General features: G+C 38.5%; 1 protein-coding gene across 1 annotated transcript; it reads right to left on the bottom strand.

Moving 5' to 3' along the window:
* Positions 1–14,617: 14,617 nt before the first annotated feature.
* On the bottom strand, positions 14,618–25,715 carry LOC119778666 (homeobox protein OTX1 B-like). The gene is made up of 4 exons (XM_038278013.1): positions 25,452–25,715; positions 22,567–22,745; positions 19,530–19,681; positions 14,618–16,050 (listed from the first exon to the last, which is right to left on the bottom strand). The coding sequence occupies exons 2-4, from the start codon at positions 22,661–22,663 to the stop codon at positions 15,271–15,273; spliced, it is 1,029 nt and encodes a 342-aa protein (XP_038133941.1). The 5' UTR covers positions 22,664–22,745; positions 25,452–25,715; the 3' UTR covers positions 14,618–15,270.
* Between the last annotated feature and the right edge of the window lie 46,374 nt (positions 25,716–72,089).

Here is a 72,089-nt window from a genome sequence, read left to right as displayed (position 1 = left end):
GTAGAAGCAGTTATGAACAAGGGAAAAACTGAGGATTGTATGGTCATAAACATGAACTGTGCTTGTTGGGAGCAGTGAGGGTCAGAAAGTCTAACAGCAGCTGGGAGGAAGGATCTGCGATAGCTCTCCTTTATGCTTCTATGGTGCAGCAGTCATTTACTAAAGGAGCGCTCCTGCTCTGCAATATTTTCACGCATGTGCAACTTTGTTTAATTTCGTCTAATTCTCACCACCTGCACTTTGTTAACAGATGCTGTAATAAATATTGTTTTCTGTAAAAAATATATTATAGGTACTTTAACTTCATTTGACCAACTCTCATATGTTGTATTATATTTCGTTCATTACTATAGAGTTTATTATTGATTAAATTAGGGGGGAAAAAATCTTAAAATATCACTTCTACAAATAAAAACTATTCAAATGTGTAAATGCATTTTGCTTTTATGAGTTTTAACAAAATTACTTAAAAAAAAATAAAAATTAGAAATCAAACCTAGCTGTTACTTTTACTATTCCTGAGATCATTTCATTGTATATCGGTGACATATGGATAATTTAAAAAACCAATAATTAATTTTCACTTCACGTGCAGCATAACACTGAATCTCCAGGACATCTGCTCCTAGTTTTAGCTGTTTTCTATTTTGCTAGTAACGTGACATTGGAAATGCTCTGCATGACTTTCAACAAATTTACCTAAATTTATTCTATGCATTTATATTCATTGAAAGATTAACCTTATTACAAACACGTTGTAAACGTAAGCAACAAAACATATTTACATTTACATCACCCTCAGATATTAAACCAGATGTATTTATACGCTTTTCAATTTAAGTTAAGGTCATATCTATTTTCTGTCTTTTTGGTAGATTTTGGTTTTTGGTTTGTTTATAGAAAAGCAAAAAAAGAAAAGAAAAAACAAAGGTTAAATGAAAGGAATGAATTGGACACACACGCACCTAGTCAAGAAAGAAGCATCCATGTTTCATAAAGATCCCCTTCTCACCCTATACAATACAAAGTGAACCTCCACCGATAACAAAATAATTAGGAAACTGAAATTCCTTAAGTTTTAAAGAGGTTAACCAAAAAAACCGCCCTAACTGTTATTGTCTTGTGGTTAACTTGAAGGAATGTGAACCAAAATCACTTCAAAGAGTCTGCTTTTGTCTCGCGCAGCATCTAATCTCCTGCTTTGAAGACGAATGTCATTGTCTTTCCTGCCGCTGACAGGCCTGATAGGAATATTCATGCTGAAGAAGAAGGAGGAGGTGGTGGATTTTGTGTGCATGTGTGTTTGTCTAGATTGGCTTCTTAAGCCAAGGAGCCATTTTGTGTAAAAGGAGTCCCGGACATGTCAGCGCTGATGACAGTCTGCGTTTAGGATTAGCGGGCCGGCGGCAAGGCAACCCCTAATCCTTCACTGTATCGTAATCTATTTAGCTGGCGTGTGAAAGCCATTTCCATATTAAACTATAAACACACAGAGATGCTGGGAGGGTTCATAATCATAACTCCTCATTTACGATACTCTTCTTTTACCTGCAGTTCTTTCATTTTTTATCATAGCTAATAGCAGCTCAGTAGGAGAATCAACACATCTTTTAAAAAGTAGCAAGAGGTTAATGTCTCACCTACAGCAGCTCCCTTGATCACATAAAGTATAATTACTGATTAGATGTTTTTCTAGAATTTCATAGTTCAATAATCACACTTCCACTTACCTAAATTCCTGGGTCCATCTTCTACAAAAAAAAAAAAAAAAATCTGGCCTCTTTTATATGATTTGTTATCACTCACAACTGAAAACACTACAATTGTCGATTTGACCAATTTACTCTGCATTAACAGTCTAAATAGCTTCTTTGGACGTCCTAACCATTGCTGCAAACAGAAAGGAGTCCATCCTTCCTAAAACCTTTTCAGAGCCATTTCTTTTTAACATCTCTATTGAAACATAGAAAACATACAAAACTACAAAATAAATACACAGTGCCACGTCTGAATACATTTTTCAAATTTTAAAATGCATTTATTGTCATAGTCTTGGCGCTTATGGCAGGCTTAATTGTTCATTCCATTCACCTGTCTAATTTGCCCTCTTGTTCATTACCGTTCATCTTATCCACCTGGTCCCTGCTGCTATTTATGCTGCCTCTTTGCCTGCTATTGCTGTTAGACTATTCAGGCTGTTTGTGAGAGTAACTCTAGCGATTCTATATCATTCTGATTTTCTGATCCTGACCTGTTTCTGCTTTTGGGACTTCTGAGTTTTGCTTTGCTCCTGTTTTTGCTCTGCTAGTCTGATCTGTTCTGGACTGTTTCCTCAATTCAGCCGGCTCACCGAACTTAGACCTGTCCCCTGTCCTTAGCTTGGATTCTCCTCTGGTACCTCCTGAGCTCTCTGATCATCTGCCTCTGCTACGACTGTGGCTTTGAATTTACCCCCATGGATACTTCTGCTCCTCGGCGTCGGCTGGCGCCTGCTCGTTGGTTTGCTCTACTCATCAACCCTGGGGGGCGGCTCCCACCTCAAGCTGTGGAGAAACCTCCCGTTTGGATCCTAGTCGTTCCTCTGGGATCGGACTGAACTCAGAACCAGGTTAGTTACTTATGTTCATAGTCGTGGCCCGTCTAAGATTCAAAGTCACTAACCTGAGTGTCCATCTCTATAGAGTATCCAGCTGATGAACAGCCGCACATTTTAATAAACTCTTTGGAAATCACCCTGCTTGAATATTAAATCCTAAATTTCGAGCCCTGACATTTATTTCCTTTCTTACCTAAACTTTTGATCATCCGCCATGTTTCCCATTCCGCTGCTTTTATCCATGTCGCTATCAGTGTTTCTCTATAAACTCACACTGCTTTAACTGTATAGAGTCTGTATTTATACTTCCTTACTTAACACCTCTACAGTAGCAGCCATTAAAAATGGCCCTTCCCAGTCAAACGGCAGCATATTGTCCCTGCAACTCCCAGCAAAATCCCCTCCAATTTCCAGCAACAGATCTTCTACTGGAAGAGAATTGCTTTTACTGATTCCACCCTTTCACTAAATTACAGGGTCTGTGTTAGGTTTATTCAATGATGATTATAAAATTAATGTATGTACATATAAAACATTGAAGAAATGAGCTGCTTCACTCTGTCTTGTGATTCAGTCAGTGGAGCATCCTGTCTTATGACCTGATCAATTGTCCTGTCAGATGAATACTCTGTTTTGTAACCATATGTTATGTTCTGTTAATAAAAAGGCACTGCAGGAGGGGGGTCCGAGAGAGGGTTGGTAAATTGGGTGTAGCTCTTTCTCCTTCTGCAGAAGCTGTTGAAAATCCCTTTCTGTGTGGACTCAGTCCCTCTTTTACGAACCTACATTTTTTAACCTAACAGTCTGACCAGAAGATGACGTTTCTCTTTAGATCTTAAAGTCCACAAATCATGACAGAATATTTTAGTACAAAGATTGACGTTTAAAAAGGAATTGTAGGGGACCAGCCAAGGACCCATCAAGGGAAGGGGGTAAATTTGAATGGCTACTACTGTATGTGTTATATGCTGAATATTCAAACACAGACTCTTTCTTTCCTCTTGACTTCCTAGTCATTCATTTCTCGTCACCCAGCTAATGGTACAGATGTCGGCCATGTTTGTTTTGGTTTGCTGTCGTGCCAATCCTTTCATATTCAGATGATACAGAGCTCTGTAAAATGTTCAAACCTTGGGATTGTCATGAATCTAGGATAGATGGACCCAGTATTCAGGAGAGACAGTCAGTAGGAAAGTTCAAAAGGTTTATTAAAATAAAAACAAAACAAAAGCGAAGCTTTGGCTCGCGGACACTGCAGGCGGGGGGGGCGGGGCACCGCCCAATCTCAGACACTCTAGGGAGGAAACACAGGTAAGTGACCACGATCAACTGATATTAGATTATCTGGGTTGGTCACCTACCTGGTTAAACAGTCCAGACCAGGAGTGTCCCCAATGCTGCAGTCCCAGAGGTGATGCTGGAAGCCGATCCTGGTCAGGGATCCAGAACAGACAGGAACAGACAGAAACAGGCAGGATCCAGATCAGGCAGCAGGATCCAGACTTCCAGGCATCCACAGGCTTCCAGGAGGGTTCATAGTCTTACTGGGACCAGAAGCATGACCAGGTGGTCACGCACAGGAGCAGACAGGATCAGGTGCAGATGAGCAGGCACAGTGGAAGAGGGTAGCCGAGACATGACGTAGGAACCGGAACTTGAAGCAGACTTTAAACTGGTCTCCACCCTGGAGCCAGGCTTACTTAGATAAAAACTGAACCCCTCCCCCATAATGAGCCAAAAACCCAGAGGACTCCGCAGGGGAGGAACAGTGGATGATCAGGAGACGAGACAAACACTAAAAGCCTCTTTCCACTGGCAGCTAGGATCCAGGACATGAACCAAATAAAAACTGAACAGAAAGACTGACAGACAAGCAATGATCTGGCCCTGAATGCTCAGGCTGAACTGAATAAAAACCAGAGGAAACAGGTGAGGGGAATAAATTATAATTGGGCAGGGAGGGAAGAGGGCAGGTGAAAGGAATTACTAATTAAGGGAGAGCAAACAGGCCAGATCATGACAGGGATACTGTTTTCAGACCACACATTGCTTTAATTCACCAGTTCCTCCTTGCTGCTGTGTTCCTTGGTTTTGGATTTTTTTTTTTTTGGCTGTCTAATGTTCTCTGACAAACTTCTGGGGCCTTCACAGGACAGTTGTATCTGAAATTTGTCAAAACTAGCTCTAAGAAGATGTAAAAGAACTAGATAGTAAATTGGAGAAAAACATGATTATTGCACAGAAAGAATTTAATGTTTCATCTTTTAATTAATTGTTTTTTGTTAAGTTGTAAGTTTAATACCCATCCATTGATTTGCAAGTTTAAAATGTCTGTCTTTATTAAAGTTAGTCCTATTTCAATGCCTCTTTTCTATCCACCACAGTGTTAATCTCGCTCTGTTTCAAAAATGTCAGAAAGGTGAGATCAAGGACTTTTTTCAGGGGCGGTGGGGGGTTGAGTGATTTTGTTCTCAATTTTTCTTTACAAAAATATCTTTAATTGTAATTTCTCCTCAAAGTAATGCTTCTTTTTGTGAAACTGCATTAGATCCAGGTAATATAAACCAATATGAAAGAGAGCAGAATTGGTAAATGACTCGTATCATTTTTAGGAATATCTTTTAAATCTTTTCTGACTTGTGTCAGTTTCAGTTTTTTTTCTTCAGGGAATAAAATGACTTATAGTTCATCATCAAAAGCTGGAGTTGCTCTTTATCCCTGCTGTTTTGAAGCATCTACCCAAACACACTACAGGAAACGATTCCAAGTTTGAAGATGTTTCCCTTCCCATCCAGGAAGCTTTTTCAATTCATAATGGGAAGTGACACTTGGAAACATCTAAATGTCCAGTAAATTGGGTTTTTTTTCTAACATTTTTGGAATTACTCTGACCTGGATGACTGAGAATCTTCACCAACGTACTATAGGAACACTTCTCAAACCTAATTTCTAATGTGTCTGCAATAGTAATAAAACCTTATTGATGTCTGTGTGGAACGGCTGGATTGGAGGATAACATGACATCCCAAACAGCTGTTTGGGGATGCTTGTTGTTTTTTATGTGTTGGTCTGGTACATGGCTTGACCATGCCCTGGAGATTAGTTTGCCCCAATGTGGTGAATCTGGCTCGGTGTTTACTCGAACTAGCCGTGCATGCTGGTAAAGCCTAGCAGGATGCAGGACGGGCAAACAAGTGGCGCAGACGGCATGTTTACCCCCCCAAAAAAATGTTTGTCCAGCTGCTGGAAGGACACAGCAAAGAAGCTGGATGGCGGTTAATTAAAATCGTGATGCATCCCTTTTTACTTTGGATCAAATGAGTTGTAGATTGCAGTCGACGCAGCCAAACAAATAGCGGCAATGCCAGTGTACATGTTTGCTAACCTGGTCCACCACTTCGGTCCGGGGGTTAGCTTTGATTATTGACAACCTCGGTGAGTGTTTTCTACCGGATGCCATAGAAAACATTTACACTGTACCACTTTGTGAGATAACTAATAAAACATTTTAAAAGCTTCCTTTTTTATCTCCTGAGTTAGGATGTTACTGATCTATATAATGCTGGTGACTTCTTAAAGGTGTGTTTGACAGGTTAGAAGCTGTTCTTGAGAGCTTTTAAGTTTTTTTATGTTTAAAATGATTTAAAGTTATCTGTAATAGTTCCCTGATCTATTTAAAAAAGATCTCACTTAAAGACACCCTGTTAGCTTGCCTAATGGGAAAGATTTTCTAAAAACATTTATATCAGAGGATCAACTGTTTTAAAAAAGACTGCACCAGATGATTGTAAATCCACCAGTTTTTAAAAACTGTAAGACAAAGAGAGCACAGGAATATGGTTTCTTTGATTTGGCTAACGAGAAAGATTAACTCAACGTTTAGGCAAAGATAAAACAGACTGATGAGTGACAAACGTCAAACTTGAAAAACTGTCTCTATTAATTAATTACCTGCTGTTACCTCTAATGTTTTATACAGTGTTGGGAAAGTTCTCTTTCTACGTGAACTAGTTCAAAGTTCAGTTCACACATTTTAAAATGAACTAGTTCAGTTCATAGTTCATCATTCAAAACCAAAAAATGAACTAGTTCATAGTTCTTTTTTTTTTTTCATATATTGCTCACTTACACCATAGCCTACTGTAGAACCACAGACAGCAATTATTTTATCAGTTGTAACTCTGAAACTGTGCGTCAGATTTCATCTTCATATCCAGTTTTGAATCCTTATCCAACCAGGGTTTACATTAGCATTGAGGGGACAGCATTTCTCCATTGTTGCTTTAACGCTTTGTTGCTGTCCATTCACTTCACACTAGTAGCAGCTGCAGCTTTCACCCCTACAGTATATTCTCAAAAACATCAGGAAAAATGTGCTGCTTGAATGGTCTTTTTTATGAGTAATTATTAAAAGAAAAATAGGAAAGTAGTCTTTAAGGTGCAAATGTTTTTTTTTATTTTAATATTTTTTTCCATTTGAAATTCCATTTCAATACATACTAAAAAGGAATACTGGAATCCTGGAAAATTATACCAGGCAGGTTTAACAAACAAGTTACATGGATAGTAAAACCCTCAAGAACAGGGGTCTTCTATGTTTTCCAGACCAAGGACCCCCAAACTGATGGCGAGATGGAGCGGGGACCCCCTAACTATATATATTGTATGAAATTGTGTCCTATAGTCACTCTATTACAGATGGAGTAATGTAAAGAAATTAATTTCTCCCTGGGATTATTAAAGTTTTTCTGATTCCTGGTTGTTGTGAAGGAAACGGTGCCCAGCTTGAAAGAGCTCCTGTGTGTCGCTGAATGTGTGCATTGATGACTGAAAGACATCTTTTGTCTCCATTTATCTGTTTACTACAGTGTGTTGATTTCATGTTAATGAGTATTTAAAGACATTTCAATTAGTGGGGGGAAAAATTGCAGGGGGGGAATATAAAAATATCAACTAACCATGCAGACCCTCATGCAGTACCTCCGTAGACCCCCTAGGGGTCGCGGATCCCCTGTTGAAGACCTCCGCTCAAGAAGATTTTACTAACACAAACTGAGGAACCAGGCTGAGGTAGGAATTTAAGGTTACTGAAGTGCGGATTTTTTTACTGAAAGCCGGCGGGCAAACTTGTTGCCATCATCCTCACCGACCACCTGGTCATAAACCTGTTTTAAGTGATCATACTGCTGCTTTGTCGCCTCCACGCTGCTGTGGCTTCCACACGGCATTTTGTTTTGATGACGCACGCGGCTGTAGGCTACGACGCTGGTAGCTGGTGTTGCCAGATTGGGTATTTTTCCCGCTACACATTAAGGCCTGTTTACGGTGTGATTTAGCCGGGGTTTCGCCTGGAGGACTCTATAGAAATCTGGCAACCTATTGAACGGAGCTGAACTGAGAGAGCGTGCCGTTCACAGACACCAGAATGAACGAGTTCACAATAACGTTCATCAGGCAGTAATGCAGTACGTTCAGTTCACGTTCGCCTAAAATATGAACGAGTTCATAAACTTTCGTTCAATGAACGCGTTCAGGCACAACACTGGTTTTATACCTCTGACAAGATAAAATGTTATTTTTGTGTAACGTTCCTGGCACTGGAGCTGCTAATTGCAATCAGTGTACCTGTTCTCACTCCACCCAACCTGCTTAAAGGCTCCGTCCCTCCAGCCTCCAGTGCCAGAACGTCTCTAGCCAAACAGTGAGAACTTCCAGCCTTATCTGATTTTCCGTCTGCCTGTCTGAACCTCGACCTGTTTTTTGCCCCTGCTTTTTGAGCCAGCCTGACCCCTCTCTGGATTTTGTCTGCCCGCCTGAGCCCTGCTCGTCAGCCTCAGTGATCTGGACTGTCTACCCGTGTTCTGACCCTGCCTGCCTGTGAGTAACGGAGATTGCCTGCCTCTTAAACTGTCTTTGCCTTTTTGGATTGTGAAACTGGATCATGACTTGGAACCTCCCCTGGATTCTCCCTTGGATACTTCAGCTGGATTAAAGGACCTCCCCTTGATCAAGACCCCGACCGAACCTGGACAAAGAACACTGGATTACCCCAGCACGGACTCCGTCCATTCCTGAAACCAGACTGTGCCCAACCGAGTCTTCCCTTGGCCAGGTTAGTGATCAAGCCCTAAACTCTCACTGCTGTCTGCCTCCACTGGTCACTAACCACCACTCTGTCTGTAGGAGCTGCCAGTTGCTGAACGTGAACTGCACGTCCCGGGAGTCCGTGCCACCCTTCTCTTAATAAAGACTGTTAAAGCTTCACTAACCTGTTTGCGGGTTGTCTTTGGGTCCATCCTAATCCATTACAGTCCTCATTCATTACATTTTGTGGTGTAAGATTTTTTCAGTCGTCGCGCGCAGCTACAGCTCGCACTGTACGATGGAACCGCAGGGTTTAAAAGTTCACAGCTCACGATCGTTGTCATACTGTATGGCCCAACACCCTGATGCAATCTACCTGCTCACAATGTACCTCTAAAAACGACGTCTGACCCAGCTCCGCAGTGAGATGGCGCTACTCGGACTCATCTATCTGGAAGCCAAACCAGTAGAGGAACATGAAGCTCACTAGAGTGAAACGCGCTGCCTTGGCAATTTGTGCAATTTTGTGCTGAAAGCCCTAAAAAGAAAAGGTGACGACATATTTGGACAAAGATTTGGCTGAGCAAATGTGGCTACTACGGTCTGTCAATTTTACTGAAAAAACTCCATTTCCCTTGCACCCCCACCATGCTTCTAGTTTTTCGTCTGAGAGGAAGAAGAAGAATCCTTGTCAGCACATGTGTGCAGAGCAATTCGCTCACGGCATTCAACTGAATTTTAAACCTGTCAAATTTTCTCCTGACCTTACAAGTCCTGATCGAGAGGTGGTCGTGAGATGCTGTTCGACCCCTCGTTACCCCCTGTACACTACACCCACAATCAGGCGGATAGTCGAAATATTTTTGCACGACTGGAAAATGGACCTGAAAAGAGCAAAAAAATGGTGCAGTGTATGCTTGGCTTAACTCTCTCTTCCATATAGGAAGGAAATATTGGTCTCTTTTCCATTGGTATCAACTCTGTTTGCCTGGTTTCAGTGAGTCTTAACTCTTTGCTAAACAGAAATTATGTTTTAATTCCAGTTTAATACCATTATTATTCTGTTTGAGGAGTATTAGCAGGGCAGCATCATTAAGCTTTCTACAACAGGAGAGGGATTTTTTGGGGGGAGGAATGTCCCCTGCACGTTTTGTAAACGTCTGTTTTTATCCCCTGCACGTTTTACTGTCCAAACACAAGGTTATGCTACAGTACACAGACAAATGTTAAGCACTAGGACCAAGAGGAAAACCGCAGCTCAAGCTGAAGCCCGCATCCCTGAGTTAAGACCGCCCACAAGCTCCTGATTGCCCCCCCCCCCCGTCTTTTCTTGTGTGATTGGCTGTCACTGCTGTCACTCCTGAGAAGCTCACTTTACATTGTTCTGATGCGCCACTGAATCTGGTCTGTGATCGGAAGGTCAAACACCCTGAAGTTATTTATATTTTAAACATACTTGCGTCGCCCCCACTTCTGAAGTCAAAATTTTGTCCATGTAGTGAGTGGTATCAAACTGATGCATACTAGCTAGGCAAGACATAAGGGCAAGCTAACACTGCGTCATGCTAGCTTCATCTAGTGGTCAAATAGACAAAAATCCAAGCATTGAGCAATTTAACAGTTGAAGGGATTAGTTGTAATATTCGTAGTGTCTAATATGAGTGTGCAACCAATGACCCTATTTCATAACGAATTAATTACCAGCAGTTCTGTGACGTCAACTTTTCAGCACGACGTGTTTCGGTTGGAACCGCATCCAAGCTGGTAATAAAAATATTAATGATTCATGTAACTTTTACTGATGGAAAAGCCTAAAAAACAACATTTCAGCTGTGATGAAACTGGCTGAGTCGGTACCAATGGAAAAAGACCATAGAACTGAACTAAATCTTAGAGAATCTGATTACATCAATACATTGGTTCATTTAGGGTAATGCTGCGTTCACACCGGACGCAGCTGGCGCGACATAAGCAGCGAGTTTACATGCAAAGTCAATGGTTGACGCGCGTCAAGGCGCAGCAAAAGGTCCCGCGGCGCGTTTTGAGCAGCAGGCGCAGCGCGTCTGAGCAGTTGAAGCAGCGCGTCGGGCGCGTTTAAACATCTGACGCACGTGACGCGCCGCAAACGCGTTGCTGCTCGAGATGGAAAAATTGAATTTTTGCTGCTCGACGCGCCGCGTCAACCAATCAGAGAAGCTGATCTGGGAGCTGGCTGGGAGAGAGACACATCGCTGATGACACAGACCGCTCTGATCCCTCCTCTTAAAGGGATAGTTCGGGATTTTTGACATGAATCTGTATGGCATCCCCATCACCAGTGTCATGCAATCACACTGACTTACCCCTGGCAGCATCCTGTGAGCAGAGTTCTCGTCCAGCTTTGGTCAAGCCAAAAGTAGTCCGGCAGGTTTGCTAGACCCAGCGAAATAAAACGTTTCTCTTACCAAAACATTACGTGCATGTCTCGCTCCGCCTAGCTCCTAGCTGGGCGGAGCGAGGCATGCATCTGGCTGTTGTTGAGCTCGCTGTCAGAATGACAGCGCGCACTGATACGAACAGAGAGAAAATAGGACCAAGTGATAACGACGTGGGACTTTTTCCACTACAATGTTTTTGGGATGCAAAAATATCCCTCTTTTGAACACATAATGTTTTGGGAAGAGAAACGTTTTATTGACGTTTTATTGACGTTTTATTGACGAGAACTCTGCTCACAGGATGCTGCCAGGGGTAAGTCAGTGTGATTGCATGACACTGGTGATGGGGATGCCATACAGATTCATGTCAAAAATCCCGAACTATCCCTTTAAACAGTTTATTAACGCATAATTAACTTAAAATGCATACATCTGCCGGCAGAATATGTTCGCTTTTATTATTCTGGTGCCTGCAGATCGGATTATTTAGATGAAAAACACCTACGAGCCGCCGCGGTAAACCGCGAGGAGGTGACCCGGCCAGCTGTTGAAGGGATTCCTTCTGTCGGCGCACCGCCGGTATGTGGGGGTCTGAGCGGCTCCGACAGAAATAACATTGGGAGGCAGGATTGTAATCAGGATGAACTGACTGCACTGATGAAGTTTTCAGGTGTATTTTCTCACTTAAAAACATATTAAAACTACTTTATTCCCACTGATCACAGCAAATATAGCTGCAAGGCAGAGAAAGGATAGTGAAGCTCCGCCCAACGCGCGTCAGAGCCACTTTTGCACCGCGCAGCCAGAGCAGCAAAGCTTCTTCAGCCGTGCGTCAGAACTAACTGGTACAAGCAGCAAAAAGGAAGCAGCAGACATGATTTTGCTGCTTTTGCTGCGTCCGGTCTGAACGTAGCATAACAGTTTATAGTTCTGAAAACTTTTGCAGTAGCTAGGATAGGAAATCTGTTGGTATATTAGACCATACAATCACCTTCTTTAGTATTTGACACGAAACATTATTTGATTATTTTGCAGAATCTTCTGGTATCTAGAAAAAAAAAAAAAATCTTCTGTATGCAGTTTAAGAAATTATTATGGTCTAGTTCTGAGGTCTTTAATAAGGGGTCCACGGAGGTACTGCATGGGGGTCGGGAAAGTTTTGGTGGATTAGACTTTCTTTATATTCCCCCCTCCAATTTTTTCTTGTAATTGAAATGTCTTTAAATCCACATTATCATGGATTCAACACACTGTAGTAAACAGATAAATGTAGGCAGAAGATGTTTTTCAGTCATCAATGCTCACATTCAGCGACACACAGGAGCTCTTTCAAGCTGGGCACCGTTTCATTCACAACACCTGTCCCATCAACCAGGAATCAGAATCAGAAATACTTTAATAATGCCAGGAAGAAATTACTTTAGTTACATTACTCCATCTGTAATAGAGTGACTATAGGACCAGTTTAATAGAACACTATTTCATGAAATATAAATATATGTAATTAGGGGTTCCCCGCTCCATCTTGCCATCAGTTTGGGGTCCTTAGCCTGGAAAACGTTGAAGACCCCTGGTCTCATTGTAGAACCACATCTCAAAAATGTAAGTCAAGGATAATGTTTCTAATGTTGACATTTTAAATAATAATTTTTTTGAACGTTTTGGTGTGTTTTGGCTAATCAATGGAAAAAATAATAATAATCTCATCACAGCTTTTTTGTAATTAAGTAAATTTAGATGTCTCTCAAAAAGAAATGGAGAGCATTTTTCCCCTTTTTGTAGAAAACATCCTTTTACCCGACATCAAGATTGTTGCCTTTGACAGACAATATCAGCCTTATCATCTATTTATAACTAATCTTCCTAGTAGATATAAACAGTTTAAGTTCTTTCAAGATGAGAAACCAGCATCAGTGTGACAGCCAATGGGTAGCCTTTTAATCAGTGCTATAAAATGACTTCAACATGGCATGTTTAGATGATGGAGTAATTACTGGTAATAATCTCTTAGATTGGGTTTAAATTAAATTATTTTACCTTAAAGTAATCTGGAAAAGAACTTTGCTCTACCTATGAGGTTGGACCTCATTTCCTACACTGGAAAAAATCAAAATCTAGATAAGTCCCTTTTTCTTAAAATAAGTGCATTTGTTCTCGAATTGAGGAGGTAAAAGAGACCTTTTGCCAAAAGAACAAGACAATTTACATTTAAAATAAGAAAACACAGTTGCATTGTCTTATTTCAAGTGCATTTTATCTAATTATCCTATTTTAAGAGTTAAAATACTCATTGCATTGTCAAATCATCTCATTTACCTACTCAAATTAAGGGTAAATACACTTAATTTAAGAATTTCTTACTTATTTCTAGATCGTTTTTCCAGTGTATAATCCCCTATCCTGTAAAACTGCTGAGTGAACATTTATTTGTTGTGTATTTATTTTTTATTTTTTTTATGTATATGCACTACAAATTTTTTAAATAAATTTTTTATTATATATGTACGGCAACAACAAGTCCTTAAAATTCCCTGCATTTCTTTGTCTTATTGTCATTATGTGGTTTAAAACTCCCTACAGATTTACTACTGTGGCCAAAATTATCAGCTTCTGGTTTGAACAATTTAAATATTCTGGTCAGTCTGAAAGAAGCTCTGAAGCAGCTTCTTACAATTAGCCTTTTAGTTTGTTAGTCACAGCATCAGTTTGTTTTTGTTATAAGGCACCTAGAACTGATAGAAGCTTCTGTTAGGTTTATTCAATGATGATTATAAAATTAATGTGTGCTTATGAAACATTTGTGCAAGGGGATGCTCCACTGTGTTGGGATTCAGTCAGGAGACCATCCTGCCTTGTCATTCTAGTGCAGCATCCTGTCTTCATGAACTGATCAATTGTTCTGTCAGAACAATACTCTGCTTGTAACCATGTGTCATGTTCTGTTAATAAAATGCTCTGCGGAGGAGGTCTGGTGGGAAACAGTGTGTTTGAGTCTGGGCTTAAACTGTATCTCCTTCTGCAGAAATTTTTCCATTACTGTGTATTTCAGTTCTTCTTTTGCAAACCTACATTTATGAACCCAACTGCTTCTTAAATGCTTCTACATCCATGTACAAGAATGGTTTATGAGCCGTCTATATCATACAATAACAACTTATTAACAACTTCCTTTCCTACTCAAAATACGCGTGTCAAACTTAGAGTGTTAAGCTTAAAGTACCTATCTTTGCGTGTTTTTGTGTTCTTATTAACAACTTGGAGCAAAGCAGAAACCCACTTTTACTTTACCAGACAGACCTTAATTTGACAAGACACATGGTGGTGTTTTAATATCGCAAGATCTTGTGTCATGTCATCTTTTCACAGCGCTACCTGGAACTCTTTGCGCTGTTATTACGGCAGTGGAGTCAGTAAAACTAGTTTCCTAGATATTAATTTAAAAACTTGCCTATCTTGACGCCAGCTCTGTTGACAAGCAAACACTTGATTTATCTTCAGAAAGAACAAATATTTCTTTGAATAGATTCGGTTTAAACAAGACTTTATTATAAAGACATGAATGTACAATTTTTAGAATCTCTACAGCGTTCTGACATTGTGACACAAATTCATATTTCCTTTCCTTTGTGTTGCTAAAAAGCGACCAGGAAAGTGTGAGAAGTGTCAGAAGTGCTGCAAATCAGTCTCCAAACTCCCCTTGATGGGATGCAAGATGGAGTTTCTGTGTAAGACATCCAGCAGATCAGCAGCTTGAAATCCCAGCAGCATCCTGTTGTTAGAAATAAAATCTTAGTTGTTGTAATGTCTAACATGTCAGTCTTTTGTCCCATCTTGTATTTTTAAATAGTTGTGAGTTTTTTGAGTCACCGAGACGTTCCTAGAAACCTTGTACCACCAGAGGGGTTTTCCCATTAAAGGCCTTCGGTTGGAAATAGGTGTGTTGTCTTTTCTTTTTTCTTTTTATTGATTCTGGAGTAGAAAAATAATCCCGGGATTGCTGCTCCGCCGATAGCAGCGGGGCAGAGCTCGAGGTTCGGCTGCTCAGTGCGTGGTTTCAGTTCGTTCACAGTTACATTTTTAAAAAGTATTTGCTGTTAGAAGGATCTTCAAAGCAAACCACAATTTACAAAAAAAAAAGGGTCTTTAAACCTGTCGAGAGTGGACCGAAGAAAGTCACAGCACCTGGAAACGCCAAGAGGCCTGGTCTTTGTAGTCTAAACAGTCGGTGGCATTGAAGTTGAGCTTCCAGGCTGAAGCTGCAGTCTGCTCCTTGTAATCCAGACAGTCTGTGGAGTTAAAGGCCAAGCCAGGCGCGCTGTAAGCCTGGTGATGGTGTGGAGGGTGGTGGTGATGGTGGTGGCCGGTTGACTGGCCAATATGGTGGTGGGGGTGTCCTGACATAGAGGATCCTGTCATGGGGCTGAGCTGGTGAGGATGGTGTGGGTGGTGGTGGGAATGCATTGGAGCCAGGTAGGATCCACAGTCCACACCACTGAAATAGGAGCCAGATGCAGAGGCGGGGTAACCCTGGCTGTACGCCGCTGCCGTTTGACTGTACGACACTGGGTATGACGGCGCTCCTGCACTGGCAGAGGAAGTCGAAGAACGCTGCATGCAGGACGCGCTGGTAGGAGCAACCGGGTCAGGCAGGTTGGCCGGCGCCGGAGCCGGGGAGATGGGTGCCGGGCTCCAGATGGACGACACCGGTGCAGTGACGGAGGTAGACGAGCTGATCAAAGCAGGCCCACTGAGGCCGGAAGAGACAGAAGAAGAAGAGGAGGAAGAGGTGGATGCAGAGGAGCTGGACACGGCCGGTGGAGTGAACTGGCCGCTGCTCTCTGAGCCGGTGCTCTCCCTGGTTGGAGATGACTTCTTCTTCACCGGTTTTACTTTGGCGCTGTTGTTGCTCTGCTGCTGTTGCCGACACTTGGCTCGTCTGTTCTTGAACCACACCTGAGAAACAGAGGTTATATCAGCCTTTCTGATCAAACTTCTCTCACAAATAAAACCACAAACCACAGACTGGTTCTGACATTGCAGGAGCAAATTGCGACATGTGCACATAAACCGGATTTCTACCAGGTTCACATCTACCAAATCAGGCCAACAGAGCAAAGCTTTCTGCAAGTGACACTTGACTTTCTGTTGTGTTTTCTTTAAATGTTATAAAGCACTAAATGTCTTATAAACAATGGATTACTCTTTCACTCACCAATCCAGACGAGATGGCTCCTGAGGCTAAAGCTAATGGCTATTTCAAAGCATGCTAAGCATCCTAAAACAACCAAACTTATCACACTTGCAAACTGTCATTAAAGTTGAATTATGCAGCTATTTACAGAACACTTCATTATTATTACTATGATGAGAACAAAGTATGTAAACACATCTTGTCTGTGTCAAGCAAAAACATAACAATTTAAAAGGACGAAAACACTGCAGCAGTTTAAGAGGAATCTAAGTTTTAAATTAATTTGATAACCTGGATTCTTGGACACTTTCTCTGCGTTTCATTCTCTGGTACGTCTCCCACAGGACAATCAGCTGTAGAGAAATGTCTCCTACTTTAATTTATGTCAATAATCAACAGATTTTCTGTAAAGCTCTAAAGCAAACGTGGTAATGGCTTAATGGCCGCCTATACTCCCGTGGCTTGTAGCAGGTATGACGCAGATATTTTTGATTTATGCCCAATTTTGAAGGGTGGTCTGCGCTCTGTTATTCCACGCCACAATGCAAGAGGGACAATCACGAACTAGCTAGGATTGTGGGTGTCCTTGTGTCGGTTTGACAAGCTTGTTCAACATCTGCAACCCCTCATCCAACGCCGGACGACACAGTTCAACCGTGAGCGTTCCTGAAAGACTTCATGTGGTGCTACGGGTTTTGGCTTCGGGTGCAAACCAAGAGACCGTCGCACAGAGCTACAAACTAGCACCCTGCACGGTATCTGGGATAGTGTACGAGGTGTGCCAGGCATTGTAGGAAATAAAATATAGAGTGGATAGAGAATTGACCAATCAGAGAACTCTTGTCTGCGACTCTGTCTGTGGTCACCTACAATTTTGCAGAGGTGCACCAGAGTGTCTGCGGAAGCGGGTGGGGGGGCATATCTGCAGCTCTATTATAGAGCACCATGATGTCTTTCAGGTACATAGCCTAATTAATAAAGTCTATTAACCTAAAGCATTATGCATGGTCTGGTTGTTACATGTCAGGTACGTCGGTCATTGACCCTGACCAAGGCACCTTACAGTGGAACTGCAGTCAGTCCTTGGACTGGCATGGCTATCACTGCCCCTACAGAGTTAGCATGGCTATCACTGCCCCTACAGAGTTAGCATGGCTATCACTGCCCTTACAGAGTTAGCATGGCTATCGCTGCCCTTACAGAGTTAGCATGGCTATCACTGCCCTTACAGAGTTAGCATGGCTATCGCTGCCCCTACAGAGTTAGCATGGCTATCACTGCCCTTACAGAGTTAGCATGGCTATCACTGCCCTTACAGAGTTAGCATGGCTATCGCTGCCCTTACAGAGTTAGCATGGCTATCACTGCCCTTACAGAGTTAGCATGGCTATCGCTGCCCCTACAGAGTTAGGGACAAATTTCCCACTGGGATCAGCTTCATAGTCATGATAGGACACTTCTTTGATTTTATCTATTTTTTTTGCTCAGGCTACTCGTAAGTCTACAGCCCGCTAAATGTTGAAAGGGCAATATTATTGCCATTACTGTTAATATATAGTAGAAACTTTATAGCCTCATGAGACCATCCTGACCTCGCTTTCAAGGTTTCACCCCAGGCTCACACCTACTCCGGTCTTACCGTTGCGGTGCGGTGGGTGCGGCGCCGCAGTGATTCCAAGTCATTAAAAAGACGTAAACCTCTCTCACCGGCTGCTGAGCTGTACGGCTGCGGTTACCGAGACACTCCGGCGCTGCAGAAAATTCCGCAAGAAAGCTATCCTTGCGGCGTGCCGGAGCCCTCCGCAACAAGCTCTCGCAAAAATCCTTTATTTGGGCCGTGTTATCGCGTGAAGTTACGTGAACTCAAGTGAACTTAAATCTCCTGACCTGTTGCCGGAGCCGCAGAGCCGCACCGCACCGTAGTCAAAAGGGCGGTGTGAGAGGGGGTGTGCGGGAGTTGCGGTCTCAGTCGGCTCGGTAACTGCACCGGAGCCAGTGTGAGCAAGGGGTCACTCGCAGATCAGTCTGGAGACTCTCCGTTAAAGAAAATTTGGAGCCGTTCACCAAACGAACGTCCAATCAGCGTTGGCTTTGAGGCGGGTTGAGGTTTGACGCAACGAGAAGCGCGACAGTTCAGTCTAAAGAACATGGCGGCTTCAGCCGATGAAACTAGCGTTAGCGTGGCTATCGAGCAAGTTTTATCGGAATTACAGAGTATTTCTTGACTGAAAGAAGAGCAAAACACTGCTCTGGGGGCTTTTCTCAGAGGAAAAGATGTTTTTGCTCTTCTCCCGACTGGTTTCGGCAAGAGTAGCCTGGCTTGTGGTTGTGTTTTCGTCGTCGCTCTGTTAGTACGCCATATGCTTTGTTGATCTGATTGGTTTATTTGGCCCGTCTATCACCAACATAGGCCAATCAGCTAACCAGTATTTTCACCCCTTCCAAAAATTACTTCAACGGAAGGTTTCCAGATGGATATGCGGAGCAAATCTATCTGGCGGAGTCAGGTTAGACATTTTACACATTCATGGGATGGTCATTCAAGAAGTGGGATGATTTTTAAGATCTTTTTTTAAGAAGGGGGATGCCACCCCACCTCATCTCCCCTCAACTTGAGCACTGTTTATTATTAAGTTATAAAATAATATATGTTGGATTAAACACATTTTTTGAAAATCATCTGAGTTTTTTCAAATAAAAAGCTCCTGAAATTAACGACAGTCATCGGTGTCACAGTAATAATAGTGGTGTTGACACCTGAACGTTGTTCATCTGAAATAATGAAGGAGGTGACATCACACAGCCAGCCGCCACCCCTGCAGCTTTGAGCCAGATTGTAAAGCTGAGCAAGAGGAAACCTCTGAGAAGCTTTTTAGACAGAAAAACTCACCGTTTCAAACGTCGGATCTGTGCTGCCAAATTCTCTCCTTTCATTTAAGACTTGTCTAAACTCGATTGATAATAGCTGAACATTTCTTGCTCACAGTGAAGTTAATCGAGCCTGAGGTGAAACACAGATAAGTTTTACAGGACCTGACACCGAATCCTATTAACTCCTCCATACTGCTTTTCTGGATATTCTGAAGTTTCAAGGATCCCATTTAAGCTCAGATTCAACATTAGAATCCAAACTTATTTTCCTTAAAACCTAATAATTTTATTTATTTTATTCTGATGAGAATTTGTAGTGTTTTTTTTAAACGATTGCATTTATTAGAGGTGAACTTTGTGAGTTCCTGACCTGTACTCTGGACTCTGGCAGGTTGATTTTCAGAGCCACCTCCTCCCTCATGAAGATGTCTGGGTAGCGTGTTTTGGCAAACAGAGACTCCAGGATGTCCAGCTGCGTCCGGGTGAAGGTGGTGCGTTCCCGCCGCTGCTTCCGAGGGTTGGCTGCGGGAGGCAAAATAAACCCACCAAAAACGGAAAATGTCAGACAGTTGATCCGAAACCATCAGCAAACCCAATCCTATTATTAAAAGTTCAATTTTTTACGTATTCTAAATTGGTTCTATTGTGATTTCATGTTTTGACATTTTTTCACTCAGGTTGTACATAGATCTAAATAACAAATAAAATCACCTTATAATTTTAACTGATGAACAAAAACTGCACAAATCCAGTTTACTCAAAGCTTTTTTTGACTGTAACGGCATTTGAGCCTTTCTCTTTTGTTGCAGGATTAGGAAACCTCCTCTTGCTGCTGATACTGGATTGCCTGCATGGTTTTTCCACAACCAAATAAATAATTTGCAAACTTAAACAGCTAATTCCGTAATAAATAATTAACAGAGTCAATGTTTGAACTGTTTATACTGGGTTTACATACTTGCCTGAGTTTCCTATCTGAGCACCTTTACTCTTTTCTGTGTTGTACAAAATCCCAAAATTCCTTTAGAGTAGAAAATCCTCTGGATTAATTTCTTTGAGTTTACATTTTGATCAACAAATGATCAAATTAAGTACTAAAAAAAAACAATAGAAAAGCCACAAATCTGTTGCCTGATAGGAATTACAAATCAGATGCTAACCTCAGAACTATTATCTCTTGCTTTGAACAACCGGCAACGAAAAAATGTTTTTCAGGCGCAAATAACAAAGTCTTTATTTCAGGGCGGTTGTGTCGCCCCCTGATGGAGTGCCGCTCTGGGCAGTGAGTCATATGTCATGCTTCTTTAAACTGTTGGCATTTAAACCACATATTTAAAGATTATGAACTTGATTTTTTTTCTATGCTATCACTATTTTAGTCTATTGTGTTGTTTATTTATTTTCACAATAAATCAAGCAAAGGAAAGAGTCCAAAAAGATATAAAAAATTATATCAGATGTTTTATATATGCTTTAAATGATGCCTCTCATGAAGCCTGTTTCTTTTCAACTGACCCCTTTGTATGAGTGCATTATTCTTTAAATTGCAAAAGAAATGTTTTGCACTGCAACACATTTTTTAAATTATGATTTTTTTTTTTATTATTTACAAAAGCTATAAATATCTGTTTCAGTGTTAAGCACATTGGGTGGTATAATAAGATACAAATCTGCAATTTGCTGTTTGGTTTTACTCTGAATAAGTTTTACCTTAAGTGGTCCAACAATGTGGACACATTTGATTTAGTCTTTAATTCATATTTCTGAGCAGAAATTAGAAAAATCTTATTTGACATAAAAAAAAAAAAAAAATTTCCAGCTTATATTTGTTTGGCTAAATTAGTAAATTATTAAAATTAAGTAGGTCCGCTGGTTTGTTGCCCCAGGCTGGGTTTGGTTATGAAAACCTATGCAGGAAAAAGTCCTAAAACTTAACTTAAATATTGATAAACTAAGCAAACATCAGTTTTGACAATAGTTATCATATTTCTCACTCATCCCACACTGTTTACTTTACATTATTGCCAAACTGACGTTTGTTCAGTTTGGATGTTTGTTCATTTTTTTCTCTCGATTTTGTTAACAAGCAAATTTGCCTTAACGAATATTTAAATCGTTTTGATGATCAAATAGATAATAAATTATAAATTAGTCCAATTTTAGAAATAAACACTGAACATAATGAAGTGTTTTCATGCAGATGATCCATCTTGATCAAAATGACCTACTTATTGAAACTTTTTAAAACAAAGATATTTTCAACTTCAACTTAAACACCTTTAGCTACTTTGCTTTCCATAAAATCAGGAACTGATTTTAAAAAGGCACCTAAAAGTGAAACAAGTATTTTATGGCTAGGGCCATAATTTAGACGCCCCTTATTTTCTTTTCTTTTCTTTTCTTTTCTTTTCTTTTCTTTTCTTTTCTTTTCTTTTCTTTTCTTTTCTTTTCTTTTCTTTTCTTTTCTTTTCTTTTCTTCTATTTTCTCTACTTTTCCATCTGAAGCAAAGATGGCTGTTTATCTGTCCTATAGAGACAGACTGTAATAGAGGGAGCTCACCTTGATGCCGCTGCTCTGTGGAAGTGAAGCCAGAATAAGGCTGGAGTTTCACTCCCACAGAGCCACACAGAACATGGAAGATTTTATTCAGTGTGGGGTTTTAACAACATTTTAACTGCAAAAACGAGCTGGAAATAAGTAAAAATTGATTAAATTTAGACCTATTTACCCTTAATTTGAGTAAGTAAATAAGACAATTTGCCAATGGAATTAGTATTTTACCCTTAAAATAAGATAATTAGTTAATTGGCCCTTGAATTAAGACAATACAATAGTTTTTTTTTTCTTATTTTAAATGTAAATTGTCTTGTTCCATTGGCAAAGTGTCTCACTTTCCTCCTAAATTCAAGACTAAAGGCACTTATTTTAAGAATAAATGAATTATTTAGATTTGCATTTTTTTGCAGTGTGGGTCAGATGAAGGAGAATTACAATTTAACAAGCTCCTCATTTAAGGATTTTTAGCTGACACTTGTTTTACGTCAATTGTTTATATTTTTTGAATTGTGTAAATAAGGTGTTGTTAAAAGTCAAAGTCTACTTTCCTTTCCTTTATTTTTCTATCCTTTATTTTTCTTTCATTTTCTTTTCTTTCCTTTCCTTTAATTTTTTTTCCTTGATTTTCTTTTCTTTTCTTTTCTTTATTTTTCTTTCCTTATTTTTTCTTTCCTTTCCTTTATTTTTCTTTTCTTTTCCTTCCTTCCTTCCTTCCTTCCTTCCTTCCTTCCTTCCTTCCTTCCTTCCTTCCTTCCTTCCTTCCTTCCTTCCTTCCTTCCTTCCTTCCTTCCTTCCTTCCTTCCTTCCTTCCTTCCTTCCTTCCTTCCCCAGGCCTTATGTCGCTCCTTACCGGGGTATCCTACGGACGGGTGCAGCAGGTCCATGGCGGCTCCGCTCAGGCCCAGTCCGTTCATGCCGTACGGGGCCTGTTTGAGGTAAGACATCATGCTAGAAGCAGCGAGGGGAGACCGGAGTCTGGGCGGACTGGACAGGTGCAGGGCCCCGCTGTTCCACTGGGACCTTCGGCTCCTGCAAAACAAACAAACAAACAAACAAACACCTGAACAAAAGTCCAAAAATACACCTGGTGTGGGAAATAGGAGATAAACTAACTTGAAACTCACAAACTGTTTCCCTCTGTTAAATTTCACTCATAAATTAACGATAAATACATAAACCCTTTATTACTTTATATATGTAAATTCTGTAGTAAAAGACTTAATAAAAAATTTAAAAACTGATTTTAAATAAGAGGAGATTTTATATCTCTAAAGGAGTTTTAAGGAGGGTTAAATTGTGTCCTCAACTATTTAATATTTTATCGGTTAGTTTATAAGGTAAATGTTTAAATATATATTAGATGACTTATTTTTGTCGCCAATCCCATCTGAACAAATCAATTATAGTGGATCAGATGATGTTGGCTCATTATGTATAAATTCATATAATGCCAGAAGCAGCAGGATAAAAGGTTTACCGCCTAGACTGCAGGTAAATATGAACTTTTAACGTTTGGAAACTATTTTGGTTGAAAAATGTTTCATTTTGGACCAATATCTGAAACTGGACTTAAACTTTATAACTTTCTGAATCCTCACCAAGTTATTTTAATAGATTATTTATTATTTCAGTGTAACGCCTGATGCCTTAATCATAGCCCACTTCTTATGTTTGGTTTATTATTTATTTATTTTTACTGAAGAAGGAAAAAAAACTGTTATGTAATTCTTTCCAAATTAAAAAATGAATTAAAACATAATAATGTACTTCCGTATCCTAAATCTGCTAAGCTTACAACCTATTTGGTAATTGGTCAAATAAAATGATAATAAAATTATATAAATATAATTCAATAATTAAACGCATTCTTAAAGCATATCCGTTTGTATTGTCGGTGTAAACAGTTTCAAACTGCAATCCCTTTTTTCTTTAATTATTTAAACCCTTTATTAATGAGTTTTTGAAGGAGTTATAAAAAAAATAATAGGCCCTACTTTAAATTTAAATGTTAAGCATTAAGATTGAACTGAGACGATGATGCTGATCAGAGGGACTTTCAAAGTCTTTTATTTTTTAATATATATATATTTTTTACGCATTGCTAAATTAATTAATTTTGTAGCATGGAAAAAAATTATCTCCACTTTCCTTTTTCTTGCATGAACCATGCGCGTAAAAATGAAATTACGCTGTTATTATTATAAATCTGCGTTGTTGATTTTTATTTTATTTTTTTTGCTGAAAGTATGGCTTCCGTTCCAACATTACCGTAATGGAAACATGTCCTCCTTCTATCGGCACTAAATGATCACATTCATCTCTATGATGCGTTCATTAATTCATCAGCTCACAGTAATGGATGTGCGGAGCCTCGGTCGCTTGAGGATTTCCTCTTTCCTCTGTGGGAATGCGCTCCTGAAGAGCCTCTCCTCCCCACAGAGCTGATTCCTTCCTGGATTAAAAGCCTCAAACTGTTGGTTATCATCCAGTATCACTTTCATTAAAATGACAAATTAAAGATTCTTTGGAAGCCTTCATTTGTTAACTCAAACTGAGAATCATTTTTTTTAATCAAATATTTGCAGGTAATAAAAGCGCGCATGGAATTTATACGGGGGCACTAAAAAAAATCACTGTTCTATTTCCTAAAGATATATTTTTGATTTAATTTCTACAGAATTTGACTCCACTGAGGAAATATTAAACGATCCATTGTAATTGTCATTAGCTCGGGTGTAAATCAGTGTATATTTAGATAAGAATGTCCCTAATCCACTGGGCTGGTTTGCTTGTTTCCCTCTGAAAGGCCCCCTGGCCCTCAGGTAGAGTTGAACTCAGGCATTAAGGCTTCCAATAAAGAACTACTTGTTCTACAACCGCAGGAAGCAGCCGAATTGCGCAATGTAAATGTGGAGAAAACTGTGTGCAAATGAACGCCATTACAATTTAGATTAGATCTACAGGCGGCAATTAGCAGAGAGCTCTTATCAGCAGAGTGGAGCCGCGACAAGATCCCACAGTGGGAGGAAATACACGGAGAGAAAGGAGAGTTTTCTCTGCTAAGCAGCCTGATTAAACTTGCCAACATCCATCCATGCAGAGAAAACACAGAGTGGAGTTAAAAACACTCTGCAGATCCACAGACACCCAAAGAAATCCCACTTTAACTGAATGATGAGTTTGTTTATACAATTATTTTACCGTTTTTACAGGAAAGTGTTTGAGATTAAGTGTAGAAAGTTTAGTAAAGTTACATGAAAATTCACCCGAGACATTTTTTTTATAAACTAAAATAAAGAAAAATATTATTGTGTTTTTCTTTCTTTTACCTATAATGGTTTAAAAAAAATTTAAATGGCGTGTTTTTAGCAATAATTTAGATTTCGTTAAACCAGTATTAGGAAATCTATCAAGGCAAAGTTCTTCAGTTTTATTTTCAATTTTTAATACGTTTAGGTAACAAAATAGACACGATTTTGAGCTAATTTTATAATTTTCTACAAGTTTGCGTGATTGTTTGTATTTGCAGAAAATGGAAATAGAGATTGATTAATTCATATTTTATGTTACCTTCGCAGAGATGAAGATTTTGAGAAAGAAAGAAAGAAAGAAAGAAAGAAAGAAAGAAAGAAAGAAAGAAAGAAAGAAAGAAAGAAAGAAAGAAAGAAAGAAAGAAAGAAAGAAAGAAAGAAAGAAAGAAAGAAAGAAAGAAAGAAAATAATTCTTAGGCCTTACCTTGCTTAATCTTCTCTGTGACTCCGTTAAATGTTAAACAGTTGATATTTATCCAGATATTTAGGAGATAAATCCACATCAAGGGAGATTTATTCATTTATTTGCCACATCAGCTCCGCTTGTATTTAACACCTTCCTCCAGGCCAAAACATAAAAAATCAAAATCAAAATAAAAGCCTAATAATGATGAAGCTGCTTGTTCTCTCTCCTGCTGCTGCTGCTGCTGCTGACGGACGCTAGAGATTGATGCAGGTCTCTTAGGCCAGCGGCTCTGGGAGTCAAGCAACCATAGGGCTCCTCCGCGCGCTCTCCACCAATCACAGCGCTCAGTAGTTCTGCGGTCGGAACATGCGGCCAATCAGGGCGCGAGTTAGAAGTGCGTATGGCGCAACATGTGACAGAGAAAGTCGAAAAGTTTAAGTCTGAAAGTTGGAGTGCGGGCCTGCAGTGGGTCACAGAGGAGGGAAGAATAATCCAGCTGCAACAAAAACAGAATCATTTAAGCTTTTTATTCTGCAGGTGTGCAGTTTTTATATTGTTAAAACTTTTTACAGTACAGTATTTTATTGTTTATCTTTTAACTCTTCACCATTATGTTGTTCTTTTTTTTTCTAAGGTCCACATTTGTGTCACCCATTTTTTTCTATAATCTTCTTGCTGCTGTAAACATCAGGTTTTCCACATTGTGGGACAATAAAGACATTTTCTATTCTATTCTATTCTATTTTATTCTATTCTATTCTATTCTATTCTACCTAGGCTAAAACAGCTGCTCACCTGAGGACTACACTCCATGTATGAAACATTTTTATTTAGTTTACTGCTTGCAGACAAATGAAATATGCAGGATCAGTCTGATGCATAAGCAAACCCTGCAGCTCTTTAGCCAACGAGCAAAACATTATGTCTGTAGAATCTGTCAATATATAAAGATCAAGTGTTTCAGGAGAAATAAACTCAGCAAGAGCCAACAAGACTTATAGAAAATGTGGGAAGACTATTTTCTAAAGACTATTTTGTTTGAGGAGAGAAAGTAACTCTCTTTCATTCTGTACTAATAAGAGTCTAAGATTATTAAGAGCTATATGTGTATATATTTTATCTCTTTTTTACTTTTATTTTTATCTTAGTATCTTGTGTTGTTGGATGTATATATATATATATATATATATATATATATATATATATATATATATATATATATATATATATATATATATATATAAACTCTAACTGGAGCGTGTAACAAAAGTAATTTCCCTCTGGGATTATTAAAGTATTTCTGATTCTGATCATTCTGCTTACTTTTGGTATATTCTATTATCAAAGCTTTCTAAAATATCCTATTTACATTTATTTTGTTTAATTCTAGGAAAAAAAATTTACAAGTATAAATAAAATAAAAAGTATAAATTGTTATTGTCTCTTACACACCTCCCTTAATTAGAAAATTAAGTATAATATAATAATATGATAATATAGATTTTTTTGTGTCATCCCTTTTTAAAGTGGATGGCAATGTCCTAAGGCAGTGAATCCACTCCCCACCCCACCCCCTTTTAAGAAGGAAGTTTTTTTCACCCCCTCCAACTAATCTTATTGCAATAAAAAAAACGACATTTGGTAAATTGGGATCAATGTTTTTTTGTTGAATTACCTCTCAGAATTGTTAATTTATTAATTTAACTTCCTCAAATTACCACCTGCTAGACCCCTCCATTTACCCCCCAGCTTGAAGTGAAACTCCTAAATAGAATAGAACAGAATAGAAAATACCTTTATTGTCCCACAATGGAGAAATTCTGGTGTTTACAGCAGCAAGAAGTGGAGATAAATGCATCAAAACATGCCAGTTGTGTTGCGTTGTCCTTCTCCCACCCGTTGCTACTGACTGCCGGTCAGCTGGCTAAAAGAGAAACAACAAAACAATAGTTTTTCCTCTAATTTACTTGAAAACATAAATGTCATAGATAAAATGATTTAAAATGCAACAAAAAAATCAGAATCTCACGTTTGTTTTCATAAAGTAAATCCAGGTCATTATGTTATCTCTGCAAAAGAATCAAATTTAGTTGACTTACATTTAATCCTCTTATAACTTACCAGACTAATACGCCTTTTGCTTTTATTCAGCACTTAAATCAAAGCAGCTATACTGTAAATATAAAGAAGCCTCCTCAGAGAAAGCATCAGCGTAAAACAGGAGGTGATTTACAGGTAAATGTGTGCATGTTTGAAGTAAAAAATAAAGAAATAAAGAAATAAAATCTCAGTTGTTAATAATCTGAAAAAATTCTACTTTGACAGGCACCCAAAAAGTATTGTTAAAAAAAATAAACCTAATTTTTTTCACATACATTTAAACAGACAGATTAGAAGTTTCAGGTGTCCTAGCTGTGCCTGACAGATATAAACCCAGTGACTGATGACAAGTATCAAGATATCAAATGGACAGAGTCATTGTTGTCATATGGGGTTTGGGGGGATTTAATCCCAAATTGCAGGAGTATTTTCTTAATACTAAGCCCGTAAATCCAGGGATCAGGCGGCATAACGAGGTGTGTGTGTTTGAGTGTGTTGGAGACGTTGGGGGTTAAATCTGGAGAGCTTTAGTGTCCGTGTTGTTGCTGGTTATGAGAAGCATGATGCATAAAACCTCAGGTTGTCAGAAGGCATGCTTGCAGTAACGGCTGCTGCTGCACAACCTGAGGAAACCTGACATGCAGAAAAACGTCCAAAACCAGCTCAGTTCAGAATTAGCCAATGTTTCCTCTGCAAGTAGGTAGAAACAGCACAGAAGAAAAAATGTTGGCCAGCAGTGGGAAACTAAACTTCTGCTAACATCTGGGAGTCTGATGTGGATCCATACAGAGAGGCTTTTAGTTCTACTGGGTCTCACAGGTAAGAACACACTTTTTTTTATTTTTTAGGTACTCTGATAAATTAAAAATAGTCACTTAGAGTTGTGTAAACTCATAAAAAGACTGTTTCTATTTCTAAATGTAATAAAATAATTGAAGTCTTATGACCTCAGATTAGTTCTACTGTTAAAAAGCCATAATGGGAGAAATACAGACATGAAACTGTCCTTGGGTTTACTGAGATTATATAAGAGCCTTCAAAATAAAATTATACTAAAGGTTGGTTAATAAAGGAACTAATGTATAAATAATTTTTCTTCCATAAAATATATGTTCAAATTTTTAAATGAATTTTTTTTTTCGTTTATAACGTGCTTTCAGAAAAATAGTAAAACTTAATATCTGTTTAAGCTTTCCTTTTTTAGATAGATTTTTTTTTACTTTCTAGAATAGTTTGCAAAATGACACAGTTATAGAAATGTAGAGGAAATAGTTGCACCCTTTGAAAAAAAAAAAGGATTTAAGAGAAGGATCAGCTTCTTTAACATCCAAACAGAAAAGGAAAGAAAAGCGGAGAGCCTGACATCTTTTCTCCCTCTGCTGGGATAAATATGCCGTCGTAAAAACATCTCTATTCTCGGTGTGTGATCGGAGGGGATTCCCTGAGATGACTGACACTTTATACTATATCATCTAGATGTCCTGTGACTTTCACTGCAGTAAATACTTAACATTCTTAATAGCAGAAAAATGTGGAAAGGACTTAAAAAAGGAAATCTATTGGTATTTATATTCCTTCTATGAAACTAAGTCAGAATTTTCCCTTTTTGAGTGTGAGGTAACATTACTGTTAAATAAATATGAACAGTTATCTTACCTCACACTCCAAAAGGGAAATAACATAAATTCTTTATTTAAAAAAATAAAAACACATGAGGAGATGGTTAAATATGTGAAAGTAAAAAATAATATTTTACTTGTTGTCGGCTCTTAGATACACATGACATTAGATTTTTATCTGTGAGAATAAAAATGTAGAAGTTAGGAAAACCAGTTACAAAGTTACACAAGTTTGCAACAAAACAAATACAAAAAACAAATTTACGAGTACGAATCTCAAATTATTTAATATGAATCACAGATTTACAAGAACAAATCTTTAACCCCTCCAACAAAGCTGTTGCACTCCTCACCAGTGGGTGGCAGTAATGCAGCTGAAATTCACTGACCACAGATCAAATATAGTCCTCAGATTTTTAACAAAGATGCTGTCACTACCCGATCCGTACCGGAAGCATGATCCTGGATATATAGAAGTACATATTTCTATCCTTAACTCACTAAACAATGCTAATAAACATCTTTAAAACATTTGTATTACTTTTTTGCGACACTTTGATGCTTTTTAAATTTTCTACGTTATACTGCTTGTCTGACATCATCATCAGACAAGAGAAGGAAATATGATTACACTGTGTTTATCTTTTTTTTGTAATTTCTTTCTTTAGATTATGCACTATATACCATAAAGTTAACACGGAATGAAAAAATAAAACTCAAATAGACTAGATTTATGTTTCGATTCACTATTTTTAAAATTTCAATTCACTTTATTCCTACAGCGCCAATTCACAACACGTCATCTCGAGGCACTTTACAGTTCACCAGATCATACAGTCAAATTGATTCGAAATGTTCTATCTAAGGAAAACCAGTTGATTGCATCGACTCATTGACTCGAAGGCAATCCCTCACACTAAGCATGCTTGTAGCGACAGTGGAGAGAAAAAACTCCCTTTGAGCAGCAGAGATGGGAAGTAACGAAGTACAAATACTTCGTTACTGTACTCAAGTAGATTTTTCTGATATTTTTACTTTACTTTACTACTTATTTTTATGGCGACTTTTTACTTCTACTCCTTAGATTTTTACACAAATATCTGTACTTTCTACTCCTTACATTTAAAAAAATTGGCTCGTTACTTTAGTTTTGAATCATTTCAATGGAGTTACCGTTATTATTTTTCACGTCATCAATACCAAATTCAATCTAATTGGATGGGAATCTACGTTGCATTTGACGCACCACTACAAGATGAATCGACAGATTCGGCGGTATTCATTCGCCGCAAATCATTGCAGCTTGGTGGCGGTGGCGTTAGCATAGTAGTATGGACGACGAGATGATTGAAAATGAACACAACGGAGATCTAGTCCTATTGGCAGACATCCATTTAAAATGTAGGCAACGGCATGAAAAAAGTGGTTTCTACTTTTACTTTTATACTTTAAGTAAATTTACAATTACCTGTACTTTGTTACTTTTACTTGAGTAAAGAAGTTTAATCAGTACTTCCACTTTTACCAGAGTATTTTTTAACACAAGTATCTGTACTTTTACTCAAGTACGGAAAGTGAGTACTTTTGCCATCTCTGTTGAGCAGGAAGAAACCTCCAGCAGAACCAGGCTCAGTGTGAGCGGCCATCTGCCGAGGCCGACTGGGGTTCAAGGAGACAGAAGCAGAGATACAAAAAAAATCAAACTGTAAAAGGCGGCCCCGTCCAGGAAACACACAGCCAGGCAGACGAGCTCCGAACCAAAATCCAAAGCCGAAAAAGTTAGCTCCCGGAAGTAGCATAGGATCCCATTTCCGCTGATAAAAGAAACAAAACAGAAAGAATTCAAATGCATTTATTTTTTCAGGAAATAGATTATTAATCTTTAACGCATTATAGTTTACTATGCTTACTATTTTTAAGAACGGAAAAAACGTAATTTAGGTCTTTTTTTTTAAACAAAATAATATTTAGGGCGACCCGGATGTATATCTGGTTGCGCAAATGAGCCGATGGTACAGATCGGGTCATGATATATGTAACATACACGTTTTGTTTTCGCCCTCTGCCTTTTCTTCTCATTCAAAGGTGGTTAGAAAAAACCCTCAGGTGCTGCCGCCAACTGGTAAGGAGTGTAACAGCATTATCAGGGGTTTTAGTTTCTGCACTCCTAAATATTTGCTTTTTACTTGTACTTGTATTTCTTTTTCTTTTTGAAAAAACATTATCTTCGCAACTTGAATTCCTGACTTCTGAATTTTTATTCTAACAGATAATACATGTCACATGTACACATGAGTGGAAAACATCAAACAAATACAAGACTTTATTGCAATTACATAAATTGAACTCTGCACACGGGTGTTTTTTGCTAGCCTCGTGAGACCATCCTGATCTCGCGAGCTTTCAAGGTTTCACTCGCAGATAAGTCTGGCTACTTTCCGTTAAAGAAAATTTGGAGCCGTTCACCAAACGAACGTCCAATCAGCGTTGGCTTTGAGGCGGGTTGAGGTGTGAAGCAACGAGAAGCGTGACAGTTTAGTCTAAAGAACATGGCGGCTTCAGCCGATGAAACTAGCGTTAGCGTGGCTATCGAGCAAGTTTTATCGGAATTACAGAGTATTTCTTCACTGAAAGAAGAGCAAAACACTGCTCTGGAGGCTTTTCTCAGAGGAAAAGATGTTTTTGCTCTTCTCCCGACTGGTTTCGGCAAGAGTTTGATCTATCAATTGGCTCCTCTTCGTCGTCGCTCTGTTAGTACGTCATATGCTTCGTTGATCTGATTGGTTTATTTGGCCCGTCTATCACCAACATAGGCCAATCAGCTAACCAGTATTTTCGCCCCTTCCCAAAATTACTTCAACGGAAGGTTTCCAGATGGATATGCGGAGCAAATCCATCTGGCGGCGTCAGGTTAACAGATCAGGTCATGATAGATGTAACATACAAGTTTTGTTTTCGCCCTCTGCCTTTTCTTCTAATTCAAAAGTGGTTGGAAAACAGCTTTCAGGTGCTGCCATCAACTGGTAAGGAGTGTAAAAGCATTATCAGAGGTTTTAGATTCTGCACTCCTAAATTTTTGCTTTTTACTTGTACTCGTAAAACATTATCTTCGCAACTTGAAGCATTTTGACCTAAATTCCTGACTTCTGAATTTTTATTCTAACAGATAATACATGTCACATGTACACATGAGTGGAAAACAGCAAACAAATACAAGACTTTAATGCAATTACATAAATTGACCTACATTTACAAATTTAGACAATGAGGCAAACATTTCAATCAACAGTTATTTTACTTTCTTCTGTTTCTGCACACGGGTGTTTTTTGCACCGTAATAAACTCAAACTGTTATTTTGGATTTATATAAAGTGTCAAACAGCTCAAACAGTCCAACTCCCAGGAGTTGAGGCCAGCGCTGGAAACCAAACCTTTTAGGGAGTGCAGAGAGTAAGAGCTGAAGCCAGCTGTGTCTGTTATTTAGCTGCTGGGTGATCCACTCAGTAATTCAGGGATGCGTTTGAACTTCCAACAGATCTCATGTCAGTTAAAAAGAAATATATTCAATGCTGTTTTTTTTTTCAGTTTTCAGAAATCTGGCAATAAAAAGTCTCAGTTTGTGCCCAGATCCTAAAAAAAAATCATAATAAATGATTGAAAATTTCATGTAACAACATACCGGTACCTTGGCAGGAGAGGTCAAGAAATAAAAGCAGCACAATATTTCTCATCAGTTGAAAGTCTTTGGCATCATAACAAAGCAGTTACTGTGAAAGAAGCTAAAGCGGATATTCTGAGCCCTGAATTATTTAAAAGCGTTTTGGTTGTTTTGTTTTTTTAGCGTGATGACTACTTATCTCGAAGCATAATGGGAAGTAGCTCTTGGGTTCGTGCCCACTGAAAGAGTTGGCTAATGAAAACAACAATTATTGCTTACCAAGACTTTACTATTTAAGTAAAGGCAACTTTCTAGATATTTCCATAGCAATAATTTTCTACAGATGTAGGAAAAGCAGTAGCAGGAGATGCTATGATATCAAATATGGCTGCAATGGGACTTCGGAAGTTTAAGCTTTTAGTATGGGGCCTGCATATAAAAAATGTTCTTTAATATGGACATTTCTTTTTATAATGTTTAATTCTATTACTTTGAGACAAAGTAAGGAAGTTTTTGAGTTATTATCCAATCCTATTTAGAGAGGGTCAACTAAAGGTCGTATTAGTCTTCTCCATGTGTCTGTATGTCATTTGGACTCTACAGCTTCACTTTGAAGCTACAGTTATTATTCAGAAAAGACAAAGAATTTGAAAATTGAAAAGAGGATTTATTTGCAGTATTTCAGGGATTTTTTTGTGTCAGAGAAAGCGAAGCAGCAGATCACACTGTTTTTCTTCATCTTCTCATGTCCTGATGATTTTATTTTTCCGCAGATTGTTTGGTGCCACCACTTATCAACCCTTTACACTGGAAAAAATCTAAATCTAAATATGTCATATTTTCTTAAAATAAGTGCATTTGTTCATGAATTGAAGAGGTAAGAGAGACTCTTTGCCAATGGAACAAGACAATTTGCATTTAGAATAAGAAAAAAAAAACAATTGCTTTGTCTTGTTTCAAGTGAATATTATCTAAAAATTTTATTTTAAGAGTAAAAATACTAATTCAGTTGGCAAATTATCTTATTTACCTGCTCAAATTAAGGGTAAGTACACTTAATTTAAGAAATGTTGACTTATTTCTAGATCGTTTTTGCAGTGTAGGTCTCTGTTTATTTAAGCTGTCTTTGATTTGTTAACCTGGCGGCATTTTGGGTTGTGGATCAAACTGCAGCTGGCTAATAATCAGGTGCTAATGGCGCTGAAGACGTTACTTTAGAGCTTTCTGTCTCCCGAACCTCTTCGAAATGCTTCATCACCTTAGAATAAGTAAAGCATATAGCAAGATATAGAGTATTTTATTTAATTCTAGAATAGAAACATGGTTTGGTTCATTTGTTTTTAAACTAAAGGCTCACTGCATTGTTTTTAAAGACAGAATTTGACCAAATGTCTCCCAGTAATTCTGGGGAGACGCAGATTATTTTGACAAAGTAAAAATCATCCAGAGCACCAGGTGTCATTTAAGCATTTTGACTTAAACTTTTAGCTATGATAAAACCCTACAACATTCAGAGACGGGGACAGAAGAGGTTTCTCTCTGCGCTGACTTTTACAGAGCGGAGTGCAATCACTTGACCCGGCTGTCACACCATCTCAGTAATGATGAACTGGGCTCAGCGGAGCAACTGGAGGCTGACGGAGTAGATAACAGCACTTCACTGACTGTCATCTCACCTGGCTGTGTGTACGGCTGCCTGTGAGGACCAGTCTGACAAACATCTGCAGAGAGCAGAAGGTATAGCTAGGACAGTTTGCAGTTTAAGGAGACCAATGATCAGTAATCTAGTTGTAAAAAAAAGAAGGGGGATGGTGGAATTTCTTTTTTTTTTTAAACATTCATAGCCTAATTAATATAGTCTATTAACCTAAAGCAATATGCATGGTCTGGTTGTTACATCGTAGGTACGTCAGTCATTGACCTTGACCAAGGCACCTTACAGTGGAACTGCAGTCCCTGGACTGGAATGGCTATCACTGCCCCTACAGAGTTAGCATGGCTATCACTGCCCCTACAGAGTTAGCATGGCTATCACTGCCCCTACATAGTAGGCATGGCTATCACTGCCCCTACAGAGTTAGCATGGCTATCACTGCCCCTACAGAGTTAGCATGGCTATCACTGCCCCTACATAGTTAGCATGGCTATCACTGCCCCTACAGAGTTAGCATGGCTATCACTGCCCCTACAGAGTTAGCATGGCTATCACTGCCCCTACATAGTTAGCATGGCTATCACTGCCCCTACAGAGTTAGCATGGCTATCACTGCCCCTACAGAGTTAGCATGGCTATCACTGCCCCTACATAGTTAGCATGGCTATCACTGCCCCTACAGAGTTAGCATGGCTATCACTGCCCCTACATAGTTAGCATGGCTATCACTGCCCCTACAGAGTTAGCATGGCTATCACTGCCCCTACAGAGTTAGCATGGCTATCACTGCCCCTACAGAGTTAGCATGGCTATCACTGCCCCTACATAGTTAGCATGGCTATCACTGCCCCTACATAGTTAGAATGGCTATCACTGCCCCTACATAGTTAGAATGGCTATCACTGCCCCTACAGAGTTAGCATGGCTATCACTGCCCCTACATAGTTAGCATGGCTATCACTGCCCCTACATAGTTAGAATGGCTATCACTGCCCCTACAGAGTTAGCATGGCTATCACTGCCCTACATAGTTAGAATGGCTATCACTGCCCCTACATAGTTAGAATGGCTATCACTGCCCCTACAGAGTTAGCATGGCTATCACTGCCCCTACAGAGTTAGCATGGCTATTACTGCCCCTACATAGTTAGAATGGCTATCACTGCCCCTACAGAGTTAGCATGGCTATCACTGCCCCTACAGAGTTAGCATGGCTATCACTGCCCCTACAGAGTTAGCATGGCTATCACTGCCCCTACAGAGTTAGCATGGCTATCACTGCCCCTACATAGTTAGCATGGCTATCACTGCCCCTACAGAGTTAGCATGGCTATCACTGCCCCTACAGAGTTAGCATGGCTATCACTGCCCCTACAGAGTTAGCATGGCTATCACTGCCCCTACATAGTTAGCATGGCTATCACTGCCCCTACATAGTTAGAATGGCTATCACTGCCCCTACATAGTTAGAATGGCTATCACTGCCCCTACAGAGTTAGCATGGCTATCACTGCCCCTACATAGTTAGCATGGCTATCACTGCCCCTACATAGTTAGAATGGCTATCACTGCCCCTACAGAGTTAGCATGGCTATCACTGCCCTACATAGTTAGAATGGCTATCACTGCCCCTACATAGTTAGAATGGCTATCACTGCCCCTACAGAGTTAGCATGGCTATCACTGCCCCTACAGAGTTAGCATGGCTATTACTGCCCCTACATAGTTAGAATGGCTATCACTGCCCCTACAGAGTTAGCATGGCTATCACTGCCCCTACAGAGTTAGCATGGCTATCACTGCCCCTACAGAGTTAGCATGGCTATCACTGCCCCTACATAGTTAGAATGGCTATCACTGCGCCTACATAGTTAGCATTGCTATCACTGCCCCTACAGAGTTAGCATGGCTATTACTGCCCCTACAGAGTTAGAATGGCTATCACTGCCCCTACATAGTTAGAATGGCTATCACTGCCCCTACAGAGTTAGCATGGCTATCACTGCCCCTACAGAGTTAGCATGGCTATTACTGCCCCTACATAGTTAGAATGGCTATCACTGCCCCTACAGAGTTAGCATGGCTATCACTGCCCCTACATAGTTAGAATGGCTATCACTGCCCCTACAGAGTTAGCATGGCTATCACTGCCCCTACATAGTTAGAATGGCTATCACTGCGCCTACATAGTTAGCATTGCTATCACTGCCCCTACAGAGTTAGCATGGCTATTACTGCCCCTACAGAGTTAGAATGGCTATCACTGCCCCTACATAGTTAGAATGGCTATCACTGCCCCTACATAGTTAGAATGGCTATCACTGCCCCTACATAGTTAGAATGGCTATCACTGCCCCTACAGAGTTAGCATGGCTATCACTGCCCCTACAGAGTTAGCATGCCTATCACTGCCCCTACATAGTTAGAATGGCTATCACTGCCCCTACATAGTTAGCATGGCTATCAATGCCCCTACATAGTTAGCATGGCTATCACTGCCCCTACAGAGTTAGGGACTAATGCGGAGGACACATTTCCTACTGGGATCAGCTTCATAGTCATGCTAGGACACTTCTTTGATTTTATTTATTTTGCTCAGGCTACTCGTACGTAGCCTCATGAGACCATCCTGATCTCGCGAGCTTTCAAGGTTTCACTCGCAGATCAGTCTGGCTACTTTCCGTAAAAGAAAATTTGGAGCCGTTCACCAAACGAACGTCCAATCAGCGTTGGCTTTGAGGCGGGTTGAGGTGTGACGCAACGAGAAGCGCGACAGTTCAGTCTAAAGAACATGGCGGCTTCAGCCGATGAAACTAGCGTTAGCGTGGCTATCGAGCAAGTTTTATCGGAATTACAGAGTATTTCTTCACTGAAAGAAGAGAAAAACACTGCTCTGGAGGCTTTTCTTAGAGGAAAAGATGTTTTTGCTCTTCTCCCGACTGGTTTCGGCAAGAGTTTGATCTATCAATTGGCTCCTCTTCGTCGTCGCTCTGTTAGTACGTCATATGCTTCGTTGATCCGATTGGTTTATTTGGCCCGTCTATCACCAACATAGGCCAATCAGCTAACCAGTATTTTCGCCCCTTCCCAAAATTACTTCAACGGAAGGTTTCCAGATGGATATGCGAAGCAAATCCATCTGGAGTCAGGTTTACTCGTAAGCCCACAGCAGGCCAAATATTGAAAGGGAATTGTTATTGCCATTACTGTTAATATATAGTCAAAATTTTAAAAATTCTGTAATAAAATGGGGATGGTATGGAGGGATGGTCATTTAAGAAGGGGGCTGATTTTTAAGATTGTTTTTAGAAGGGGGACGCCCCCACCCCCACCCCCATCATCCCCCCCTCAACTTGAGTACTGCCAATGATCTCATCTGGTTAAACCCTTTATTATTGATCAAATAGTCCAACAGTTTTTGTTTAAACTTAGATTTAAATATTCAAACTTAGATCTGAAAGGTCAAAGTAATATTTGGTTATTTTATTTTGATCTAGATTAAATTGTTATTTAAGTTTACTGATCTCTTATCTTCCAGCGCAATAATCACACATTTTTGCATTTCATCTGGTTTCCCCCAATCCTAATTGTTTTTGGCCTCGATAGAAAACATTGGTTCTGGGTTTTTTTTTTGTTTACCATCATCATGGGCAAGCAGCCATATTAGCTTTAACTGTTCTTTATCCCAGAATGACACAACATGTGTCCCCAGTGAATTTTTTATGGCAAGAATTGTCTCTGAATTCAATTTAGGCTGAGAAATTATCCATCCACCCCCACTAATATTAGCCTCAATGTCCCTCAGAAGATCAATGTCAGAGGCTTGTTGATTTTAACGCAGCTTGTCAAGGTTAATACAGTAAAACCAAACATAAGGGCTGTGCTTAGATCATGATCCAGTGGGAATGTGATCAAATTCACAATAAATTCAGACTGGTGTGACATTGTTTTTGGCATATAAATAAATACACAACAGTTGTATGTAATATCCACAGGCGCGTAGAGTAGAGCTACTTCATCATATTTTTACTCAAGTAGTGAGTAACTCATCAAACATCTCTGACTTAAAAGCACGTAATAAAGACAGAAGAAAATAAGTTATGTGCAAATTCTGATATCTTAAAGACTAATAATAACAACAAACCCTTCACACCTTTAAATAATTGTCTAAAAACGATTTTCTTAAACTGAAATTGAATTAAACATGCAGACAAATGAAAAACAACAATTTTAAATAGGTTACATAAGTGATCTATGATGAAATAGATATTTCTGTTCAATTTAATGTAGATTTTCCGCTTTCTACATGTAGAGGATGTATGGGTTTCAAAAACTCAGGTATTAAATATAAAAACATCAGGTGTTAAAGGGTCAAAACAAACAAAGTAACTGAAAATAATTATTCTAGGCAGAGGAAACACTTTCAAACAACTTATTTTCTTTCACAGCAAACTTATAAAACCAATAACTCCTGTGACAATATTTATTTCTTACTTTAAAATTATTAGCCTGACCACAAAATATGAGGGTAGATTTAAGTGGTAAAAAAGTGAAATCTCATTTTGACTGTATGATTTTATGCAGAGCACTTTTAAAAAACAAAACAAAATCGTTTGTAATTGAGTGAAGATAATCACACTGAATGGAGTAGCCAAACATTTCCCCCAAGTTAAAGTAGTGATATTTTTTCATGATATTACTCAAATAAAAGTAAATAATAACGTGCAGTAAATCTAATCCTAAAAACATATTTTTGTCAAAAGAGTTACTCAAGTATCTACACAGCAAAAACGATCTAGAAATAAGTAAAAAAAATGTCTTAAATTCTGTGTATTTACCCTCAATTTGAGTAGATAAATAATATGATAACAGAATTTTTACTCTTATAAGATAATTACATAATATCCACTTGAAATAAGACTATGCAATTATTTTAAAAGTATATTGTCTTGTTCCATAGGCAAAATGTCTCCCTTATCTTCCCAATTCAAGAATAAATGCACTTATTTTAGGAAAAAAGTGACTTATTTAAATTTCCGTCTTTTGCAGTTTATAAGTGAGTAAATGTAACTAGTTACTACAAACCTCTGGTTATATAACTGATCCAACCTGGAGAAAAGAACAGATCCAAGGTTTTATTTAAATCACTAATCACTGTGAGATTCAGTCCATGAATAGAAACTCCAATCAAAAATAAGTGTAGAAAAGCAAACGTCTGATAAAAGAATGTTCCACTGTCATGTCTTGTTGCAAAATGTCAAGAGAATCTTTGTCTAGTAGTTATGAAAAAAAGGCAGATTTAACTTGTAGAATAAGTTTAAAATCTCAGGTTTCCATGCAGATATTTTGCTATAGTTTAATTTTATTCAAAGAAACGGCTCTATAGTTTATCCAATGGATCTTTAGCTGTTAGGAGGAAGAACGTGTGCTCCAGTATTTCAGGAATTTTCTCAGGTCTGTGTTTACGTTACACCCTGGAGAACAGGCTGTACTCACTAAGTGCTTAAATGTAGCTGAGAGTCTAAAATTATACCAAAGGGGAAACTTTAAACTGATTTTCAATTGACTGAAGGTTTTCATTAACTCTTCCATCCTTAACTTGTCATGTTTTTAACGGTGTACCCAAGCATGGCTTAGGAGAATTTTCCTGAAGTGTTAGAAATGCACGACAAATCAGTGCATTCCCCTATAATTGCCATGGGTGAGTGACAGACCTGCTGGTGCCAGAGAGGCCGTGGCAGAAACTGGAAATGAGAAACGACTTGTCATTTGGCATCAGGTACAGTAGAGCAGGAAGCGAGTCCAGACAGAGATAACCCTGTAGAGTTTTGAGAGAGCAGTCTGAAGGTGTCAATCAAAGTCCCTCTGGCCCCGCCCCGCTCATTAAGAAGGCAAACAATAAAGGGAGGCAGGGGGAGGATGAGGATGGAGAAATCAGACACCAGAGCCACCAAACCAACTGACCCCATCCAGTACCCATCACCCCCTGAAACACACACTGTGTGGAGAGAATTACTGAGGTGTGTGTGTGTGTGAGTATGGGGGTGGACTTCGAATCCTTTTAGGATTATGCCCCCCTTCCTCTCCTCTTTCGCTCTGTTCTTCGCTCTGTTGCCCCTCGGGCAATCACCTTAAAACTCGCATGGCCAGCGCTCATTCAGATATCTCTTACAATGCGGAGCACTGGTAACCATGTGAGCCCTGGCAAGGCATGCAGGAATGCACTGATTCCCTTCCATGGCGGCCTCTGCGTAAGAAATAAAAGGAATAAAGTAAACACAATAAGACGTTTCCCATCCGTCTGGATGCAAACTTGATTTTGGTGCAAAAATGTTGAAGAAAATGGGTCAAAAATACTGGTGAGGGGTGCAAACACCCTGCAAATACATAAACACTAATTAAAATAGTTCCACAATTGCTAAAATTAGACCAGAAAACACAAAAATGAGACCGACACAACAGAATAAATGAAAAATTAAAATGTTACAACCATACAAAAAAAAGTCTTAGCAAAGGAAAACTAACTGCAAACACAAAAAACGCTGAAATACATAAATTATGCGAAAAAACAAAACACATTTAAAAGGAAAGTGTACAAAATAACAGCAAGTAAAGAAAGGCTGCACAACACTTCACATAATCAAAGTGCTCCAGACCTCAGACCAGGGGTCTGCAACCTTTCATATCCAAAGAGCCATTTTGCCTCGAGTACGACCAAGTCAAAGTTTTTTAGAGCTGCAAAATATAACGTCTTTAAAAAAAAAAAAATAAATATATATATATATTTTTTTTATTAGCTGGTAAAGGAAATTTATGTATTTGTAGCTTTTAAAATAATATTAAAACACATAATTTCCACGCTAATTCAAAGGAAGATGGCTCTTAAAACATATTTCTGGTTCTTTTAATATCATTCTTTTCCATCTTATAAAAAAAACACAAAAGCTTTTAATACTGGTATTTATTAGAGTACATTATTTAGCTTTTTATTTACATTTTAAGAGCCGCTGGAGAGGATCCAAGGAGCCACATGTGGCTCTGGAGCCGCAGGTTGCAGACCCCTGCCTCAGACCATTAGTAAGGACATAAACAAGATGCTCAAAAAGATGCATGTTTCAAAAAGATTCAGAGGAAAACGTACTTTTTTTTCTCTCCAAATATCCAGAGTGGAAATCCTGTTTATGCTTTATGCAATAGATCTGGCACAGAGACATTTATTTGTGGCAATAATTATGATCAGATTGAATATATGTTGGTGTTCGTCTCCCTCTAGAGGTCTGGAGCATTTCCATTATGCAGAGCTTGTTTCCAGCCTTTTATAACTTGCACACATATTTTACCTCTGATTTTTTTTGTCTGCATGATTTTGTGTTTTTCTGTGGGCTTAGTATTTGCACCATGTTTGCATTTTCTCTTCTCTACTTTCTGTGTTATCAACATTTCTTCTTTGTGTGTATTTTGTGTGATGGTCCCATTATTCTATTTGCAAACCTATTTCTTTCTTTGCAAGTCTAATTTTTTGCAGTACTTTTTAAATCTGCTTCTCCTGTATGTTTGTACATGTTTGAAAATAAAAGGTGTATTTTCAGAGCCTGCATCATCCTGTAGTTATAAAAGATGCAGTCTTTTGTTAAAATATATTTTATTCCCGTTTCAATTCGATTCAATTCAGTTTATTTAGATAGCATCAATTTACAACACAGGTCATCTCAAGGTTTTTTACAGAGACCATTCAACCAGATCATACAGTCAAAATGAATTAAAGTTTTCTATCTAAGGAAAACCAGTTGATTGCATCGACTCAATGACTCTTCAGCAATCCCTCACACCAAGCATGCTTGCAGCGACAGTGGAGAGGAAAAACTCCCTTTTAACAGGAAGAAACCTCCAGCAGAACCAGGCTCAGTGTGAGCGGCCATCTGCTGAGGCCCACTGGGGTTCAAGGAGACAGAAGCAGAGATTTAAAAGGCAACTGTAAAAGGCGGCCCCGTCCAGGAAACACACAGCCAGGCAGACAAGTTCCGAGCCAGCTCTCATGTCAAGATGAAGAGCACATCCACCCAGTCACAGTCAGAGAAACAGGATTACACTGAAAAAACAGGCAGATCTTGAACACCTATAAGCAAAGGTGTTGATGGCAGCAGCTTTTAAGTTTTTCAGTTAAAAAGAAAATCACTCTAAACCTAAATCACATGAAGACTAAAGTTTGTATCTGTTTAGCACGACTATTTTGAATACACTTTAACTTTTGTAATATTTGTGCTCCTTTTTGTGTCCAAAGCTAAAGCAAACATTTGACTTTTATGATCATTATAACCATCCTTTGATTTTTTGGTAACAGATATCTTGTTTAAAGCGGTTGTGAAGGAAGTTTAACACAAGGTGGGATTATAAAACAATAACTCAGGCTTTGAATATCTTTAATCTATTATCTGAACATAGAAAGCATATGAATCTATAGCAATACTAATACATTGTTGTCCATCCATAAGCTAACGTTGGGCAAAGAGAGCATGCATTTGAAGAGCAATGATAACTCTTGATGTGCTGCAAAGATACAATTTTGTTCTTTCTGGAGGAGAGAAATAAGCCTTTGTTGAAACATTGAAACACGGTGGTGGCAGATTCATGCTTTTCCTCTGCAGAAAGAAGGCAACAGAAATGTATGGAGCTAAATACTACACAAAGCAGGAGGAGAATCTGCTAGTGGATGAGACTGAGGAAGAGAAAGTAAGCATAGAGCTGAAGCTAAAACAAGAGGGGCTTCAAGCTTGACACGGTCAGACACCGTCTCTGATTAGGATTGATGTTTGTTTGTATTAGTTTGCAGCTAAACAGTTTAGCTTTTACTATTTCAGCTGGACAGGAAAAAAAGATAATGTACAGTAGCTTTGGGGATTTATTGCAATCAAACCTCTTATTTTGCTTAAGCACTTAAATTTAAACACAGATAATAATATTGCTGATATACACCTCCTGAGCTGTTTAGGGCAGAGGGCAGACAGATGCTTTTTCTCCATGCACACCTTGGCCTTCACAGGGGAAGGAATTGCCATCCAGCCTTATCTCCAGGTCCAGTCAACTAGAGGCGGTGAGAGAATTTGCTCCATCATCAGAGCTGGCTATTTGATAGGATTCTGGTGCTGAAGCTAATCAATCTGCTACACAGAGCACCCAGAAGACCTGTAACAAAGCTCAAAGAGCCCCACAAATGGCCCAGTGCTGCGGATAAGCCCCTGCACAGGATTATATATTGATTTTGAACGTCTAAAAAAGCTTATCATATAAAACCGCAGCAGACTACAAAAGTAGTGGAGTCTATGCATGAATCCGTCTTTCTGAGAGGAGCATCCATTTTCAAATGCAGAGACCCCATGCATGAACCAAAACAGAAATAAATAGTGTAGAAATCAATGGTAGGCGTGCGGCGGTACATTGTTAAGTTCAGAACTACAGCTGAACCACACTTAAGGTGGGGGGGATGGATAGCTCTGTGTTTTTCTGAAATTGTTGCCTCCAAAGCTTTCCTTCTTGCATAAATAGGGTCTTAATATTTGTCTCTCTGTTAACTCACACAAGAATTTAAAAACAGAGTTTTTTTATCGTCTTCGTTAAAACCAGCATTTTCAGTAAATAAAATTTTTATTGAATAGTTTATTCATTATAAAAAAATATGAGCTTCATGAAAAGTGTGTTTACCTGCCCAAAGGTTGTTATTTTCAAACAGCACTTTTAACAAAATCAAAAGGTTGGATTGGAATTTAAAATATTTTATGTAATGAATATTAATATGACTAAAGTTCAACCTTTTGTCCATTAAAACAATTGCTATTTAAAAGGTTGATTTTAATCCTAATTACCAGTTGATTGCATCAACTCATTGACTCTTCAGCAATCCCTCACACTAAGCATGCTTGTAGCGACAGTGGAGAGGAAAACTCCCGTTCAACAGGAAGAAACCTCCAGCAGAACCAGTCTCAGTGTGAGCAGCCATCTGCTGAGGCCGACTGGGGTTCAAGGAGACAGAAGCAGACATAGAAAAAGAAGCATACATAAAAAAACGTAACTGTCAAAAACCTCCACAGGCGGCCGAGGAAACACACAGCCAAGCAGACGAGCTCCGACGCAAGATTAAAGAGAGCACATCGAGTATGTCCCAGTTAGAGAAACAGGACTAAACGAAAAACAGGCCAAACTCCAACATCTATAAACCAAGGTGTTGATGGCAGCAGCACAGCTGATGTTTCTCTGCAGGATGGATTCACAGCCAAACAGGAACAGAACAGATGAAGCTATTTTAATGAGAAAAAGCAGAGAGATTGGAAAATTCCAGATTGAACCAACAAATAATGCAGAATGGAGGAATAGAGATTCAGAGGGACTGAGCCAGCCAAGCATGAGGACACAGTGGTGATTGTCAAGAAAACTGGGCTTTATTTCCCTAAAGTAACAATAATCCAAACAAAAATTTCATGGCCCTTAAAAGAGGTCAAATGAAGAGACTAACTAAGGGCAATTAGGTGATATTGAAAGAACAAATGTCTCATCATCGGGATTTGCTCCGTGATCAGAGGAAATGTTACTTGGCGCAGAACAGTTGTGAAAATTTGAAGTTCAGTTTAATATAATAATACAACTCTGTGAATAGTTCCGTCTGAAATGAATGAAAATAGTTGTTTTAATGGTTATTGAGTCAGATATGTGGCGGTAATGTTTGGTTTATCTAAAGGTTTTAATCTGTTACTGTGTAAAAGGGTTTGGCTGTAATTTAAGGACAGATTCTAATAGATCTGCAGAGTGGGAACTATAAATCTGATAGGATTTTAATTTTTTTATTGTTGTTTTGCACAATATGCTTAACTAAGTATTTTTTGTTGTTGAATATTAGAGATTTTGCAGATATATTTTGTGGATACATTGTTTAGATTTACTTATATATTTCTAACCCTTTTATAGAATAGAATAGAAAATCCCTTTATTGTCCCACAATGGGCAGATTTACAGCAGCAAAAAGATTATTGAAAATGGTCACACAAATGAGGACCTTAGAAAAATGTATAAGAATAACATAATAGGGAAGAGTTAAGATATAAAAAATAAAATTCTGTAAAGTGTTTTAACAATATAAAACTGGAGAATAAATAACCAATATGCAGCTATGGACATTTTTACAATAATGGATATTTTAAAATAGCAGCAACATCAGAGATGTGCAGAATGACAGCAGCAGGTTATTTAACTGACTAAGGTTTCTATCATTACATTTGATTTGATTTGTTCCTGCTCCCAGTGGTTGAAACCTTTATTCCACTCTGGATTCTTGTGAGTGTAGTCTTTGTTCACTTTAACTTTTTTTTTAAATAAATAAATAAACAAACAGTTTTGAAAACCTCGGTATTCATTCTTTTCCTGCTTTGTGTGTCAACTTTCACGGTTGCTAAGCAACAGAGCATACGGCGGTAAAACCCGCTGAAGGGAGGACCTGTTCGAATTTACAGACAAAACTCTTCTGGTCTCCTTTTTTTTAAGGACTTCGAAGGATCCAGTCCAGGTAGACCGCGTCCTTGGAGGATGCAGCCCAGGTTTTCGAACAGAGCCTCTGATTAAGAACAGGGCTGCCCGCACTGACGCGGCTCAGGGATTACGTCACACGGAGCGTCGTGCGCAGTGAAATCAGGACATTTCCTCACTTTCAAAAAAAAAAAACCCGGGACGCCCGGGACAGGACGTGAAATACGGATATGTCCCGGGAAATACGGACGTTTGGTCACCCTAATGTAATTATAAATAACGAATTCTAAGGCAACGCAAATATTAAGGTTAAGAGGCTGAGCTCGTAGATGATGATAAATAACATAGTTATGTATAATATATTACATTTCTGACTGTATATCCCGGTAATTATTACAAACTGTAGCTTTAAGCATTTGAAAAAATTAAATGTACAAAAGTTAACCAAATGTGCGCGCTACAATTAGAACTAATGTCTTCAATATTGTCAAAATAAACAAACCAATATATTTATGCTACTGTGTATTAAAACTTATGAAAAAATGGTTTTGTGTGGGGTTACTGACCATGTGACCATCACATAGATACAAATACTTAGAATGATGAAAAGGGGTCCTCCAGCAGTCTAAGCATATAGCAGTATAACTGCCAATCTAACTATAAGCTTTATCAAAAAGGATTTTTTTTTTTTTTTTTTTTTGCCTTGCCTTAAAAGTAATTTTTTTAAAGTCAATGGAAGAGCTGGATATCAATCTATTTGGACAGTTATTTCATTTGGAGATACTTTAAAGCAGTGGCATTAATTACATTTAAATATATGTTTTATTTCTGGTGTTTAGTGGTGTTTTGCCATGGAGGACCCCGAAGCTATTAGCTGGTTCAAATGCTTTTAAAAAAATTTTTTATTTATCATTAAACAAAACAAAAAAAGCAAAATAACCAAACCTTTATATCTCTCAAAAACAACAACAAATAAAAAAACAACCCCCAAAAACAATAAAAAAATTGGGTGCATGTCATATAATTCAATTCAATTCAATTCAGTTTATTTATATAGCGCCAAATTCACAACACATGTCATCCCAAGGCACTTTACAGTTCAACCAGATCATACAGTCAAATTGATACAAAGTTTTCTATCTAAGGAAAACCAGTTGATTGCATTGACTCATTGACTCAAATACAATCCCCCACACTAAGCATGCTTGTAGCGACAGTGGAGAGGAAAAACTCCCTTTTAACAGGAAGAAACCTCCAGCAGAACCAGGCTCAGTGTGAGCGGCCATCTGCCGAGGCCGACTGGGGTTCAAGGAGACAGAAGCAGAGATACAAAAAGCAGCTGTAAAAGGCGGCCCCGTCCAGGAAACACACAGCCAGGCAGACGAGCTCCAAGGCAGCTCCCATGCCAGAGGACGAAGGGAGCACATCCACTCAGTCACGGTCAGAGAAACAGGACCACACTGGAAAACAGGCCGATCTCCAACATCTATTAACAAGGGTGTTGATAGAAGCAGCACAGCTGATGTTTTTTTCCAGGATGACGTCACAGCCAAACAGGAACAGACGAGGCAAAGCTACTCTGAGGAAAAGCAGAGAGAGCAGAAGGTTAGAGATTGAACTAACAGATTCTGCAGAATAGGAGAACAGAGAGAGAATGAAGCAGAATGATGAAATGGGGGTCCCTATGTCCTCCAAAAGTCTAAGCCTATAGCAGCATAACTATAGAGATAGCTCAGGATAACCTGAGCCACCCGAACTATAAGCTTTATCAAAAAGGAAAGTTTTAAGCCTAGCCTTAAAAGTAGACAGGGTGTCTGCCTCACGGACTAAAACTGGTAGTTGGTTCCACAGGAGAGGAGCCTGATAACTAAAAGATCTGCCTCCCATTCTATTTTTATAAATTCTAGGAACCACTAGTAAACCTGCAGACTGAGAGCGAAGTGCTCTGTTAGGAACATAAGGAACAATCAGATCTCTGATATCAGATGGAGTTTGGCCATTTAAGGCTTTATATGTGAGAAGGAGGATTTTAAATTCTATTCTGGATTTAACAGGAAGCCAATGAAGAGAAGCCAGGATAGGAGAGATATGATCTCTCTTTTTCATTTTCATTAGAACTTTTTTTTAGAAATTTATTTCTAAAGCAGCCATCCATGTAGCTAAATGCATATGGCAGCTATTAATTTTACATTTTTGTCCAAGAGACTGATATGTTAAGATGGTGATAAATTATCTTTGGGGCACCTTTATACCACATGTTATTCTTGCCTTTAACAATGCAAAGGTAACTCTTCCACATTGTTCACTTCATTGGTGCAGGTGTAAAATTCTGTTGGAGTCTAAACATCAATCTCTGGTGAACCTGAAACAGTGAGTCTAGGTCCACTTTTAAGTAAAACCCTGATTCAGCACAGCTTTTTGGAAAAAAACCCAACAAAAAACAAGATTTAAACATTAAAGCACCCCAGTTATGTAAATTTACTATACAAAAAACAACAAAAACAAACACATTTATGTTAAAATAAAGCATAACTTGATGAGCGTTCATCCTGATGTTTACTGATTCCTTTTTGAGCGGGAAAATTTTTTTCTCACCATGATCAGTAAAGAAATGTTTCACTTTTCTCATCAGTTTTTTCTGAATTAATCTTGGACTTCTCATCCTTCTTTTCGCTCTTCGACTTCTCGGTTCAATTAATTCCTTGTTTAATTATTGCTCATATGAACAATATTAAGTCTCTAATCATGTTATCTTGTTATGATAAATAAAAAGAAAGCCTAATTTTACTAGCCTCGTGAGACCATCCTGATCTTGCGAGCTTTCAAGATTTCACTCGCTAATCAGTCTGGAGACTCTCCGTTAAAGAAAATTTGGAGCCGTTCACCAAACGAACGTCCAATCAGCGTTGGCTTTCAGGCGGGTTGAGGTGTGACGCAACAAGAAGAGTGACAGTTCAGTCTAAAGAACATGGCGGCTTCAGCCGATGAAACTAGCGTTAGCGTGGCTATCGAGCAAGTTTTATCGGAATTACAGAGTATTTCTTCACTGAAAGAAGAGCAAAACACTGCTCTGGAGGCTTTTCTCAGAGGAAAAGATGTTTTTGCTCTTCTCCCGACTGGTTTCGGCAAGAGTTTGATCTATCAATTGGCTCCTCTTCGTCGTCGCTCTGTTAGTACGTCATATGCTTCGTTGATCTGATTGGTTTATTTGGCCCGTCTATCACCAACATAGGCCAATCAGCTAACCAGTATTTTCGCCCCTTCCCAAAATTACTTCAACGGAAGGTTTCCAGATGGATATGCAGAGCAAATCCATCTGGCGGAGTCAGGTTATCATTCTACTAACAAATGGAGCAAAAAAAAAAAAAAAAAATGTAGAAATTCAAAAAGTCATTGTTTTTCTTCTTACCAGTCAGTTGTCATTTGAACAAAAACTATACCCTAAACTTGCAGATGTGGTCTTTTTACTTGCATTAAAAAATCCTGATGAATAAGATTCTGGACATCTAATCGCACAAATCTTGTAGGCATGCTAGAACTATTTCATAAGTGTCTTATTAATTAATAAAGCGATAACAGTAAGCTCAAAACAACATGATTTGAAACAGAAATGAAAGTGCAGGAAGGGGATTTGATCAACGAAGAGACATTTTTTTATTTTCATTCTATTCTTGATAACAGAGTGGTGGTAATGCCAAAGATGCATTTGAAAGCTTTTACCACAGTGAAACATGGCAGAGGCAGCATGATCATCTGGGATTGTCTTTCTTTGACAGGGAATTGGTCCAGGATATAAAATCCAAATAAAAATATATATTGAAGAAGGGGGAAGATTTTGTCTGTGTTTTGACACCAGGCTTAGAGGAAACATCCTTATGCAAAAGTGAACACAGCCGTTACTTCATCAGTAATCCACACGTGAAGGTTCTCAGTCATCCAGTCATTCCAAATAAAATAAAAAATTAAAAACAATCCACTAGACTGAACCAAGTCGAATGGATTGTGTTAAATTTTTTCTCAAACTCCAGCTGGATGTTTCTTGCTACCAGCGTTATGCTTTATCGTAAAGAAAAAAATTCAGCTCTGCACTGAGCAGGAATACAGGACAGTCAGTTTGTCAATTCAATTCAGTTTATTTCTATAGCGCCAATTCACAACACATGTCATCTGAAGGTGGTGTAAATAATAATCGTTTTGTATCGATTGATCGATCCAACAGCCGACGATCCGATGCATCGACACGTCCGCAAGAGAATCGAATCATGTTTTTTTTTTCCTCCGGTCTATTTTTATCCATTTGCTCCTGGGCATATTTCTCCCTCCCGTGCTGCGGTGGCGCTAAACCTTTTTTGGCATCCTACCTCGCTTCCTGGTTATCCTGCTGCAGCAGTGTGTTGCAGTGAGCTTGACTCAGACATTTTGAAATTATGCTCAATATTGAAGCGTGGTCTGTGCTACACGCTGTGGGTCTAGATACGGCCGAGGCGGCGAGGAAGTGGGGGCGAGTTTAGTCCGACGACGGAGGGACATGAGGGCCAAAAAGTGCGGAGATCCAGGTGGAAAAAGGGTCCCAGCCTTCTCGCGCACCTCGCTCTTCTAGCGGGTCAAACTTCATAAGTTGTTTTCCTCAAGGTGTAAAAAAAGAATAATAAAAAAAAATTAACCGATTAATTGAATCGTTGGGTCAGGAAATCGATACTGAATCGAATCGCCATGATGGATGTGATTTACACCTCTAATCTGAAGGGACTTTACAGTTCACCAGATCATCCAGTAAAATTAATTCAAAGTTTTCTATCTAAGTAAAACCAGTTGATTGCATCGACTCATTGACTCGAAGGCAATCCCTCACACTAAACATGCTTGTAGCAACAGTGGAGAGGAATAACGGGTGGCTGAATTGAGAAACTGACTCTCTACTCCAAGAAAAACTCACCACTCTCCTTTTTTCTTCTTCTTCCTCCACAGATGCTTGTTTTTTCTTCTGGGTCCTGCCCGCTCATCTGACCCTCTCCAGCTCCGGCTTCTTTTTCTCTCCACAGGCAACTTTGAAAACTTCATCAATATGTTAATGACTTAATCTTTAAACACTTAAAGAAACCATTAATAAACATTGATTTGAACACTTGCCACCAGTAACTCGCTTTAATCCAGTGCAAATAGCTGGAACTGCAGCAGAGGGAACATTGTGGAGGATTACTTGTGGAAAATGGATGTAAGAGACACAGATGACACTATCTGAGGTCTGGGGAAAAAAAGAGGCAGGATCACAGCCTCTCTCACCTCTTTTTCTGTCTTTGTTCACGTCAAGAAGCTTTGTAAAAATTAACCTTTGTGAAAAGAAATAAAATTGTTTAAAAACCAATAATACTGTCAGTGTTTTCAGTTGTGCTGGATTTGGTTTAATTTAAAAGCTTCAAAAATAGGAAAATATTGATCATTGTTCCTCCATCCTATGGTTACTATTCATTTCACTGTTTACCAGAATAAATGTTGTTTTTTAGCCTTCCAGGTTATTATAGTTAATCCTAAATTAGATATTGGGATCTGGGTTTGATTCCCGGCCCGTGGTCTTTTGGATTGTTCTCCCTGAGCATGCGTTGGTTCTCTCCGGGTACTCCGGCTTCATCCCACAGTCCAAAAACATGGCTGTTAGGTTAATTGGCTTCTCTAAATCCTCCTTAGGTGTGAATGGTTGCTTGTCCTGTTTGTCTCTGTGTTTCCCTGCGATGGACTGGTGACCTGTCCATGGTGGACCCTGCCTCTCGCCCGTAGACAGCTGGAGATAGACACCAGCACCCCTCGCAACGCCGCGTGTTAGAAAATTGATGGATACAAAATGAAGATAATTTACAAGGAAGTCATTTTAATTTGATCAGTAATTCGGAGGAATTGATATGTTGAAGCTCAAGAGCAAATATATACTTTTTATTCTGTAAAAAGAACATTTAACGTTTCCCTAATTAATGGAGACTAAAGAATCACATTCAAACTTAACAACATTCATCATTTCAATTTTCTTTAGTATCACCCAATCCTATTGACTGGTTTTAATATGTGTTTCGGCCAGAAAGCTCTAATAAAATAAAAATTATAATTCTGAGCAACTTTCTACTGGAGGATATGATTTATTAGTTTTAGGTTCTCAGATCTTGCATTTACATTTTGGAGTTTCTGTCCACCATGTAAATCATTTAAAGTGCTTGAAAATCCTTATATTTTTATACATTCACATATACACTGCAAAAATGATCTAAAAGTAAGTAAAAATTGCTTAAATTTAGTGTATCTACCCTTAATTTGAGTCGGTAAATATGATAATTTGCCAATGAAATTAGTATCTTTACTCTTAAAATAGAAAATTAGATAATATGAACTTGAAATAAGACAATGCAATTCTTTTTTCTTATTTTGAATGTAAATTGTCTTGTTCCATTGACAGTCTCACTTTCGTACTGAATTGGAGAAAAAATGCACTTATTTTAAGTAAAAATTGCTTAATTAGATTTCCATTTTTTGCAGTGTATGTAAGGAAAGATAAATTATTCAAATGAACAGCTGTTGATAAATATGGTTAAAATCTCACTAATAGAGCACATTTGGCACATTTGGACATAAAAATGAAGCCTTGTTTACAACACAGGCAGCCTTTGAGAATCTGATGTTTCCATAGATATATTTCAATAACTATCATAAAGAGGTAAAGCAGATACAGAAGAAGAACGTCAGCTGTCCTTAGATAGCAGATCACACCGTGCTCCAAAGCAGTAGGAAAAAATAAAGCAAAACAGGTGAAGCAGAGCAGCCTGGATGATCAGCAGCAGACACAGCGGACGATTTAGGACTCGAAGAAACCAAATGATTTGTAATTCAGTTTAACCATAGCATCTGTAGTGATGCAATTCAATGTACTGTATGCTGGTGAAGATTCTCAGTCATCCAGGTCATAGACCACTGGGGGCGTGCTTTGGTGGCGCAGTGGTTAGCGCACATGACCCATGTATGGAGGCCTAAAGGCCAGTTTATGCTTCTGACACATAGCCTCTGCAACCGTCAAATCTGTCTCTGTGTGCGTCCACGCCCCCCTGCGCAGAGGTTCTGCAACTGTGGTCACACACCTGAAAAAAATCCTGACTAGGCGGTGGACGGTCGCAAACCCATTCAGACCTCAAGTGGAAGTGTGCAGACAAAAAGCAGCAGTGATTGGTCCTTGGTATGCCTTTCCGGATATCTGTGTGGTCGTCCTCCTCGATTCGGTGCCGGGGAGCGCCATTTTTAAAAACTGAGGAACAACTGCAATGGATAACCTACGCGTCCTCCTTTGTCTTTTTGCCAACTCCATTACCAGAACCTGTTTCCCTTCGATCATTCTTCGATCGTGGATTCTCTAGATCAGCGGTCCCCAACCTTTTTTGCACCACGGACCGCTATATGTCAGACAATATTTTCACGGACCGGCCGGCGGGGGGGGGGGATACGATCAAGTAAAATGATACGACTGGCGTAAAATCAAATACAAACAGCATAAAAATGAAACAACAAACCGGTCCCATCTAGGCGTAATCGGAGAAAATGACAGACGAAGTGTGCTCCTAATGTCCAGTCTGCTCCGTAGCTTTGTTTTGGTTGATGTAACCGCAGAAAATCCTGCTTCACAAAGATAGGATGTTATAGATAAGATGAGTCTTGAACTGAATTAACCTGCGTCAAGAGGCACAGATGCACCGACTGATGGAATTGGGAGAGAATACTGCAATTTTTTATATTTTTCAAAATAAAACATCACTCAGACTCTGATCGTCGATAAATTATATATATATATATATATATATATATATATATATATATATATATATATATATATATATATATATATATATATATATATATATAATTTTTTTTTTTATCTGTGCGGCCCGGTACAAAATGACCCACGGACCGGCACCGACTGCTGCTCTAGATCCATCTGTCTGACCATGATATCTTGCAGATGCACCATTGTTTTGGAAGATAAACACTCCCGCCGGCGCCTCCAAAGTTCTCGTGACCATCCGCCGATGTTCTCGCAAGTTCTCGGATAGGCTCCGCCCTACGCTTTGGCGGGAAACTGTTGGGCGTCCCTAGAGATTCCAGACTGATGTTGCAGAAGCATACCAGCTATACTGGTTCATGACCAGACCCAAGCGACATTTGATGTGTGCGGTTGCAGAAGTATAATCTGCCATTTAGTCCTTGACGCGGGCGACCCGCGTTCGACTCCAGCCTGTGGTCCTTTCCCCCATGTCTCTCCCTCTCTCTCATACCTCCTTTCCTGTCAGCCTACGGTCCATACAAAAAAATAAAAAAATAAAAAAGAAACTGTCCACTGGACTTTGTTTCCAAGTTTGAAGACATTTTGCTTCCCACCAGGAAGCTTTCTCAATTCAAAATGTCAGAAAAAGCGTCGAGTTTGAGGCTTTATAGAGTGAACCAAAAACCAAGCCTTGTTTTTGATCCACTCTTTGAAGTCCAGAGGATTGTTTTTTTTTTTACTTTTTTGGAACGTCCCGTATGCATTTACTTTTGATCCACTTCAACAATAAAATCAATGAATGGGAATGTTTGAAGAAACTGCTAAAAGTTTGTTAAAGTACAGTTTTTATTTTTAAAACATTTAATCTGCAAAGCGCCGTTTTACCTTATTAATGCTTTGGCACGAGATGCTGCCAACCTAATCCATCTTTAATTGATCACTGCCGGTCCACTTTGGACTGTCATAGTTTTGTCTTCTTTATGTTTGTCTTTTATTATGTCTTCAATCCCTGTTAAACATAAAAAACAGCCAGATTTTTAAGTATTAATCTACTTTTCTTCCAGTCTTCTTTTCCTTATGTGATTAAATGCATAACTCAGGTTAGTGCAACAAGTATTCACACTGCAAAAAATGTTAATCTACATAAGTCATTTTTTCAAAAAATAAGTGAATTTTTTCTTGAACTGAGGAGTAGAGTGAGACATTTTGCCAACGGAACAGGATAATTTACATTTAAAATAAGAAAAAAACTATTGCATTGTCTTATTTCAAATGCATATTATCTAATTATCCTATTTTAAGAGTGAAAATACTCATTCCATCTCATTTACCGACTCAAATTACAGGTAAATACCCTTAATTTGAGAATTTTTTACTTATTTCTAGATCATTTTTCCAGTGCGTATGAGCCCAAACACATTACCTGTACTCTCAGATCAAGAGGCTACACTGGAAAAAAATGAAATCTAGATAAGTCAATTTTTCTTAAGTGCATTTGTTTTTGAAATTACGAGGTAAGTGAGACACTTTGCCAATGGACCAAGACAATTTACATTTAAAATAAGAAAAAAACTATTGCATGTCTTATTTCAAGTGCATATTATCTAATTATCTTGTTTTAAGAGTCAAACTGCTAATTCCATTGGCAGATCATCTTATTTACCAACACAATTTAAGCGTAAATACACTTAATTCAAGACACATTTACTTATTTCTAGATTGTTTTTGCAGTTTATGAACTGATATGTTCATTTAATATAAATCCTAATTTGTTGGTCCTAAAAGATAAACCTAATGATTAGTTTGATCATCTGATGCTTATGTAAAAGGCAGTGGTTGTAGGAAATCAAGAAAGAGTTTGGAAATGGTTTCCGCTCATGGAGAGTGGTGAATTATAATCAGGCCAGCTGACAGTCTTTGCTGAGTTGGGGCCCATAAATTCATACTTTGTATGTAGTTTATATAATTACAACATTCAGGCTCTATATTTTCCTGTCTCCACCTGCAGCGCAGCCTTATGCATAGCAGCTTGACAAACTTCAGAGAAACTGCATCAGTGGCATAAGTAGTTAGAAGGAGTGGCTGGTGGGGTACTGCAGCGGATAATCGAAATAAGTAATAATAGGAAAATATTTTATGAAACTTAAGAATAATGCTCCAATTTCCTTGCAAGCATCTTTAGAAAATAAAAAATGTAGGGGGCTGATTCAGGATCCCCCCTGCCCCCATCTGCCCTGGGCCAGGGACAACTGGCCCGGTCGTCCTCTTCGTCGGTGGGTGTGTTTATAATACTAATACAGGAGAGTTATAGTTGAAGGGAACACTTTTTGTCTGGTAGGTGGCCGGCCGGGGCAGAGATGCTTTTTAACATGTTTTGTTCTCAGTTTTACACAAGACTGTGACTGATGCTGTACTGCACCTGATTCAGATAATCAGTTTCCATGTAAACAACCAGCCAAAACAAACATGATATGGTATAAAGTTCATCTAATGGGGTTTACATAAAAATGCTATGATGTAAATAAGACTGGAGCTGTTTTAAGGCAAGACAATTTGCTTTATTTAGCACATTTCAGTGGAGAGACAATTCAACAGAGGTGGAAAAAGTGCTAAGAAATTGTAATTGAGTAAAAGTATCTTTACTTTGTCTAAATTTTACTCGGAGTAAAAGTAAAATTACCCATCTCAAAATTTACTCAAGTAAAAGTACAAAATTACTTCATTTAAAATGTAATTTGAGTAAAGTTACTTTGTTACTTTGAGTTATTTAATGCAAAAAAAGGGTGAGTCATGAATCGAATTGAGCACAAGGTGTTTTAATCGATTTCAAGGCGTATTTTAGTGGACATCAGCTGGGCTAAAGAACATACTTCCTCACAGCACAAGGACAGTCACAACCTGAACCATAAAGTGCAAACAATTTTCAATCCTACTGTCCAACAGACACCATGATAGGAATAAAGAAATTTAAACTAAGCTTTAAAGTTTTCAAAATGCACACAAAATTAAATGCCCAAAAGATGCCAGAAATCAAACTAAAACGCAACAGGATCCCACTGTTATTAACAAGCTCCTCATTTAATGATTTTAATCGACACTTGTTTTACTTTAATAGTGATTTTTAACTGACACTTCATTTTACATCAATTGTTTATATGTTTGAATTGTGTAAATAAAGTGCTGTTAAAAGTCAAAAGTCTTCTCCTATTTTTTTAATGGCAATTAAGTGTCGGTTCCGTGACACAGGGGTTTACATTTCCGGCCGCATTTAATTTGTTCATCATCAAGGCAAGGCAAGGCAAGTTTATTTGTATAGCACAATTCAGTACAAAGACAATGCAAAGTGCTTTACATGATTAAAATACAGGAAGATAAAACAGAATCAAAGCAAGTAGGAAAAAAAAATAAAAAAAAAAAAAAATAAAAAAAAATAAAAAAAAAAAATGCAGAAACAAAAAAAGAATATTAAAAACAGTTGGAGGTTTTTGTTAGATTACATTTATTTATTTGATGATTTTTTTTTCCTACCTGCTTTGATACTTCCTACTTCCTACTTCCTACTTGCTTTTAATCATCAGTATTTTATTTATTTATTTTACTCAGTTACGAGAGGGGATTTTAAATGTAGCGAAGTAAAACTACTTAGGTTAAAATTTACTCGAGTAAAAGTAAAAATTACATATTTCAAAAACTACTCAGAAAATTACTCATAAAAAGTACTCAATTACAGTAACTTAAGTAAATGCAATTCGTTACTTTCCACCAATGCAATTCAAAGTGCTGCAGCTGAGAAAAGGTATTGGTGTCGTAGAGCTAAAAAAAAACAAATGAAGAGATTAGAATTAAACACTCAAATAAAATAATTGATAACTTAAAAATAAAAGATCAAATGATTGAGCAGATGGAATGAAATTTACTCTGATTACATGTTTAGAAAGCAAATGAGAGTTTCAGCGCTTCTGTGAGTTTATTTCAGATTAAAAGATTCTAAATATGATGCTGAGGAGACGCTCAACACAGAATTTAAAAAAGGATCTCCAGTTCTATAGATATATTCCAAGATTGAATAAAGATTTTGCAGCTCAAAGTACTTCTAATACATCTTTTTCATTGTAGAAAACATACAAAAGATGCCTTTATATCCATCAAATCGATGCAACCAGCTGGTTTTCCTCTGGTAGAAAATGTTCTGATCTGATTGAAGTATTTCTGTAAAGTGCCTTGAGACGACATATGATGTGAATTGGTGCTATTTAAACAAATTTAATTGATTTGAATCAAATGAAATTAGTTTTTAAGGATTCTTTAAATCTTTTGTGTGTCCCTGAAATGACATATTTCTGCGCAGGTGTTAGATTTAAAGCCAAAAAAAAGAGTAGAAGAGAGAAGTTTATTTTGCTGAAATGTAGGTAACATGTGTGATATATTAAAATGCCTATTGATTACCAATTAAAGAAATAAAGATGTGGAGGATTCTGGCTTATTTGAAACCAAAAAAAATGTTTCTTCGGTGGTTTTCTCTAAAAGAAAAAAGAAAAAGAACCTGCAGTAATAGAAATATTAAATAAATGTTTTTTTGGCACTGCACGTCCTCTAAATATATTAAAACATAATTTTAATATGTTTTATTATAGAGGATGATTAAAAAGATAAGGTAAATGAGAGCTTTTTGTTCACCAAACTACTGATTAAACATAATATATAAGACGAGGGTCTTCTTATATCATCCGATATAGATGAGAGGCTCGTTAAACAAATGTCATTATATGACTTTTAAAAAAAGGCTTTAATTGTAGAGTATTTAGTGAAATCATCATCTTAATCCAAACCCTGAGTGCCGTAATGGGCTGCCCTCTCCTCTCTCATATATCTCAGGATAACACCTTTCATACAAAGCTAAAGTCTCGCCGAAGCCCCACGGACACAGCTTTAAAGCCCCGCTGTTGTTGTAGTACATTTTTCCTGTTTGCTTTAGATAACAAATCTAAGGTTGACCCTGAGGGTTAGGGGAGCATTACAAATTAATCCCAGTTTTAATAAGTCTATCTTAAGCCTGGGATCTGTACTGAAAAAGAAAAGAAAGAAAGAAAAGGGGGAGGAAGAGAATAAAGGGATCTGAGAGGAAAAGAAATATATTAAAGCCTGTGATCACAGGCAGCTTTTCTTGTTTGTTATCCCTCCGTTTTACCTTTAATCCAATACTTGCTAATCCAATTTGTCTTTCGGGCTCCGACCCTAACATCTCTCCTTATGCCTTTTTTTTTCCGAATTTGCAGAGGCTTCAGCGGTCAGTGACCACCTTTACTTTAACAGTAGAACAGAATCAAACCTTTGACTTTACAAAATGTATGTAATAACGCTAAAACCCATCTGAAAGTTTACAAAAAATTGGGATATTGTTGTTTATAAGAAAGTAAATGGTTTTTCTTGACAAGTTGTAGCTTCTGCCTGAATATGCATGAAGAGTCGTAATCAGATCTTGGGCAGTCACCCACTGAAGGGGAATATCGGGGAACACAAAGGGATTGATTTAATTACTTGGAGTGGGCCTGCGCTTTGGAGCTGCCTTGTTAGGCGGGAGTGAAAAGGGTGGCGGTCTCCTTGTGCTATTTCTGTGAGGGGGGGTTTTGGGGAAGGTTAAGCAGGGTGGAAGGAGTGTCGAGGATTCAGGAGCAGTTGCAGATGGTGGGGGTACGGCAGTGGTCTAGCTTCTTAAGTCACCAAAACTAATCCCGAGTATAAAGCTCTCCTGATTGAAAAGACCTGCATTGATTGCAGAAAATGGACATAGAGCATTCTCTGTTTAACGTCAGTCTGGCCAACGTTCATTCTTTTCAGTCACCTTTTCTACACCTTAAATTGTTTTGACAGTATAACACACAATATTCCTTTTATTGAGGACATAAACAGCACTAACTTCATGCCTGGAGAGACCAGCTGACATACGTTTTAGATTGAATCACTTCAGGCTTCTCTGGTTCATTTTTCGGAGGGCTATTTTTAACTTTTCAGTCCATTCATATGCTTTATATTTATTTTAATAATCAATAAAAATGAATTCTGGCTAAATATAATTAAACTTATTAAAGTTTGCTATGATTTAAGCCATTGCTGCACAGTTTCCTGGTTTCTTTATCTGTTGACTTATTAAAAAAGTGTTACATATGGGAATAACTAGAAAGAAAGTCAACTCACGTATGGGAAGTATTTCCTTTTTTGTTGATGAACCTCAGTAGTAGCCTCGTGAGACCATCCTGATCTCGCAAGCTTTCAAGGTTTCACTCGCTAATCAATCTGGAGACTCTCCGTTAAAGAAAATTTGGAGCCGTTCACCAACGAATGTCCAATCAGCTTTGGCTTTGAGGCGGGTTGAGGTGTGACGCAACGAGAAGCGCGACAGTTCAGTCTAAAGAACATGGCGGCTTCAGCCGATGAAACTAGCGTTAGCGTGGCTATCGAGCAAGTTTTATCGGAATTACAGGGTATTTGTTCACTGAAAGAAGAGCAAAACACTGCTCTGGAGGCTTTTCTCAGAGGAAAAGATGTTTTTGCTCTTCTCCAGACTGGTTTCGGCAAGAGTTTGATCTATCAATTGGCTCCTCTTCGTCGTCGCTCTGTTAGTACGTCATATGCTTCGTTGATCTGATTGGTTTATTTGGCCCGTCTATCACCAACATAGGCCAATCAGCTAACCAGTATTTTCGCCCCTTCCCTAAATTACTTCAACGGAAGGTTGCCAGATGGATATGCGGAGCAAATCCATCTGGCGGAGTCAGGTTACCTCAGTATTGCATATAGGAAGCAAACTGAAATGAAGTATGTAGCATTTCCGGTGTTTAACTGGATTATGATGCGATTTCTTTCTTTTACAAATTTTTCAACCGTGTCTTTTTTTTTATTTGGTCATATTTCAGTATAAACTGAACATCTGTGGAAAGGAGTTTATATATATTGAGGTGAAAGTTGTTTTTTTATCTTATCAGAATGATAAACTAACATTCAGAATACAGAGGTGAACGATCATCAGCGCAGACAAAGCGTCTGCATAGCGTAACATGGAACCAAGTAGTGATAATGTGCAATCTTTGCAACGATCTTTGAGTCACATTGCAAGATCTTTGGTAAAAATGGCTTCATATGAAATAAGAATGACATCTGTAGCACATTGCATAAAACCTGTATGTACCATTGCTGTGAAACTTCAACAAAAAAAGTAATAAAGGCACTTTTGACACATTGAAGGATGATCCCAGGCTAGCCTTCTGTTTGCTGCTCTCATTTTGGCATTTGTCTTTGTCTGAACATGGTGACAGATTCAAGGGTCTTTAGAGGAAAACAAAGCACTTCAGATATTTTGAAGGAGGGCCTGCATGTGGGACTGCAAGGCAGAGCTCACCTGATAGATCCCTGAGAGGTGTTTTTACCAAAAGGTCTCCTTTCTGCTCCGTAGAGTCAGACAATAAGCCAGTCAGAGTGGATTCTAGTGGCCTGTGCTCTGCAGGCACCGGTGACAACGAAGCCCTTAATCATCTCATGACAAAAGCCAAAAGGCATCATCCTATTAAGCAGTGTGCTTCGCTGCTAATATAAGCTACTGGCCAGGAACTTTTCTTCAAGCGTTGTGCTATTAAAGTGCCTCTGAACCGGCCAGCGGGAACCTACGCCTATTCACCTTTCATCTGGTGGCCTGTTGTTAGGCTGCCATAGTGGAGGCCGGCTCAAGATGTTAGTGATCTCATTACAGCGTTTTTTGAGAAAGAGAATCCAAATCTGAGCATCTCTCTTCCTTCGCTTTACCCTCCCTTTCTTTTTTCCCAGCCAGCAATCCTTCTGGTGTCCAAGGCTTCGTCCTCACAGGGCCATAAATTGATTATTACGTCTTGTTCACGAAATGCATTTTTTTTTTTTGAATGTACCCATCCACACCCCCTGCAGTACTGTCTTTCTTATCCTCCCATTTTGGCGAGGTGGGCTGAATGGGCGGCCAGGTTGAAAAGCAAGGAGGCCCCCGGCATCACAAAAAAACGCTCAGATTTCTCATTTAGCTGTCTTTATGCTGTGAGCGCCATGTGGTCCTTGAAGGTGTTGAAAACATGGGAAGCACCAGAAGGATCAGAGCAATCTCATTAGCATTCGCTCAGAAATGGAGTGGCCCGGCTGGATGGTGGGGCTGAGTTCTCCGCTGGGCCCAAGACGGCTGCCTCTGTCGCTGCGCCCTCCGTCTCTTTGTGCCTTTGTGTTCTTTCAAGTTTTTCCCCCGGTCATGTCAAACTGATTTCCTTACTGAGATGCTGCCAAGAGAATCATGGGAAAATAAAATATTTTTTCCACAATAGGACCTAAATGAAATTACAACAAATGAATGAAGTTCTTTTTTGTCCCAAATATGATAAAAACCCAAGAAAGAGATTACCCTAAATAAAAAAGCTTCTTAAATGTTAGAAGATAATTAATCTGTTGAGATTTGCAACCAAGGTGGGATTTTACCATTAAGCAATACTAGGCAGTTGGCTGGGGCCCCATAAAACTCCATTTACATGTATGGTTAATACAACTATTCCTTATTTGTGCACATTAATTATTTTTTTCGATAAAAATCCTTTCGCTAGAATGACTTTAGAACAATTATAATATTGTGTCTCAATACATTTTTCATTTGTTTTCAAGGTTTTGAAGTGGTTTCAGTTTTTCATGTTACAGTTATGGCTTCATCTTTTCTTAACCTTTCAAAAGCTATTTCCATCTGAAAATAAACAGCTCTAATATTTTAAGAGCAGCTTTAAAGTTATTAGGTCTATTCCCAAGTTTTGGTAGCTGTATAAAGGTAAGACATAAAAACAAATTCTGCCAGAGGAACTAGTGTTGAAGTCGTTTCTGTCTGAATTATTTGGGAAAACATCTAAGTATTTTAAGCCTCATTGAAAAATCTTGAGGAGTGATAAACAGCACAACAAAAATCCTCCTGAAAATCCAAGAGATGCATTAATTGCCACAAATTCACAATTACAAAAAAGTTATAGGAAAAAGAAACAAATAAGTTAAAGAATACTTGCTCTATAATGACAGCAATGTGACAATTTAGCCTCATAAAAGGGAATTAGGTCACACAAAAAGAGTTGAAATTGGCTTTGGCAACGAGACGTAAGCTGTGTATAATCTATCTATCTATCTATCTATCTATCTATCTATCTATCTATCTATCTATCTATAGATGTAATTTGAACGGGTTATGGTCAGTAAACCTTTATTGTCTTATGTTGAATCATCAGTCATAAATGTGGTTCTAGGAGTTGGACCAATATGGAAACAAGCAGGTAGGAACTCAATCTGTTAAAAAGGTTAAAACATTATTTAAAAAAAAATATTTACAAAAAGCTGTCTTGAGGTAAATGAGTCAAACCAGAATAATCCAGTGAGAAACAAACGGGAACAAGGAAAATAACGGCTCAATCCAAAATCCTGAAAACTGGAAGGAAGCTTATTGCAAGTCATAGAAGTGCATCAGTGGTCAGCTTAAAAAGTGCTACTGGGATATCACTACTGGGCTGTTAGGAAGAAGCTAAAGTAGAACCAATTCCTTTAGGAGAAGGACCTTCTGACATCCATAGCAACCGTTATACGGTTACCCACAATCCTTTGCGTGATAGGACCTATAGGCACAGCCAGCCCAAATGCAGAGAAATGCAGATGGTGAGTGGTGGCCTAGTGGTCAGGGCATTGCGCTTTGAATCCAGAGGTTCTGATTTCTGATCAAAGGGCATAGAGTGACTTTCGTTGTACTGACAATGTAATGATAAAAAGCTGGAAGATGAGGACGGAGAGTTGAGTTTGCTGATTTAATAATTATCAACAGGCAACTGAGGCAAAAATCAAATATACTGAAAACCAAACTCAAGGAAAACATCAGGGAAAAACACACATGAGCCAGGAAACAAAAGAGCAACACAACAACAAGAACCCAGCACAGAGAGAAAGCTGCGCTGCTCTTTAAAGCCCAGCACTCTGATGAAACTGATGAGCTCCATCTGTTTAGACTACCCAGGTGCTCCACAAAGATCCTCTCTTGCAGAGATGCATAACTCACACACACAGGAACTCTGATACACATGTACTCTGTGTGACACATACTAATGTACATGTCTTCACATTTTTCTGCTTTTTGGTTTCATAAGAGAACTTCAGCCGTTCGTTACATACAGATGGCTTAGGGTTTTTTTTGTTCTTTTCTAGAATGCTGTAGTCCGAATTTGACCAATAATATCAATGTGCATGTTCATGGTGTGATGACATTTGGCCAAATATAATTAAACTTATAAGGCCCCGTCCACACGAAGTCAAAACGAACACGAAACGGTAATATTTTCCAGAACGTTTGTCGTAAAGACGGAGACGTAAAATAAATGTGATCGTCCACACGAATGCATGAAAACGCTGCAAAATGTATGCCAGGCCTGTAAGTGGCGCTGTGGTGCCAAAGCAAAAATAGGCGATGAAATGTTGGGCATGCGCACTAATATTTATACATGGTTGCCCTGCGGGTCCATTTTCGTGGTTCAGTCAAATTCAGGTGCTGAACTATGTGGTCGATATTGCTCTGTTCTTCCTGGAGATATTCCAGAAGAAGAAGATTCTGTTGTAAGCCCGACAGCAGGGTGAGTAGCATGAGCAGCAACCATTCAACACAGTACGGCGCCATTGTTGTTGTGATACTCTGTCGCGCATGCGTGTTTAGAGGCGACGCTATGACGCATGGTTGTAAGAAGAAAAAAAATGCGGTCAGAGCTTAAAGATGGAAACGCGAAAACTGCGTTTCAAAATCTTCCCACTCTGAAGGCTGAATTAAAAAAAAGATCGTTTACAGATCCCCAAAACGCCGGCTTCGTATGGATGAGAGGCTGGTTTGGTGTTTGCTATTATTTAAGCCAATGCTGCACTTTCTCCTGGCTTGTATATCTATTGAGTTATTAAAAAGTGCTAGATGTGGGTAGAACTGGTAAGAAAGTCCACTCACGTATGGGAAGTAGGTCCTTTTTTTGTTGATTAACCTCAGTTATGCAAAATAACTGAGGATCAAACTGGCATCCATGGCGTAATTTTTTATTTATTTAACCTTCATTTAACCAGGAAGTCCCATTGAGATTCAGAATCTCTTTTTCAAGAGAGACCTGGCCAAGGTAGCAGCCAAACCACAGGAAGTTCATACATATTTACAACATATTACATTTTTCATGATAAAAAAATTTAATAAAATAAATAAAAAAAAAATAAAAAAATTAAAATGGCATTAAGGCTGAAGGCACAGCAGCCTGGAGCTCCTTTTCCTACCCTGGACAGTCTTCTTACTGTTGGAACCATGGAAGGTGAAGGAATAGGAGGTAGGAGAAAACATTTTAGGAATCCAGAGCCACTGAGTGTGATGGACATGCAACAGCTGACATGAATTATTTATTTACATAGTGGCTAAAGAAGAGGGTGCTAAAACTAAACAAAGATTAATGGAGCTCAACAGGGATAGAGCCATAAGCTATCTAAAGAACTGACTAACAGGGAAAAAATGTCACACAACTAAGAACTAAAGCAAGAACAGGAAAGGAGGATGAAAAAAACAGTAGAAAATCACAGTCAGAACTCCTCTGGTCACAGCATTCATTGCAATGCTGCTGATAGCGTTGTAAGGTTCCAGTTGAACCCTTTGCCAATTAACTCACCTGTTCTTCATCTGCTCTTGGGAAGAATGCCGATTAAGAAAACCAGTTTGTGTCTCAATTCTCTGCGCTTTTGCCATGAAAAAAGGCCTTTATTGTGAAAAAAAATCTACATTTTTAATGCCATTCCAAGACTCAAGAATCCTTTTTAAATAGAAGATAGATCCTCTCTAACCAATTTCTGACAGCTTCTTCACAGGTTTTATTACTAGCATACATTTGTTTGAACAAACAAATGTGGCCCATTTGGGCAATGTGAAACATTAAAAAAACTCAACCACTCCTACGAAGGTTCGCCAAATCTCTTCCTATATTTTCTTCCTATAAGACATTTTCCTCAAAAGTCATGAAAACATCGTAGAAGCAAATAATCCAAATAAAAAAGATCAGCAACAACAATTAAAATGAAAAGCTCAATAATGCATTCATATCCATCGATATATATGCACAAAAGCCACATTACAAACCCGTTAAATTATTTAAACATGAAAAGAAACTACTTTAAACAACTATCCAACTGCATTCACCTGAAAGTAAAGCCTCAGATGTGACATTAATTAGTGGAAAATCTGAAAAATGAGGTTTGAAGAAGTAAAACTTTAAAAATTGCTTCCAATGGCAGGTTAAACTTACTTGCTTAACTTTACAGAAGCCAAATTTGATTAAAATAAAATGTCGCAAATTACAGCAATAGCTTCAAACGTCATAACAGTATTCTTTTGTCTTTTCCAAATTTTTAAAAGGTATGCTGATATTTGTGTATAAAAACTTCTAACATCAAAGAATTTCTTTTTCATTTTAATTCTTAAAAACAACAATAAAAAAATCTGCTGTTATTCAGCTTCAAAATATAGACAGAGGTAACTTTTCTTCAAAAAAGTGCATCAGTTGATATAATTATCCAGTTTTTGTTTTATCTAATTTTCTTTATAAAAACAAATCGAAAATTGAGGATAACATTTAAAGGCGCTCGATTAGGAAGGAGATGTGTACACCTAATCGAAGTAGAAGCAAATTTAAATTCATCTCCGTTTAGTCTTAATTTTTTAATGGGGATTTGGCTTTTCAAATAATAAACAACTTTTTTATTTATTTACCCGCACATATCAGCAAATTATTTTTCAATTGATTTACTGTTTAATATATAAATGCATACTTCTAGTCCTGCCTTCAAAATCAATCCTGATGTTCCCCGCTGCTGCAAAGCGCTCACTTGCTCTAAATAAATACTGTTCATGAGAGTCGGAATGAGCTGCCGGCTGGGTGGTGAGCAAATCCAATACACTTGAAAAATTTGTCATTAGTGTGGTGCTACATTCTTTCATTACTGGGTTTATCAGAGCAACCAGCCATAAGGTGCAGGTTCATGCACCCTTGAGTACAAAGACTCAAGTTGTTCTACATTTACAAAATCATTTAACTTCTTTAATTATTCTTTAAATCACAATTGCAAATAAAGGAGCTGTCCATGGTGGTTATGCATGGCCTGCAAAAGGAGCAACATTTTTAATGATTACTTTCTTCATACCAAACTAATCTCCCATGGACAAGAAATGAATGAAAAGGGGAAGATTTTCTCTGCCTTTCTACTTTAATGGATGGTGCATCCGTCATCAGGCGCACTGACTGTTCTGGACCAGATGTTGCAGAACTAACCAACAATTGGGCTGAAAATAGAAAAGGAGCAGGGCCAGGGAGGTTGGAATAAATTAATTGCTAATTTCTCAGTCTTTGATGGAATTAGGCTCACTCCTTTTCCCCATGTCCTGTGAGAATGTCCATGCGTTAAACGTTTTTTCTTCTCTCGCCAACCCCTCTCCCCTCTGTGCTTTCCTGATGGTTAAGGGCCACCCAGAGGAGAGTGAGTGATGCAAAACCAAGAAGTAATCCCTCTGTTTATCTCGGCTTCGAGCCTCGGCCCCAACCTCTGCCTCTATTATCCTGAGGATTTAAGGCAAACTTTCATTTATTGGCCTGCCTCCCTTCTCTATCCTGGCTCCTGAGCCCAGGATACCCCCTCCCGGAGCCTCTGTCCCAGTGTGAGCAGATTTGCATCGAGCAACAATGCATGTTGCCAAGGCAGTGGCCAGTCAGTAGCGGGACAAGGATGCCTCAGAAGGGCAGTTTGCTCAGACAGCACATGGTTATAGAAGAATGTGGCCTTCAGGGGGGAAGGAGCAGCACCTGTGTGGTGTGGCCTCCAGGCCTAGCTACGCCACAGAAAACAGCAGATGTACAGCAATATGGTCATTGGCCTGCCCCCCCTTCTTAATCCTCCTTCACTCAAATGAACATGGGAAGAAAACCCCTCATAAGAGGGTCCACCCACTAAAATGGTTTGACTTACTGAGTTTACATCAAGTATCTTGCAGGTTTTAAAAAAATTATTCTTCAGAATTTCATCAGAGTAACTCAAAAATCTGCCTGATTTAAAACAGCATCCAAGATGAATGACGGAGAGTAAATTTAATCACAGTTGTAGTAACCTGTTAAAGAAATGGGCTCGTTCTGCTGCAACAACAGTTTTCGGTTATTTGATTATAAAGAGTAAAAGTGTGTTTCTATAGTAACTCCTTAGTTTGGACTTAGTTTCCAAGTTTGAAAATCTTTCGCTTCCCATCCAGGAAGATTTTTCAATTCAAACTGAAATTTATTTTCATTCAATTCAGTGGATTTCAAACTGAAAAAGCTTCCTGGATGGGAAGTGAAACTTCTTCAAACATCTTCAAGCTTGAATACAAAGTTTGTTTTGTTTTTTGTTTTACTTTTTTGGAATATCTATGACCTGGATAACTGAGAAACTTCACCAGCATATTTCTATAGTAACTTGAACTCTTAACCTGTTCATAGTTAATTAGCAAAATACAGCTAACCCAGAATTGAATCACCTGGTTTACCTCATGTACTCCCTCATTAAAAAAATATTAAAGACATTAAGTGGCGCCCTCTCACTCCTCTGCTCTCACTCTGTAGTCTTTTCCAACTAGTGCCAGAGGCGTCAAAAATATCCATATTTATCATTCAAGCAGATGTATAAATCCTACTATTTAAACAAACTTTTGTAGAAGTTGGAGTATCAACTTAAGCTTTTTACTCAACTAAGGGTGTAATAGTACAACTTTAAAAATGACAAGTATAACAGTAAAAGTAATGCAGGAATAAAATGTTTAAGGACAGATGGTTTAAAGTTCGTACTAGTTACTGCACTACCCTATTAAAGGATAGAATAGAATAGAAAAGAATAGAATAGAAAATCCCTTTATTGTCCCACAATTGGGAAATTCTGGTGTTTACAGCAGCAAAAGAAATGTTCACACAAATGTGGACCTTTGAAAAATGTATAAGAATAACATAATAGTGAAGAGTTAAAAGATAAACAATAAAATACTGTACGGTAAAGAGTTTTAACAATATAAAAACTGTGCACCTGGAGAATAAATAACCAACAGCTTTGGACATTTTTACAGTAATGGATATTAGAACACAGCAACGACAGAGATGTGATAAATGTCCGCAGCATGTCATATAACTGACTAAGATAGAAGCTTCAGAATCAGCATGAATGTAACAACTGATTGAGGTTGATGGGAACAATTGTGGTTCTAGAGTCTTCCAGCTGCTGGGAGGAAGGATCTGTGATAACGCTCCCTGGTGCCTTTAAGGTGCAGCAGTCTGTCACTGAAGGAGCTCTCCAGTTCAGCACCAGCTTCATGCATGGAGTGGGAGACATTTTCCAACATTATAAAGGAACTTTTTTCTACAATTCTGGATGATAACTTCCTAATACTTAAGTTTCTTAGTTTTATAACTAATGGCAACAGCTTCATATTTAAGTTTGCATCGTCTTGAAAAACTCTTTATTCTGGTATGTGGTGAACAACAAGTTGGGGCAGCACCGAGTCCAACCACAAAGAAAAAAAAGGATAAAACTTATTATTTTTGATGGATTTTATTTTTTTTTCTAAATACTAACAGGCCATAACGAAAATTATTGTAAATACAACAAAATTAATGAGTCTATTTTTCAAATTTCAGGGGGAGAAAGTTAGCCTCGTGAGACCATCCTTTCAAAGTTTCACTCGCAGATCAGTCTGGAGACTCTCCGTTAAAGAAAATTTGGAGCCGTTCACCAAACGAACGTCCAATCAGCGTTGGCTTTGAGGCGGGTTTAGGTGTGACACAACGAGAAGCACGACAGTTCAGTCTAAAGAACATGGCGGCTTCAGCCGATGAAACTAGCGTTAGCGTGGCTATCGAGGAAGTTTTATCGGAATTACAGAGTATTTCTTCACTGAAAGAAGAGCAAAACACTGCTCTGGAGGCTTTTCTCAGAGGAAAAGATGTTTTTGCTCTTCTCCTGACTGGTTTCGGCAAGAGTAGCCTGGCTGTTAGTACGTCATTGATCTGATTCGTTGATCTGATTGGTTTATTAGGCCCGTCTATCACCAACATAGGCCAATCAGCTAACCAGTATTTTCGCCCCTTCCCAAAATTAGTTCAACGGAAGGTTTCCAGATGGATATGCGAAGCAAATCCATCTGCCGGAGTCAGGTTAGGAGAAAGTAGAGATAACTGCAAAAAAATGTAAAGATTAGAAGTAAAAAAAAAAAAGTGTCTAAAAAATAATTATTCAAGTAAAGTATAGATAGCCTAAATTTTGAATTAGGTAACTGACTAGTTAGTGTCACTACTTGATCTTTACCAGAAGGATTATCTGTCCCTTTAGCTCATCTGTGTGTATGCTAACAAATATTCATCCAGCTTGTCAAAAATAATTTAATAACGGTACAGAAGTTACTTTCTCTACTGAAATCATTAAATCTTAAAAACATCTTACAAAAATGTTTATGAATTCTCTGTGAGAATTAGATTCAATCGCTTCTCTGACATCATAAATCAGGGAAAATATGATTAAACTGTTTATCTTTATCTTAGTTGTGTCTTTATTATTGTTATGCACTTTAAACAACAAAAGAAGGAAAAATTAAAATAAATACATTTTCACTGCTAACCTAGTGCTCATTTATTGTTGGTAAGCTGCATGGACGAAATTCCATTTTGTATACACTCTGTGAGCATAAAATGACAATACAGTTTGTCTAAGTCTAAATTTATATATAAATCCAAAGCCGAAATAAATGAGTTGCTTGCAGTAGTATTGGATCCCATTTCCGGTATGTAAACACATTTATTCTCTCAGCCATGTAGACGTCACCTTGTTAGACAAAGAACCTCCCTAAAAATGGTGTCTACTTTTTCAATTATTCTAAATCTATTATCGTATATTAAAAAAACAAAACCTTTTTTTTTACTTAAGGAAATTGATTAACTGACCTACTATTTTTAGAATACTTCTTCAAAATTCATCAGCTTTAAAATCTAAAAATGTGGTAGTTTTACAGAAGTACTCCTGAACCCGACGCATTTTGATGGCTGTCATTGTTTGGATGAAAGGCTGCCTGAGGGGTGGGTTATCAGCTCATTTTCAGGCTCAGTGTGCTGGTTGAGTGTTGACAAAGTTGCGGGGTGGTTGGGAGTATAACAGTGGCTCACAGGGGCAGAAATCCCCCTCAGCTCCAGGTAAATAAAGACCACCCAGCCCCACATTCAGAGATGCTCTTATCTCCAGCAGCTGTGGAAGCTGCTACCCTGTTCTCACACATTCACAGAAGTTAGTAGGATCTCTACTTCCAGTAGATTTCCCTTTTTAGTGTCCGAAGTTACTTTGAATCCAGATTAGGCTGAGGCCTCTATTAGTCTGGATTTATGGCACCTTGAAACAACTAAATCAATTCATAGTATTTAAGAGTAATTCTACTTTATAAAACACTTAAAAATATTCCTTGTCTAAATGAGACATTAATTTGAGTAATTTCCCTCTGGGATTATTGAAATATATCTGATTCTGATTCTGATCTGTTTTTACTTAAAACCATGGGACCATCATACATTTTAAATAATATATTTTCTACCAACAGAAAGGGACTTTTATTAGGGCTTTCTAACTCAACTCAAATAATAAACTAAGTCTTTTAATATCCTAGTTAATCAAACTTAACTAAAGATTGGCTTGAGAGAAAAATGCATATTTTGGAAATGTCAAGCTGATGTTTAGGACCTAATCTGACAGAAAATATGTGTGGTTGCCTGAAGAGGGCTCCAGAAAATAGATGTTCTCACATTCTTATAAGGTTGTAGAAGCTTTAGATGGCAAAGGTGGCAAATATGGTCCAGATAATGAGGTAGGATGTTGACAGATTGCTACCAAATATAGACAATGGCTGAAGAGGAATCAATAGGTGCTTAATCACACCTTTAGGATATCAATCAATCAACCTTTATCTATAAAGTGCCCAAAATGACTAAAGTACAGATCCATGAAATTTAAAAGTAAAAAGAAAAACCAACATAAAACATTTAAATAAAAAAAAAGTGTAATGAAACAGATCAGAGAAAATACCAGAATGGATAAAAGTCAGTAACATAAAAAAAACTATGAAAGTTTTAATACTTTTTATTGTTTTCCTTTTTTCGGATGTGTTTGTGTTTCACCAAGATGACTAAGGATTAATTTTACATATGTGGAAATACTTAGGGCCGGATTTATCAAGATCCAA

The sequence above is a fragment of the Cyprinodon tularosa genome, unplaced genomic scaffold, assembly GCF_016077235.1.
Source record: "Cyprinodon tularosa strain WSP-4 unplaced genomic scaffold, ASM1607723v1 ctg137, whole genome shotgun sequence".
In the NCBI taxonomy this organism is placed as follows: Eukaryota; Metazoa; Chordata; class Actinopteri; order Cyprinodontiformes; family Cyprinodontidae; genus Cyprinodon; species Cyprinodon tularosa.
This window is presented reverse-complemented; position numbering and strand designations above follow the sequence as displayed.

What these genes read in the sequence shown, in the direction of transcription:
- LOC119778666 (XM_038278013.1), bottom strand. Translation starts at nt 22,663, where the DNA reads ATGATGTCTTACCTCAAACAGGCCCCGTACGGCATGAACGGACTGGGC. An exon ending in CCCGTCCGTAGGATACCCCG is followed by an intron (nt 19,682 to 22,566) that starts GTAAGGAGCGAC and finishes TGCCTCCCGCAG; the next exon opens with CCAACCCTCGGAAGCAGCGG. An exon ending in TGCCAGAGTCCAGAGTACAG is followed by an intron (nt 16,051 to 19,529) that starts GTCAGGAACTCA and finishes TCTGTTTCTCAG; the next exon opens with GTGTGGTTCAAGAACAGACG.